The sequence below is a fragment of the Amblyomma americanum genome, chromosome 1, assembly GCF_052857255.1.
Source record: "Amblyomma americanum isolate KBUSLIRL-KWMA chromosome 1, ASM5285725v1, whole genome shotgun sequence".
Classification (NCBI taxonomy): Eukaryota; Metazoa; Arthropoda; class Arachnida; order Ixodida; family Ixodidae; genus Amblyomma; species Amblyomma americanum.
This window is the reverse complement of record NC_135497.1, coordinates 345,411,026-345,483,114: the sequence shown is the minus strand read 5'-3', so window position 1 is coordinate 345,483,114 and position 72,089 is coordinate 345,411,026. Positions and strand designations below refer to the sequence as shown.

The following is a 72,089-nucleotide window of genomic DNA, read 5'->3' as shown; positions in this document are numbered from 1 at the left end:
TTGACGTCTCTTCGTGAGGTATACATCTTCTAGAAGCTGCCATGTCTCTACGTTCTGCTGCTGACAGCGTCTCAAAGTGATTTTCTTCATAATAAGTAATTTCGCAGTCAACCTAGTTGTCGAAACGGGCTTCGCTTTAATCCGCACCAACCAGTGTTTTCTGGTCACTAGCTCAACGCTTCATCGGTACCTTATACAATGCATGCGCATAATTACGCTTACGGTCCCAAGTGCGCAGCCGTCACGGTCACTGGTCGGGCTCTGGTCCAAGAGAAAATAAGAAAGCAAGCTGTGTTTATAATTCTCTAATAATAACTTTAGCAGTACCCTTCCCACGTCTCCCGCGGTTTCAGTGTGCGATCGAAGTGAAACACGTAAAGTGAACCAGGCTGCGTCCTGTTGCCTTGAGCTAGGCGGTCCTGTGACTGGTGCTTGCCTGTTGATGAGGCGACACCAGCAGCCATGATTGTTCGCACCGCACGAGCTAAAGTCTCGGTCTTGCCGGGTTGTTTATCTAGAGGGAAGGGCTGCTCCCATTGGATGCTGCAGCATTTTCTGAAGTCCACGACGCAGTGTTGGGCCCTCGGAGGAGATCACGCTGAGCACACGAGTTAAGCGAGTGCCGAAATGCTCGGCACGCGCTTTTCTCCTGAACATCAGCGTAATGAACTGGCGAGTGGTCACTTTTGACCGCCGCGAATAAACTAAGAGGGCAAGAAAAAACACCCTCTACGTCAAGAAGTAAAAAGTTATCTACCAACAATTCCCGGCAACTTCCAGCGCGCACGCATCCTTAAGTTCAAAATAGCGGACTCACATTGGAAGGCCCATCTCTTGAGCTGACGTATGCCGAAGACCACTTTGAGCAGGGCGTCGCGGCAGTCCGGAGACACCTCCAGTTCGGAGCTGCGGCGGATGACTGTGGGCAGCACCTTTCTGATCACGCTATCCACCAGGTCCTGCAAGTTGAGCTCGAACTTGGACCACTGCTCCAGTATCCTCTCGTTCCTGGTCTTGTTGGGGGGCGCGGGCGCCACAATTTCCTCAGTCGCAACCGCTCTTTCCCTGATCTGACGGAAGACGTCTCCGATGGAAGGGTCCGCCGAAGCCGTGTCCCCCAGCAGCATCACGGTGGCCGCAAGGAGCAGCAGGAGCGGCAGCACCGAGGGCATCGGGACGAGGCGGAGCAGTACCCGGAGCGGAGGCGAGCAGCCGTGTCGGCGCTGAGCTGTGGCGTTGGTGCGCATCGTACGGTCCGTGTCCTTCTTCTGGCCTGGGCGCCGCGCCGTAGACCTGTTTTTAAGGAGTGCTGCCGGCGCCGCCACGCCGCTCGCAGAGGGAGAGCGCGCGCGGGCTTCATGCTCCGGATTGAGCGGTCGCAGCTGTTCCGTGGCCGCTCCGTGCTGTCGGCTCTGTCCGCGAGCAGCCGTGCTCTGCAAGAAAGCATACTGTCTGAAGCGAGCGTTCTCGACACGAACGACTCCTGCTGCTGCTGCTGACGAATGTTCAGTCTCACGCGATGCGAAGGGGGTCACTTTAGGCTTAGACTTCTTGGATCGAAGAACTCTAACGCACTTTTTATTTTTGCCGGTAAGCTTGACAAAATACATGAGCCCAACCAGCCGCTTGGTTTTTGTATCCTGCATCGTCCTTTTTTTTGGGAGTAAGGCAATCATTCCAGGTAAAGTCTATTGGTCCTATTCAATCGAACCAAAATTTGTCGACAACAGTCCACACTGCCATCAAGGCTTACAAGACGCTGTTTTTTTTTTTTCACGAGAGACTGCCTTGATTGACAGATTTTGACTGTGTTTTCCGTTCCTTCTCTCTTCCCTCTTAAATCCGCTCATTCCATTCCGCAGTACATTGTATCCAACCGGAAACATGTCTGGTTAACATCCTTGCGTTTCCCCCCTCTCTGTATCTCTCCCTCATAATATTCGAATCACGTCAGTCTGTTCGGTCGTTTGAGTTTGTCGGTCAGTGTGGTGTGCACATTGAAAGGAAAAACAGCAAATAACTTTTTTATATTCGAGAACGACGAGAGCAGTGTTTCGATTAGCCAGAAGGTTAGCTAGCGGTGAAAGGTGCAGTGACGCTCTGTGCGAATTTCTGTAACTGAGTACGACCACGTGCACACTTTGCTGGCCTAAGTTGGCTTCGCGCTTCTCAATCAAAACAAGTCCGGTGAGCGAATACCTATGAAATGAGATGAAACAAGCCCGGCGAATGATGCTGAAATACGAGAATGTCTTCTCGCTTCGCCATCGCACGCATGCAGTGCCTTCAGAAACGCAAGCACTCAGATGCATTCGCACCCTGTACGGCTCGTCTGCTGGGAGGGTCATACGGCCTTGTTTTCTGCCTACATGGCCATTCGGCCACTTTCACCAAGTGGCGTGCGATGTTGGAGTGGAAGACGTTCCATATCTTTCTTTTCTGCACACCACAAAGCCGTGGCGGTTGAAGGTTTCGCTAGTGAAGAGATGGACTCTATAGCATTGGCACCTCGTTAATTCGACCGCCTTGTTAATTTCGGGAATCCGGACTGCCAACGCTGTCCCGGAGAGTGCTCAATAAATCTATGGCGACAGGCGCTCGTTAATTCAGGTGCAGCTGGACTCACAGTGGTAAACTAAAATGGGCTCCCGAGGAGAGGCCGTGCCAAGGTATGAGAGGCACAGCAAACGATCGTGCAAATGTCGTGTGTCACGTCAAATATTAAGTCAAAGAGATGCCCGTGGACGTCTAAAGTACGTGCAGGGGGCGGAATTTGGATGACCGTACTCACTTCTCGCAACTTCCGCTGTTTCTCGTTTCTTCGCATGCGTCTTCTTTGCCCCAGCACGGCTGTGAGAGCTGACGAAAGTATCCAGCATCGACACCATACCCCAGCAAGTGTCTGTCTTTGGGAAGCCAAAGCACCGGGTAGAAGTGCTTATGCATGAAAAGAATCCATGAACAAGTTTTTTCGTCCTCTAACTTCAGACGCACCTTGATCTAAATTACCTGCACATTCTTGCTCCGAGTATCTTCCCAACGTTTCCCATAGTTTCGGTTTCCCTTTCCTTAGTTTTGTTCCACACTGTGGGGTGGCGATGAGGCGGCGCGTCGGCAAACCAGACGAATACACTTTTGCACAATTTCCAACGCTGAATGGCCCGTTACCAGCCTCTTCATTTTCTCGCCACACACGCGTCCACGCCGACGCCGGAGCGTTTTCCCTCCTTTCTGTCCCCGTACGTCTTCCGTTCTTCCTGTGCACCGTAATTGCGTGCTCGTCACGCGCTGTTCGTAATTTCTGCAGTGGAGCCTCTTCACGCACGACGACGCCGCTTGTGAGAATATCTCCACTGCCAGTGCGTCGCAACGTGAAGCGCGCTACAGAGGCCCCTACAATTTTTGAATCAGTTTTGCGTCAACATTCCCGACAGTGGGAGGTTTTCACCAAGTAATTTCACAGTGGCGCGAACCAGTTTTGCAGATATTGGAGGGTCATGCCTTAATTCGGATCTTCAGATAATTTGGGCATTTTTCTCAGTCCTTTGAACTTCGGTTTAACGTGATTTTACAGTCGCAGCTTTTCGAAATCAGGTAAGCATTCACACATCGTGATATTTGAACTTAAATGTTCCTGGCGGCTCGGTTGCAACAAATGCTATTGTTTTCTCAAACAGCTGGCTTCAAACCACGCTATTACATGATGCAGTCACACCTGCAGTAAAGCGGAATTCTGTATGCCACGGCTGTATATAATGGAATCTGCTTAATCCCTTGCATGCTGTAAATGTGTACTAGAACGCGCCAGAATTCAGAAAACTGAATAATTCTGATACATCGTGCGCTCCCGTCAAGAGAGAGAAAGACGGAAAGGCAGGGAGGTTAACTAGGCAGCGCCCGGTATGCTACCCTACACGTGGGAAGGGGAACGGAGGGAGAGATAGAAAAGGGAGAGAACAAAGGGATATGATCACTTTTCCACGTGCCCGTTGGCCGTTACTTGTAGGGTACACAGGGCGCACACTGATTGTTCACAATCTTGCACTCAGTCCCGAGTCTTTCAAGAACTTTAAAAGTGCCTTCAAAGCTGTCCTCTGCGATGAAGGCTTACTCCAAGGACCCAGAATCTTGGCTTCAGTAAGGGGCCGAGGATCTAAACGGCGGAGTGTTGCAGCCAGGAGTTCACGCTCACGCTGAACCCGAGGGCAGTTACAAAGAAGGTGTTCTATAGTTTCGGTGCACCCACGCATCTCACACGCAGGAGAGTCTGCCATTGCGATTAAGTGGAAGTAGGCATTTGTGAACGCCACTCCCAGCCACAGGCGACACAACAGCGTGGCATCGCAGCGGGAGAGGTCGGATGGAGGACTGAGTCAGAGTAAGGGGTCTAGGCGGTGCAGACGGCATGTGGAGTTGCTAGTAGAGGGCCATGACGCTAAAAGCTCTCTTCGGCCAAGCATTCGCAGATGTCTTGCTGCGTCGGCTCTTGTCAACGGTATGTGGACAATGTTGGCACTGCCGTGAGCCTCTCGAGCTGCAGCGTCAGCTGCGTCGTTTCCAACAATGCAAGAGTGTCCCGGTATCCACTGGAAGACGATGTCATGACCCTCTTCCTGCGCCTGCTGTTGGAGATGTCTTAATTCAGGTACGAGTTGATCGTGATCGCCATGGCGTAAAGCAGAGTTAAGACACTGTAATGCTGCTCTTGAGTCAAATAACCTTACCTACTACGGAGCGATCGTCAAACCACAGCCCTTCCGACCTCGTCGTATTTTTTGCTATCACTGCCACAAAAAAGGACATATGCAAAATACCTGCCCTAATCCAGCAGCTGTGGCCGACATGAATGAACCAACAGCTCATTGTGCCCTGTGCAAATCGCCGGACCATGACATTCGCTCCCCCGCTTGTCCAAAGAAGAAGCAAGCGAAGAATTTTCACAAGTCGCCTGCAAAAATGGATGTTCCTACAAGTAATCGCTTTGCAGCTCTCGCATGTGACGACAACGACTTCCCTGAACTTCCTTTATCTGAGCCTGCTGTTCACCATACGTCTCCTCGCCAGCGTACATATGCACCAGCGGCTCACCTTCCCGGATCAAATGGTACGCCAAAACGTGCAGTGCATCCATCACATGTGGATACCACAGATGAAGACACAGCTTTAGACAATGCAATCGCGGAGGCTCGCCGCCGACTAGACGAACTCACCCAGCGCCGGGAACAGCGTCGTTCTCAATCCTCTCGAAGAATTCTCATAACTCGGGAGCAGTCATCAGAGGAATCACCTAGGGTAAGCATTGGCCCACAATCAGGTGCCGACCACCTGTTAGCCGTGACTACCCCGACAGTGGATAAGATATTAGCGCTGATGAAGCAGGTGACATCCCTCATCGTGGAAGCTCTTCGGCCTCGTCATGGATAGCGCATCATCATCGGTGGTGGTGCAGTGGAACTGTCGAGGATTCGCTAATAAGGCCTCTGAAGTGAATATCCGCCTTCGCGACGGAAAGCTGAGGGCATGGGCGTTCCTACTGCAAGAGCATAATGCACTCCCACGCCTTTCAGGTTTCTGCGCATACCATTCACCATCTATCACTGATCGCCGTTGCACCGCCTCCTCCCTCAGCCCAGGTAAATCTGCAATTTATATTCACAGTTCAGTTCCGCACAAACCGCTAGACCTTTCACGGTGGTGCAACACACGTCAAGAGGTTGTCGCCCTTCTCGTAAAACCTGCACGCACACCCCTTATTCTATTTTCTTTTTATAGTCGTCCTTGCTCCGCATCTCCCAATCTGGGATGGGTTCGTTTTCTACGTTCTACCAACTCGGGTATCCCTAATATAGTTGGTGGTGACTTCAACGGCGCACACACTGCGTGGGGTTACCCATCGGATTCCTCAAGGGGTTCACACATCCAAGGGAGCTTTTCGGATCATTCCTTTCAACTGTTAAACCACCCGAATACTTCTACCCGCCCACGAGGTGGCCCGTATTCACCTGATTTGACTTGGTGGTTAAGCCCCGGTAACCCTCGTTGGGCTGTTGATTCTGATACTTGGGGTAGCGATCACAGCCCTATTTTTATCTCCCTCACGCCTACGCGTCTACGGAAAATACGCCGCACTGTACGAATAACATCATGGGACTCTGTACGCGCAGACAATCATTTATCTACATTCAACCCCTCTTCAGCATTGTCTACTCTATCTGCTGTTCTCGCTACTCACATTATTACCACTAATGTAAATGAAGACGACCCAAACCCGGATACATCTCTTGAATCTGTGGGCTCTTCGTCGCCAGGCGGATCTTTACGCTACTCGTCACCCCGATGACCCTTCGGCTCTTCCTACTCTTCACCGCGCTACCGCACGGGCGCGGCGCTATGCAAAGCGGCTAGGCAGGCAACGCTGGGCTGCATGGTGTGCCCGCCTGTCCTCTACGCAGGGCAATCGACATCTTTGGAGAGTGTTTCACGCCATGGAGCGCCCTTCTCAGGTTGCAGATTACACAGAGAGCATTCGCCTCGCGCTCAATGTGGATGAGGACACATTTGCACAACAAGCGGCCCGTCAATTTTTTCCAAACCATGACTGCACCGCTACGTCTCCACCTGACTTATCGGTAACAGAGCCCCCCGATGGGATTACTTCTGACCTCACCATGGCAGAGCTGCTGGCCTCCATTGACCGTTTAAAAACTACTACTACTCCCGGGCACGACGGCATACCTAACTCCTTATTCCGTAACTTGGAAGGGAGGGCTTTGGAAACCCTACTTGATACTTTTAACGAAGTGTGGCTTTCTGGCGTCATGCCGGGAGACTGGAAGCATTCTATTGTGGTTCCAATACCCAAGTCAGGTCAGCCTCCAGTATCTCTCTCGTCTCTTCGTCCAATTTCCCTTACCCCTACCATCTGCAAGCTTTATGAAAACATTCTAGCCGCACGCTTATCATGGTGGCTGGAATCCCATGATTGTTACCCAGATTCCCAAATTGGTTTCCGCCCCCAAATTGGAACGGAGGACGGCCTTTCTACTTTGGCTGCTGACGTGCTTGACCACTCTCCACAGAGTCACCTTGTACGAACCGTAATCGCTACAGACATAACAAAGGCATATGATAGCATCCTTCACTCTGCCATTCTTGCCTCCCTTCACTCTTGGTCTCCCTCACCGGTTCCTCCTCTCCATTCACGCCTTTTTAGCAAATCGAACCTTCAGCGTGCGTGTCCACGGAAAGCCCTTTGGTAATTTCACTTCCAATAGAGAAGTGCCGCAGGGCTCCGTTCTAGCCCCCACATTATTTAATGTGGCTTTAATTCCTCTTGTTCGAGCCCTAGAGACCATCCCTTCTATCCGCGTGCTTGCATATGCCGATGATATCACCTTGTGGTGCTGTCATCCAGATGCGTCTATTCATCAGTCGGTCCTTCAACACGCGCTGGATGTATTGACATCTCGCCTCCCACCTCTGGGTCTAACACTCTCTCCTACTAAATCATGTTTCATTCGAATTGGAAATAAAGCCGCCTTACGGAAAGCTGCCCCTTTAAATTTTACGGTACATAATTCTCTGATTCCTCAGGTAAAAACTGTTCGTATTCTTCGTCTTCTCCTCCATACATCTGGGACTGGCACCCCGTGGCTGACAGCCACCCGTAAATCGGCTCACGCTACTCTAGGTCTGATTCGTCGCCTAGCTATGCGCTCTGGTGGCGCACGTGCTCATACGGCCCGCCAGCTTGTGCGCTCTATCCTTCAGCCACGGATAGTGTATCAGGCTCAATTTCAACGTCTCACCCGCAGACAGTGGGACTCCCTTGAAGCTATCAATCGTGAGGCTATGCGCGTCATAACATATCTGCCTCGTTTAACACCCATACTTGTGCTACAGGAGTTCGCCCAACTTAATACACTCAGTGAAATCATCGACCAACGGGTGGCAAATAGAGCTCGAAAACAGTCTCTCAAACTTCATCGTTTAAAGACGCTTCCACCGTGGTCCTATTGCCAGCTCACTGACAATCGCCCCACTGTTTCCCCGTCGGTATCAGCAGCGTATCTGCCTGAAGGGTGCATATTATACACGGATGCATCTCATTCTGCAGAGAGGGGAGTTACTGCTGTGTACAGTCCATCTCATCCGCATCTCAACTCTCGCGCGACGTATACTGCGGATACGTGCACTCCCCTGGCATTGGAACTTCAAGACATTTACAATGCCATTGCTTCCCTTCCGCTCGTTCCAACATTGAATACAGTTCACATTTACACCGACTCCCGCGCCGCCCTTAAACAGCTTAAGGCTGTTCGACGAACGTTCCAGATTTCACAATCTATTCATGTGCTCTGCGCAAAGTATCCATGTCCTGTGCGCATACACTGGATTCGCGGCCATGCCCAGGATCCACATAACATTCAAGCGGATGATATGACTCATCTTCATACATTAGACGATCCGCCACCTTCCCCTCTTCCCCCAGATCCGTTCCTGTCCCACGTTTCCGATTCTGAAGTTCTGCGCCAGCGAACACGCGCTCTAATTCCTCCGTGTTCGCACCCTCTCCCCCGTAGTCTTACTCGGCAGGAGGAGGTATCCGTGCGCCGGATTCGGGCAGGGGCGGCTCTGACACCATCTGTCCGTCATCGGTGGCGTGCCAAAGATCTGCCACTACCTGACAGGTGCCCTCACTGTAGCGCTGCACCGGACATATGTGATGTGCGGCACTTGTTGTGGACGTGTCCAGCGACGGCTGCTATCAGAAAACGGCTCCTCAGGGAGGTGGGCCTGCGGTGGAACCGCGAAAGTGACTTCGGGAAGTGGACAATGGACAACCGTTTTATTAACAACCTCTGCGACTACCTCAGCGCAACGGTTCTTCACTCCTTCTTTTAACTTTCAATCCCGTGCATTCCTTCCCCCCCTTTCCTTTTTCAACTTATGCCTCATGGCACACTTCTCGAATAATAAAAAAATCACCACGGCGTAGGTTGAACTTGTACCTGAGACCGAACAATCTGTATGCACATGAGTGCGGTCACTATATGCGGAATGGAGTAGGCAGAGTGTCGATAAGTTCGATTTTTTTTGTTATGCCCGGAATTGTAAGGCACACGCATGGCTCCCGCAGACACCACAGCGCCGAGGAAGGCCGTGCTGCCAGGGTGAACTGCGATGGGATGGACGACTGGTGGGCTGCTATAACCTTTGAAAACGCTGCGTGTGGTCTTTGATTCACCACTGACACAAGGTGGTCTGTGGAATCCTTGTTAGATGCCGTATGTGGATCCGCAGGGTTTCAAGGGTTGTATACGTCGAGAGTGGGTAGTCCTAGGCGATTGCAATGGTAGTAACTGTTGATGCGCTGCGAGGGAGACCCAGGTATGTGCGAAGTGCCTGACCTTGTATAGCTTGCAGGGCACGCGAATTTGTCTTGCATGTGCTTGAAAGCACTGGTGCACTATACCGCAAAAATCCCAAACAGAGTGCTCTGTAGAGTTGCAGCATTGATAGAATCGGCAATCCCCATGATTTTCCGCCAAGAAATCTGAGCAGGTGTGTGATAGAGATTAGTTTTTTCTTTACAATGCTGCAATGCGGACTCCATGATAAATTCATATCTATAACAATTCATCAAAAACGATGAGATGCACGATAGGCAATGACATGGCCGTCAATAGTTAGCGGATAACGAGTCATGCTTTTGCGCGTGAATGCCACTATAGCGCACTTCTCGGCTGACACGCTCAGACGTTGCACTCGGAGATAGGAGGAAGTTATGGTTGCTGCCCTCTGAAGTCTTGCTGGCACCTGGAGACGCGTCACAGAGGAGGCCCAGATGCAGATGTCATCGGCATACATAGAGATATGGACGGTATTAGGTAGGTACTCCTGGAGTCATAAGTGTTAGATTAAACAAAGTAGGACTGAGCACTCCGCCCTGGGGCACGCCCCAATAGGTGTAATGCACAGGTGTGGAGCCATCTTCACACATAACAAAAAATGTCATTTTGGTCAGATAGCTTTGGATCCACCTATACATCCGTCCACCGATTCTAACAGCATCTAGGGCATCAAGGATGGCCTCATGTGTCACGTTATCGTATGCACCTTTGATGTCAAGAAAAATTGCCGCGCACATGCGCTTCTGGCGTTTCTGTTGCTGTACTGTGGACACGAGATGAATGACGTTGTCTATAGAGGAGCGACCCCGTCGGAAACCCGCCATGGCATTAGGATACACGTTATTGTGCTCAAGGTACCACTCAAGACACGCCAGAAGCATTCTTTCCATGACTTTTCCCACACAACTGGCCAAAGCTGTTGGCCTGTATGATGACAGGTCGAATGGGGATTTCCCTGGTTTTAGTAATGGTATCATGCGACTGGATTTCCACTGGGGAGGAACAACTCCGTCTTGCCACAAGTGGTTGTAAAGGCTGAGTAGCTCTCTACGCACGTCCTTGCCAAGGTAGCACAGCGCAGCATATGTAATGCCATCTGGACCTGGTGCAGACGAACGCTTACATTCTGCCAGGGCAGCATCAAGTTCCTCACGAGTAAAGACAACATCCATCGATGAATCCCGTGATGCAGGAGGAACACGCTGGGAACCCGAGGTAGTCACTGCACCCGCGATCGCCCTGCAGAAGTCAGTTGCAACTTCAATCTGATGACGGTCTTGATGTAGAGCCAACGCATCGAAAGGCTGTCTTTGCTGTGGAAGCGTTCGAAGCCCCGCACTGTCCGCCAAATGACGTACGTGGGCTTTCGAGGATCCAGAGATTGGCAGAAGGACTTCCAGCGCTGTTCCGCCAGCGTGTTCATTCGTCGCTTGATTTTCCTTTGCACACGACGCGCCTCTCTGAGGTCCCTTACGCAGTTGGTCCGTCTGTAACGTCTTTCTGCACGCCGACGAATAGCACGTAGGTGGTCTAATTCGACATCAAATTCGGTGCGCATTCTAGTTGACGTGAGGAAGCCTCTAGCAGCCTTCATTGCTGTTGCTATTATGTCCTCCAATCCGGAAGTGAGGGCGTCTTTACACGCCTCTTCCATTTGAGTTTTAAATGCCATCCAATCGATGTGCGCGTGTTTAGCTGGGCCGGACGCCTCAAGACCTGGAATCTTGAGGTAGGTGGCTATGCGGTCACTCCCGTGGGTCTTCACATTACAAAACCACTGGACACGCCGGCGCAGAGACCGCGAAACTAGCGTCAGGTCTACGCAACTGCTGTATGAACTGCCTCGCAGGTATGTCGGGCTGCCGTCATTCATTACCGAAAGTTCATTTTATGAAGCAAATAAGGCCAGATTCCGCCCTCTGGCGTTGACTATAGGACTTCCCCACAGTTGGTGGTGGGCGTTGAAATCTCCGCTAATAATCCAAGGAGCCCGGCTTGCCTCCATAATTGTCTTCAACCTCTCGCAGTCCAATTGAGAGGAGGGGGAGACATACGCCGCAATCAGTGTCAACTCTATGGATACTTTTTTGAATATGAAACACGTACTGATTGTCATTGTGGGATTGAACTGGGCAGCAAATGTACGTTATGTCGGTGCGGATGTAGACCAGAACTTTGTTCCGCTCCCCGCATGTTGGAGCAAAGAAGGGCTCGTACATGGAAAGCCTGATTGCTTGGGATAAGTTAGGTTCACATATGACTAATATTGGGAAGTGGTTGTTGAAAACATATTGCCGAAAACTTGCGATTCGTGACTTTAGGCCTCTTGCGTTCCACTGGAACACCACAGCGCCCCTGACTTCCTCACGAAACGTGGGAAGCTGGCCAGCCATTATGTTTTAAAGATCTTGTAGTGCTGGAACCAGAGTCCAGCACCAGTAAGACGCTTCAGTCGGTTGCCGATTGCAGGGCCTGTATCAGAGGGCGAATGGCGTTGACCACCGTCCTGAGGATCAAGAGGGCTTGGTGATCTTGCTCTGGGTGCTCTTCTCTAACGACAGGTGAGCTCGGCGATGGGAGCTTGCGCTGAGGAGGCTCAGTAGGACGTAACGGTGGAACGCTGGCCAAGCATCCGCACACGAAGAGGTCTAATTATCCTTGCCGATATTTCGCGGACTGGACACACTTGTACGTGGCGGCATGGGAGGAGGTTGAGAAGGAGGTGCCGTGGGCGCGTCGATGTGGTTGCTTTTTGCAATACACTTTCTTGAGTTCTTGAGGCGAGAACGTCTTTTACGAACTGTCGCGGCAGCTTCACGGTGCGTAGAATTGTCCCGAATCATTTGCTTTAGAACGGCACGCTCGGTTTTTTAAGCGCGGACAATTCTTAAATGAGGCATCATGAGGCCCGTTGCAGTTGGCACACTTAAGCACTTGTGCATAACATGACTCAGCGCTGTGAGCTCCGGCACAACGAGAGCACACTCTCGTGTAGTCGCAGACCCCGCTCACATGACCCAGTTTCAAACATTTGTGGCACGGCAGGGGTTTCAGAATGAATGGCCGCACTGCATGACGGAAATGGCCCACCTTCACGTGTGATGGAAGGCTGTCGCCTTGGAACAAAATCTTCACACAACGGTAATTGTCCAGACGTGATACCCGTAGAATTACGGTGCCATCATTTGCCGGCTTCACGAGTATGGGCAAATCATCTCGCTAGATAGCCTCGTCGACATCATAGCTTACGCCGGAAGAGGACTCGTTCCCGCCGAGGGGGATAACAGTACGTACTGATAATCCGCCGAGCTGGGTTATGGCCCGCAGTGGTTCCAACGCAGCCGCGTGGTGGACATCAACGGCTACAATGTTCTTCCGCGCATTCACTCGAACATCTTTGATTTCGTTGGGCACGAGGGCCTCGAGTTCTACAGAGACGACTTGCCTGTTAAGCCGCCTCATATTGTCGGTTGGCTGCACAGGAAGGATGAGGCTGTTGTGTGCCGGTGTGTTGCCACTTGTTTTTACAATGGACTCACTGGATGACGATCCGGCTCTGAGCAGTCTTCTCTTGGTCCTCCGGCTGAGGTAAGTCTCAAAGCCGTCCTCACTGCTGGCCTCGCTGAGGTACTCGATGGTGTCATCGCTGTCGGGGTCGCTCGGACGGCTGCACCGCTTCCTCGACGAGCTCGAGGAGGAGGCCGCTAGGCCATTCGGATGCCCCGGAGGGTTCAGATCCATCGCCGTATGATAGGGGCCAGTGTCCCCGCAGTATACACGCAGAAACATAAAAAAAAGCTGGAGACTAACTGAAAGCGTTCCACAAGAATGCATTTCGTTGTCTTCTTTGAAACTCCCCCGTCAAACGTATGCGCTATTTTATGGCCTAAAGCTTTCGTCAAGTCCGGAGGAATTTGGCTGCTCTTGGGTTAATTCGGATAAGTGGTGAAGCTCGCATGTACAAAGTGCGCCGTTGGAACGGGATGACGATGAATGAGAGAAACAGAAATGCAAAAATTCAGTGCTCATTATTGTGATTATCAAGCGAGAATGTACGACGCGATGCTTGTCCGCTTTTGCTGAGCTCTGCCTTCATCTTTGTTTTCGTTGCGTGTGGGCCACGGACCATGCTGTCAGCGTTTCTCGCGTTATCACTGAGCCTACAATTGTTTCACACTGTATGCAGGGTACCCCCTTTTTTTCGGGTTGTGTGTTGGGGTGGGCGGGCGACTGTTGATAATATTAATAACTAAAGTCTCTTGGTAGACTTCTTTTGTTCTGCTTCATCCAACAGCATGCGCGCACTGAACCACTTGACGGAACTACGAAAATGTTATTACCAGGCAAATAACTCGCAGGGTAGCATTCAACGGCTAAAGTTTTTTCTTTCAAGAAATGGATGTATGTAGATGCGGAACACTTTGTTAGGGTATTTTTCTCGGTCCCCCCGATAGTTCGACGTTTGGTTAATTCGGACCATTTCACCGGTCATGTGAAATCTGAATTAACGGGGTTCTACTGTAGAAGCCAATAGCAGCCTAAATCAGTAGAGATTTGGGTCAACCAGAGCCGCAGTGTACCCGATATTCGGTGATATAAGAGCTGATTAGGCGACATGGTGTTTTCCGAACTCGCCTGAGGGAGTTAATTGTTCACAAGCCAACGCACCATACAAACCGCAGCATCGCGGAAAAGACAGCCTCTTTGCTTTTAAAGCACGGCTTCAGCTCCAAGTCAATTTTTTCTTCCTATCCTGGCAACAGACTCACAGCTCCCATGTCTCAAACTGGACGCCTCGCTTGCTTCATATTGTGTAGCCTGTGGAGCGCTGTAGTACGCAGCAACACCAGCGGTACCAGCTTCCGTGCTAAATGCAGGACTGAAGTCGTTGAAGTGTATTCCAGCGCCTGTGCCTTGAGTTTCACCGTCAGAACCAACCACGGAACCAATTTCGGCGAGTACATCTTCGCGAAAACAGCGTCGCAGCCACTCATGCTGGATATCTCTTGTTAAGCTTTTTCATAGCAACGGCGACGTATCTGGTGGCCTTTCCGCCTCCAAAATGTGGCGCCTATGATTCGCCAAGATCATCACGGTTACATCGAGAGGTCGAACGATAGCATTGCGACGCAAACGTCACATTTCATCTTAACATACTTTGCTGGGTCCTGGCTCGCTCTCTATAGCGGGTTACAAATGAAGCAGAAGCGATGGGGACACGTCTTTATATGCATCCACTAATGTGCGTCATCAGTGAAGTCAAATGGTGGTCATAGCAACGATGTTTTAACTATAGTACAATCAGAGTCAAAAGTCAAAGTGATAGCGCCATGGTGGGTGAATCGTGGCGGTTATGGTATACCCCCTGTTATGTGTAGTTTTACGTAAAGTGATTCTGTTGCTACGCTTGCTCATCAGGGTCAGTCAAGGTCAAGGATCGCACCGACACGGAGATCTACTTTTGCGTCTAATAGAGCTACCGCTCTAAAATGCTCAGAATTTACAGCATTGCACTCGAAAATAAACATAGGAGGAAATCGAGGACTTCATTTACAATTTTTTCAGAGAAAATGGCGCAAAAAAATGTTGTTGTTCATAAAGTGCGATTTCTAAGTCTATCGTAAATTGTGCTCCTCATTGTTTCCTTTCTTCTCTCTTTGAACAACACGCCCATTTACTTGACTAAAAATTTTGTACGTCTCCAACATTATAAGCTGGTGCATTGCGGTGTGCCATAGCCAAGCAGTGTAATAGTTCGCCACTTTAAGTTTATTAAGATTTAAGTTGTTTTTCATCGTATTGAATAATAGGAACTTCTCTGGTTGCCCCGATTCCGTAAACTCGGGAAAACTTTGGTTTTATTTCCCCACCCTTTTTTTAGGAATCTCATGAACCGCTTCGTTTTTCGCATTCCTTTTACGGGAAATTTCTAATAGATAGAAAGGCGGCTGTTTAAACTTCCGGTCCTTTTAAAAGTGATCGTAAGAAATTAAAATGATTCGTAATCAATGATAAATAAATGACCGCTCCATAACACTAAATTATAAAAATCGCAGATAAATGTCAAAATTTTTCATTACTGGCAGCTGCCACCTCTGGCGTCACGGCTAGTAGCCTGCTAAGAAGCCCGGACCCAGAGCTCCAGCGCACCACCATCCATCTGGCGGAAAATGCCGCTATCAGTCAAGGACTGCCAGCCAGCCTCTAACCGCGGACGCGCAACTCCCCGTATCCCAGGCCTGCGCGCCGTGGGCGGGGAGAAACCTCTTTTCTGATGGAAATAAAAGTTGTTCAATCAATCAGCGAGGAATGTCATCAGTCGGCTATGGCATGAAAGCCGCGGCTGATTAATGCAAAATAGGTAACTTACAAGGGAAACAAACCGCACAGTATACTTATGGTCCCCCGTTTTCGGGTAAAACCCGGTTTTACGCGATTCTTACAGTCCCTAGAAACTTTTTTGAAAATCGAGTTAAATTTAATTTCTACCAAAAATATGTCTCCTAGAGAGCCTCGTTTTTCCGTGCGTAAACCCTAAGACACCGCATGAAAATTAGCCAACATTTTGTGCGTATTGCAGAAGAATGTTTTTATTGCGAAGCAATACTACTTTAGGTCGCACTTCAGCCCGTTCCGTGGCGAGGCGGTGGTAGGCACCATTGACCTTTAACGTGACCTCGCTGCGTGACGTCGCACCACGTGACCTAGAGTGACGTCACACCAGCTGTGTAAAAACGGGGCCCCATCTCACGCCGTCGCGAGGCGAGGCGGTAGCCACCAACGGCGGCCTAACTCCCGCTCCTCTCACCAGGGGCGCTACGGTCGGTGTGACGTCACACCAGCTGCGTAAAAACGGGGCCCCATCTCACGCTGTCGCGAGGCGAGGCAGTAGCCACCAACGGCGGCCTAACTCCCGCTCCTCTCAACAGGGGCGCTACGGTCAGAGTGACGTCACACCAGCTGTATAAAACAGCTCCGCTCCTCTCGCCAAGGCAGACATACAGCCAGATGTTACGATGGTGCCTACGAACAAGGCAGTTCGGCAGAATGCAAAGAGGAAGCATCAGCGAGCTACGGAGACGGAAGAAGAACGACCTTCTAAGCGGCGTGCCCAGTATGCAGCTCGGCGACAACGTGCAACCTCCTCTGTGGAAACAGCAGAAGCAAAGGAACAAATTATGAGTTTGCCCGACAGTGAGTCTCCTTCTACTAGTTCAGAACGCTGGAACGCGACTAAACGGCAGAGGCGTGTCCAAGAAACCCCGGAACAGCGGCTCGAGAAGGAACGTGCGTTTCGAGAGAAGGAAAACGAAAAGCGAAGAAAACAGCGTGCAGAAGAAACACCCCAGCAGAGACAAGAGCGTTCGAAGAAAAGACAGGAGAAATCTCTCACCAAGGCTGGCCCGACTCAACCCGAAGGACACATTGCAGTAGAACGACGTGAAGAACATGCGAGAAGAGTAAAGGAGTTTGAGACGGCAACGCGTGAATTCAACAGACGCTTCGCAATCACCAGGCTTAACCAAGCTAAGCCACGGCCGTTTTTAGTTAAACAATGATTTTAAAACACTTCTAACGTTTGGTATTCATAACGTAGTTTAATATCGAGATAAATTTGACAGGTTTTTTTTTAGAAGCGGAGGGCTGAAACAGGCCCTGACTAGACCTCTTGCTGACATCACTGTATCAAGAGCTACTACGCTACCGGTGTCCCGCTACAAGGCTCTTGTGCGTTTAAAATCCTCTCTGTGATACTGAATGAAAATTTTCGCATTATGTAAACAATGGCCGGCAGGCCCTGACTTTGACTCTTTTATAGGCTCTCAGTGAATTTTACATAGCACTATTTTGCCTATAGTACAGTGCACTCTCCCCAATCCTCTGCACCGCAGTGTCTACTACGAGCAAGGACAAGTTGCTGCACGGAGCTACAGTTTGATCAACTGAATGGACTTTCACAGACAATATTTTCGAGTGAGGGCTGGCTACAATTGCGAAAATGGCTTATTCTTTAGGTTATAGTTGCTGGGATGGCTCTCACAGGCTATTGCAGGGAACCCATCTTTACGGGCGATCGTTTTTGTAGGCGGAGCTGGCAGACCGCCAGTGGCGGTGACTTAGAAATGATCGCCGTTTGCTCATTACACATCAAATCCCCCAGACTTGGACTTGGAGGCTCGACCATTTCTGATTTTGCTTTTAAAAAGAGCATGGGCTACCGTTTCGCGGTAGTAAACGCTGTCCAAGCTTGCATTCGGCAAAAAAAAAAAGGTTTCGTGTCGTGGCCGCCATTTCAAGTTTGCTGTTAGTACCAAAACATAAGTTGTAAACCAAAGAATTTGTGAGAAAAATATTTTTTTTACATATCGCCGCGAACATTTTTCTAGATCCTTGAAAGGCAGGGCACCTGCAATCAGAAAAACCTTGCGCGAATTTCGTCTATTTTAGTTATTATAAAAAATGTACAAAAAGGGCAAATTCATAGTAATTTTTTTTTCAAAAATATTTGTTCTTAGAGTAGTGATTACAGTTATCTTCCCACGCTGTTCAGAAGGCAAATAATCCGATAAGAAGTTATGTGACAGCAAGGTATGCAATCCATGATGCAAATAAAGTTCTTTACTCGGAAAAATCGCAGTTTTCCGCTAATTTTTCTGAAAACTTCATAGTAAGGCGCTCCTAGTAAAAATGTGAAGGGCAAAAAGTTGCATAGCGTAATTCAATTGCATACTTTAAGAGATGTTTAATCTGAACAATCTTCATTCCAAAGAACAAAATAATTTTTTTTAAGTTCAGTATCTACCCCGGCGCTGCTCTGTGGATGGTCTTCACTACGGCCCTCGAATCGGAAAAGTAGGAAATTGAGAAAACTTCCGATCGATCGCTTTTCAGCTTCACTACTTCAATCTGAAATCACCACACAGAAACTGTGCCGTCTTTTAGGCACTCGGCGAAGAAAACAAATCACTTCACTGAAATGAGCGCGCTCTTGTCTCGTAAACGGAAGTATACGACCACTGGATGCAACGTGTCCTGCATACTGATCCAGTGGTATGATTGCGCTGCGGGGAGTCTTGAACAATAAAACTGCAATGCACTGAAAAGTTCATCAGCCATGATGTGAGGATGTTTGTTTATTTTGTTAGGATGTTTGTTCATATCTACGAATTCCTCAGAGAACTCGTCTCCACTTACTTTAAATCAGTTGCCTCGTTTCGACAGCATTCGCGGCTTACCCGCTGTAGTACTTGCTGACGCGTTTGGCTCGATGTGAATAGCCAGTGTTTTCCGGAACAGAGTTTTCACTTCTGTTAAACATTCAGTCTTACCCAGGTCTAATACCTTCATCGTCAGGAGTATTTTTATGATGCTTTAAACACACTGAAACAATGTGGATGCCAATTCATCCTACTTAAGGAAGCAGGACGGGGAGGAGGAGCAGGAGGAGGAAAATTAGGGAGGTTAACCGGAAGAATAACCAGTTTGCTACCCTGCACGGGCGGAAAGGGGTGAGGGATAAAAAGAAGGAGCAAACAGAGTAGGAAATTGAAGTCACGATGCGAAGTCACAGCTTTCGGTACACTCACAGCCTATCGTGTAGGCCAGAAGTCTTCAAGAAGCGGAGCACTGCCTTGGAGGCCTTCACCGTCGACGATCGCCACGGCCAGTGGCCGAGAATCTTCATTTCCGTCAGTGGGCAAAGATCTAGACGCTCCAGCGCACGGCAGATAGACTGACTTTGTTCACAGTATGCAGGACATTCACAAAGAATGTGGGCTTTAGCCTCGTAACACCAGCAGATGGCATATGCAGGGCTATAAAGCCATACTGATTACAAAGCAGTAATGGTTGGTGAAAGCTGCACCAAGCCACAGTCGACACAGCAAAGTTGCATCACTTCTTTTTAGGCCGTGTGGAAGCCGGAGGTTCACATCTGGGTCCAAGGTTTTCAAACGCCAATTCGAAAATTGGCCTGAATTCCACGCGGCAAACGTGATGTCCAGCGCCAGTGGTCGAAGCCTACCCGCTGCGTCGGCTCTCGAGATGGGGATGGACACACAATCGCCCTCATGGCGAGCAGTTCGCGCGGCATCGTCCGCGCGGTGGTTGGCTGCGATGCCACTGTGTCCTGGCAGCCATTGGTAAACAATATCGCACTCTTTATTGATGGCGGTGTGGTGGATCTTTCGGATTTCTGAAAACAGTTGTTCATGGAACCTATGACGAAGAGCAGATTGTAAGGCTTGGATGGGTGCCTTTGAATCCGTGAAAACAGACCATTGCTGGGGAGTTTCTTCACGTATAGTTTTAATGGCGACACGAACAGCAGTAAATTCTGCCCCAGTCGACGAAATCCGGTGTGATGTTTTCACTTTCTTAACTATGGTCCTTACGTGGATGACCACGGAGACCGAGGAACCTGAAAGGGTCACTGAGCCATCGGTGTATACGTCCAGTCGGTACCCGTGCTTCTTGTGCAAATATTCTAGAGTGGTCTGTTTTAATGCTGTCGACGATGCATCAGCCTTTTTCTTTAAAGCCAGGTATGGAAAGAAGCATACGAGGTTGGTTCAGACTCCATAACAGAGCAGACGGTCTAGAGGCTGGTGTAAATTGGGCTGGTAGAAAGTCGCGATGGGCTTCAATAATTTTCGCAAACGATGTACTCGGCCGGTTAGCAGGAAGGCTAGCAAGATGGTGTGTGGGAATTCGAGAGAGGTGACGAATATGCGCTCTCAAGGCTTCGATTATGACATTGGCAGTCACTGGATTCTCCTGAGCGATGAGTACTGTTGCGGCTGCAGACGCACATTTTGGCAGTCCTAGGCACGGCCGGAGAGCTTGAGCTTGAACGCTTTGCAGACATTCGTTTCCCTCAAGTTTCTAGCGCAGGGATACTGTACCGAAAGGATCCCATGATAAATGCGGCGTACAACTGCAGCGGCATGAATAATGCGGCGAAAGTAGGCCGTAAGAATGTTTGCTGCCTTTTGAAGCTTTGCTCGAACTTGTGGTCGCGTAAGTCCTGAATCTCAGATACAAATATCATCCGCATAGACTGAGACTCGTGCTGACTGTGGTAGTACATCGATAAGGCCGAGAAGCGCAAGATTTAAAAGCGTTGGACTAAGTGCTCCACCCTGTGGGTCCCCACGGGAAGTGAAATGTGAAGATGTTAGTCCGTCCTCAGTCTGCATAAATAGTGATTTATTGGATAGATAACTGCGTATCCAGCTGTAAATGCGACCACCAAGCTCTGCAGCTTCCAGAGTGTCCAGAATAGCTTCATGAGTGACGTTATCATACGCTCTTTGACATCTAGAAACAACGCCGCTGTCAAGTGCTTCAGATGCTTCTGATGTTGAACTGATGACGCCAGGTCAATCATGCTATCAGTAGACGAGCGTTCACACCGAAACCTGGACGTTGCATCTGGGAATATTTGGTAGCGCTCCAGATACCACTCAATTCGCGTAAGTACCATCCTTTCCATGAGTTTGCCCACGCAACTAGCCAATGTAATTGGACGGTACAATGCTATAGGTCAAGCAGCGATTTTCCGTGTTTAAGGACTGGAACCAGACGACTTGATTTCTACGCGTCCGGAACTGTTCCCGCACACCATGATGTGTTGAAGTGGTCTAAAAGAGCACGTCGAGCCTCCTGACCAAGGTTGAAAAGTGCATAGTATGTTACTCCATCGGGCCCCGGCGATGAAGACCATCTGCAACCGGCCATGGCGGTGTCTAGTTCTTCCATGGAGAAAAGAAGGTCCATTCGCGAATCCCTAGTCCTAGGCACTTCGCAGCAATTCGGAGTTGTGGATGGGTTCCTGGGATCTGCTATTCTTGCGCAAAAGTCTTCACCAATCTCCGCTTCGCTACATCCTTGGTGAAGTGCGAGAGACTTGAATGGTTGGAGCTGCTGAGGAGATGTTCGCAAACCACGCACCACACTCCAGATGCGTGAGAGAGGCTTTCGAGGATCCAGTGATTCACAGAATGCCTTCCAACGGTCAGCCTGCAAGATTTTTAATTCTGCGCTGGAGTGAAGAAGCATGTCGTGTTTTTCCTAGCCTCCTTGATGCGCTCTTCAATGCCTGTTGTAATGTATTCTCTGCAGGCATCTTCCATAAGGGTTTTAAACGTAGACCAGTCTGTGCGTTCCAAACGTTCGACAGACCGGCATGCAGCGAGACCAAGAACAATAATGTGGGGATGTGGGGATGTGGTCACTACATGAGTTTCTATATCGGCAAACTACCGGACGCGACTCGCATGGCACCGAGACACAAACGCCAAGTACAAACAGCTGCTGTATGACAGCCGCGAATGTACGTTGGAGAACCGTCGTTAAGGCATTGTAGGTGTGGCCAGAGGCGAAACAGACTTCTTCCCTTTGAATTCATACGGATGCATCCCCACATTGCGTGATGCGCATTAAAGTCGCCAGTGACGATCCAAGGCCCCCGTGTTACAGCCAGCACGTCCCTCAGTCTGTCGGCGTCAAAACGTGTTGTTGGAGATAAGTACGCGCCCACAAGCATAAACGTCAGCGTAACCTCGCCGTCGTCAAGCGTAAACGCCGCCGTTAGACAGACCCCTCCTGCTTAAACAGCGTGCGGTGGTCAAAGACCTGCAAGCGATTAAAAGCCACCAGTTAACGGTTCACTTTTTCTATCATCCAGAGGCAGCTGTCGTGACACGTACAGCGACCACTTCGTCCGCTTTGACAAGTTTCGTTCACAGCCGCTGCCGAGCTCACGCAAGAGCAGGTTCGCTTCGTGCGCAGGATATGGCTCATTTGCTTTGCGCGAACTTTCAACATTCATCATCAACTTTCATCATCTGCGATACATATCGAGAAGACAAAGCGCCGCGACGCCTCTGGCAGCTTATCGCACCCATCTTCCTGCGCTGGCACCATAAAACGGTAGGTCGTCGGTTATCTCAATCTCAGTGAATTTGAATAGTGTTGGCAAGCCAAAATTGAGACCTCGCTGGTGAAAAACAACCCCCAGAAACGTTTTCACTCTGCTTGTAGCCTTACCGCTAAGTAGGCTGCGCTTCCTGCCATATGGGAAGTTCGGAGGTTTGAGTACTGTATAAGTGGCGAAACATTGATCTGAGTTGTAGCATTCAGGTTTAAAGTGGCACCTGCATTTGGCAGCGATTCTCGGTGCGTATCTCGACATATTAAGTGGAGTGTGATGCTCCTGGCCACTACGTGCCTGCTTTATTTATTATTTATTCTCGCAACCGAATTTATTCTCGCAACGAATTAACTGATGGTGGAGATTAATGATGCAGAACTACAGCAGTGTGCTTGAATGACATAGGGAATTATCAGCAAGGGAGTAACGTTTTCAAAATGTCCGTGCAAATTTTCGTGAACAGTATATTCAGAGGAATAAATAAAGCCTTCCTCCTGTACCGAACGCTTGCGAGAGTATAGACTGAAAAATCTAGAAATATATCGGAAGAATAAAGAAATTCAAATGGGAGGCCCGATGTAATACAGCATATAGCAGCGGAAACAATTTTCCTGAACAGAACCACAGGCACTGTTTAAATCTATATTGAGCTCTTCAATCACAGTGTAGTTGAAGTAAAACGCAGAGAAAGCGTTACAGCAATTTCATCGTGGTGCAAGCTATAACAGTGATATCTTGCAAAAGAAAATTATATAATTTTCAGAAATACGTTTAAGAAAATTTATAAGCATCACATTTGTGATCTATTCGCTACAGAATAATTCATTCATGTTTTTTTTTTATTTGAAGAGACCCCTAAAGGCACTCAGTGAGGGTATTACATAGGGGGTAGTAATTTAGTTTACATTGCAATATAAGAAACAACAAAAACATGAAAAAGGTACAATTGATAGGATAGTGATAACATGGTAGTAAAACTTTAATACTCAAGAACAGGAATACAAATAAAACGATAGAAAAAAAAACATAAATGAACATTAAAATACGAATCCCAGGTAGGCGATACAATACTAAGGCACGACAACCAATGAGAAAAGTAACGCGGCACGTTTTTGGACACAAAAAGAGCAAGAAACAATCGGAACAGTATAAAGCTAGAAGAAAAACGAGAAAATTTTGTTTTTAAAAGCCAACGTCACTACGTATTGGAAAATAAAAAAAAATGTTTTGGGGGGAAAGGAAATGGCGCAGTATCTGTCTAACATATCGGCGGACACCTGAACAGCGCCGTAAGGAAAGGGATAAGGAGGGAGTGAAAGAAGAAAGGAAGAAAGAGGTGCCGTAGTGGAGGGCTCCGGAATAATTTCAACCACCTGGAGATCTTTAAAGTGCACTGACATCGCACAGCACACGGGCGCCTTGGCGTTTTGCCTCCATAAAAACGCAGCCGCCGCGGTCGGGTTCGAACCCGGGAACTCCGGATCAGTAGCCGAGCGCCCTACGTATTAGATAATGAAATTCAGGTGCGTAAGTTTCGGTGGCAATGTGTGCTGAGAGGTTATTCCCCTCGATTATAGCGCGTGGTATGAAATACTTTGAAAATGCATATGAAGGGCATGCGGAAAGAAGGCTGGAGATGAGTGTAAAAAATTGTGGCGAAGCGATAGATGATGATAAAGTTAATGAAATAGCGCTAGTCGTGAAAGTCTCCGGCGGTAAGATAAGGCTTCTAATTCAGCCTGTTTCTTTAAGCCAGTGACGCTGGAAGTATGCGACTAGTCTGAAAAAATAAAACGCGCAGAACGGTTTTGCAAAGACTCCATATTAGCTGTGTGATAGACTTGGTGATGGGCCCAAATGGCTGATGCATATTCTATTTTCTGGCGAATGAATGTGATGTAGGCAAGTTTCTTCAAGTGCGGTGGAGCATGTTCTAGGTTATGCTTTAGGAGGCCAAGAGAGCGGTTAGCGGATGCTAAAGTCAAATTAATGTGATGATGCCATGTTTAGTCTGATTGCAGGTGAAACCCGGGGTATTTATACGTAGAGATAAGTTCGACAGAATCATTAGTTAGGAATTAACTTGTAGGCATGCGAGAAGAACTGCGAGTTAAAGAAAGACTTAAGCTTTGTTTTGGAAATATGAAGTGGCATAAGCCAAGATGAGCACCATGCATTTACTGTATGCAGGTCGGATTGCAAACATTGCTGGTAAGTGAAAGAATTAACGTTGTGCTATACTACACAGTCATTGGCAAATAGCCTAAATCGAGACTATACAGAGTTGAGTAATTCATTAGTCTACATATAAAAAAGGAGGGGGTCAAGAGCGCTGCCTTGCGGCACCCCAGAGGTGACTTTAGAATAACAGGAGTTATAGTTGTTAACGGAGGTAAACTGGAGTCTAGCGGAGAGGCAGTCCTTAATCCAACTCAATAACTCGTCAGTAACCTCACTTATATTTCCCAGATCACTGGTTTACAGATATAAGAGACATTTTTTTTTTATTTTCAAGAAGCAGAGTTTGCACAGAGAAAAAGGGAAAATCGTCACACTTGACCTATGCTGCCGAAACACGCCATGCCAGCCAGGAATTGAAAATATGAAGGCCCGTATGTGTTCTGTCCTTAAACGATATTCGCAAGACCACCTGTTACGCCGTTCTAAATAAAGGCGAGTGTGGCACTTTTTTGAGAGACATGAATAACTGATTCGTGTCCTCAAACAATTCGTTGCACATACTGCCAGCGGGGACGTAGAGGATGTTAAAATGCAGTAGTTATCAGCCCCAGAACGATATATTTCTGCCATTTAGTCTACATGTGGCTTGTCGTAAAAAAAAGAAGAAGAAAAAAAACAAAGAAACAAATCCATCTCTTATTGCGGCCCCAGAACGCCAGTGCTTCCGAACCACACACAGAAAAACGAAAGTCAGTGCACAGCCGTGCACCTCTCGCGTGGTGCTACTCTAGCCAGCACAACTCGCACTATTCCGTCCGCCGGTACACCCCGCTTCTCAGGTTGCTCTGCGACCTGAGACGTTTCGCGTTATCACAATATTTGTTCGATTCTCAAAGACAAATGTCGCCAGCCTAAGTATGTATATACATCTGCTGAGATTGGTCGTTTTAGTGTTTGGGAACGCGATGGCAGTCTGAGCGCGACGGCCAAACAATGCACTTGGAAGCGGTGCGCTGCCTTCCTAGCGTTGATTCGCCGTGTGTCCAGCTAACACTCTTTAATTCGCGTCCAAGCACCGGCGTTGTTCTTTTCCATCACGCAGTAACTCGGTGACCTTGGAATCTCTTGAGCGAACCGCATTGGACTGAAGGACGCCGCATAGCCAGGCCTGGTTGGAGAGCGTCATTGGGGCTTACAACTTGCCGGATGGCCCATCGGCACGCGACTGCACGCCCGCGGCGGCAGTGGGAACAGCGTGCATGAGTGCAGTTTGTGCAGAGTCTCCCGCTCTGTATCCTGTGCACTGCCTTCCGCGTTCGGCGGCGCTGGAGCTGAATGCGCGGCGCCGACAAGAAACAACGACGCAGCGGCTTTTTTCGCGAAGAAAGCCTCCGCGCTTGCAGCACACCAGATCGCGTGCGCTTGCTCAATGAGCCGCAGTTCCAAGCGCGAAGCGTCGCGTACTTGAACGCATGCTAAAACTCTACTGTTGGCTGCTGTCGGGCATTTGCTTTGCGTTTTAAGCGTCCTGTGTGCGCGAATGCACGAGATGCTCCAGAAAAAAAGCGCGCTTTTAAAATGAAATAAAAAAAATTGGTACGCAGCCATAGTTTAGGAAACACAGTGACAATTTGAGTTATCTTACTGAAATATTGTACTAGCTGTAATTAACAAATGTCCTTTGAGGACAACCAAAAAACATTTACACCAGTAAATAGAAGATGATTACACTTTCAAAAAGGAAATTCTGTTTTTCCTGCTGTCATATTGAATGACAAAATTTTGGAGTGTTTTCAAAATATTTGAATTTTTTAGTAATTATTGAGCAGTGCCTGGTTTCTCATCTTTTCTATTTATTCAAACTGCCCTCACGTCACGAAAAAAGTTTTTTCGTCAAAAGTATTTCAGGGTTTGATTACGCGCATTAGGATAAGTTTCCGTGAATTTTTTTGAACAAATTGGAGATGGTCGAGCGCGACGTCTGGGACGTTTGGCCTGGAATGACCCAGAAGGGCTTCGAACCCGTTACAACAACTATACAGTGCAAAGTAAGCCTTGTAGTGCTCCCAAACCATAAATGCAGTCGTCACCCACGCATGCGTGGGAGCATCATTCGAATCAAATGCAACAGTTTTAAAACCTCAATCTGGAGAAGCTATAGCGCTGAACATCCGCATCACAACGGGTGTAATTGACGCTATTTTTTTTTCTGGGGAACGGCAAGGTGTCTAGCATGAAGCCATCCTGGAAATGCGACTTTTTGATTGTAGAATAGACCAACTCGCTTTGCTTTTAAAAAAAATGGTAGGGTTTTAACGTAGTTAAACCAAGCAGATATGCGAAAGCATGTGTTTAGTCTGACTGGCTCATGGTTATACTTTGCTGGGTCGACGGCACGTCTAGCGACCGTGTTAGACTCAGGTTCAGCTCCAGTCGAGGTTAAGCTGATCTGATTTGTTCGCGCAGCAGATGGAAGTTGATGGAGACGACGATGTGCGATGCACAGCGCGAGAGCGTGTAGCAGTGTAACACGAGGCGTGTTAGGCTGCGGCGATAACATAGCGCTCTCGTGTAGTGGCCAGCGAAGCTGTCCGTCGTGGATTCGAATCCCAGTCGCAGCAATATCTATTTATTTATTTATTCATTCATTCATTCACTGATGCAAGGTCAAGGTGAAGGCTTCAGCCATGACCATGCTTTTGCAGCTTCGGTCGTGAAGTAGTGCTTTTGCTGAGATATGGCCTCCCGCCATCACCGCTACTTCTCACCCACTACGAAGCTACACTTGCAGGTTAGCGGTCATTTCCGAAAGACGCTATATATAAGGACGGGAGTGCAGGTAGAGAGGTATCAAATGCGCTTTCTGTTAAGTGGTGATTTATTTCCAGAAGCACATGCATGGTTTGCACAACTTGCCATCATCACTAAACATGAAAGCAAGTTAAGATGTACAGCTAGGCATCACGGTCTAGATGACATGGACCTCACTTGAAGTAAAACGCGACTGGTAATATTAAAGTAATATTGAAAAAATAATAAACTCAGGGGGAGCGCCTATCAAGTACTATGAAAATTAACAAAACGCTAAAAAGAAACTGGTGCAAAGGCGCGACACAAAAAAATTATCAGTGGCTTAACTTGCCTAACCCTGGAATTCAGCGAAAAGCAAGGACGCTTGCGAAGCGTCTGAGGTTCATCCATGGCAGCGCCGCTATAGGCTCTCGACAGCCGTTCTACATACACCCACATGATCACTTGGTTATGAGGTGTTATCACATGGTCTTACGGCACCCCCATCGGATGTCATCACATCACCCCATCGTATGTTCCTATGGTCAAAGGTCAAGCCAAATGACACCCAATGTGAAAGGTCAGAAGTCAACTCGAGGTCAATGGTCAAAGGTCAACTAAAGGTCATGGGTCAAGGTCAGTGGTTAAGGGTTCGACACCATAACTGTGCCACATATGGTCATACACAGCTAACGTGGTTGGGCTGAAGATCGTTCAAGGTCATTCTCCGGCATTCGCGACGACTGCTTTACCTAGCGTAGTGAAGCTTTTAGCTTCAAAAACGCCAAAACATGAGTAGAAAACATGCGACTGTAGCGGCAAGTACGCCTATCAGGATATAGTTAGTGGCGAAGATATCTGATTTCCTTCTCATACAGGTTGACAGATGGTGAATTTATACATGATGTCCTTTCTGGTGGATGATGGAGGTGCTCACTGGCCATAATATTTTTTCCCAACTCGCATTTTATAAAACACGGGCTGCGAGTGGCAAGCGAAGGTGTCGAAGTAAATGGCCAAGTTATATGAGCTTGCTCTCTCTCAGCGCTGGCCAGTTCACTGGCGCGCTGACCGCTGGTGCCGTCTCTGACTTAGGGCGCATTCACACTTGCCCAAAAATCCGGCGAGCGAAGCGGATTCGCTCGCCGGGAAAACTAGGACCTGTTCCCATCTGTTGACGCCCGGACGAGGCGGAACTGCCGCGCCGCTGCTGTTTCTCGCTTTTCCACACACTTCCCGGCCACCAGGTCACCGCTCGCGGCGTACACAGATATGGTCAGAAAAGAGCATAAATCGATGCTGTCTGTATACCATAACCGTATGCACGCTTGCGTACGTAAACGCAAGCACATTCCCATGTATAGTTCAGCGTATTCAAACAGACTCGCAACGAAACGCCCAGCCTAGTGGCGCCATCTGCTTGTAAGGACGGGAACTAGTACTGTCAACAAAACCGGCGCTCCTCGTAGGCCTAGTAGCGGCAGAATCATCACTCAAAATAAAAAATAAAGCAAATTCATCACTTATACTTTTGCTTATAGGTGAGGTGAGACGAAGCGATGTACCGGTGTCCGATTTATGGCCAGTGAACGCGCTGAACAAGGCCGCAACAACGACGAATTCATTCCGAGGCGAGGGGCCCTGCGTCGAAGGGCGCCGCCATGTTTTTCGGCGCGGCGGCGAACGCGGAAAATTTGGGTCCGGCCCGATCGCCCTCGCCGCGCCGCTTTCCGCCTCGCTCGGCGTCAAAAGCGGCCGAATCCGCTTCGCTCGCCGGATTTTTGGACAAGTGTGAACGGGCCCTTAAGGACGTGCCAGAGCCATCGAATGCGCAGGAGCGGCAGCCCCAATTACATTGACAAGGGCAAAGTCGTTCCTCATTTGCGCTTACACTCTGATAGAGCGAAATTCTGTGCAGAAGCTGCGGCCGCTGCTCACACGTTTGTTTCGCGCAGCCTTGACGCTTGTCAAATTCCGAAGAAAGCGTCGCACTTCTCTGTAGCTGGAGTGGTTGTGGGGCCCTTGCTGGCTCAGAACTGCCTGATGCCCCAGCGTTTTGAGATTCCTGCAATTCCTGAGCCTAAACAAGCACGCATCACTGGTTGTTACTCAAACTTATGCCGACAGCTGAGCGCAGGGCGACACACAGCTTTCAATTTCTAAAACTCACTAAAACCTTAATTTCATTAACTGGGATCGTATCCTCCCCTACTCGTTCGTCCACCGCCGTTAATCCCAATTCCTTCCAGCTCTCTTTCGAAACAAGAGCATTTTTCTACCGCTGGTAAGGCTAAGTCCATGCTCGGGCTCCCTCACAATCAATCCTTTTTTTTTGTCTGTCTGGTTTGGTCCGTTTACACCGAAGGCGATCCAGCCCCTTTCAGAACGCAATTTCCCGCGACCCTCCGCGTGAGTCCATAATAAGGGCTGGGCTAGAGCGGGCACGAGAAACAAATGGCGCTTATGCGTGGGGCACACAGCATTCACCCTTCTCCGATGCTCCTCCTCTCCCGTACCCTACTGCCGCACTGGAAGAGATGCAAAGAGCACGCCCCACCTTTGCCTTTCTTTCCACGCTTGGAACCCTCCGAGGAAATTTCAATTTTCTCCGCGTCCAACCAAGGCCGAACCGAGCAACAATAACGGCGCGTCGACGCCGAAAGAAGAGTGGGTTTGGGAGGGCTTCCATGCAGGATGGGGACGTGGGAGGGGAGGGGGGAGGTGAGCACGGTAGGCAGAGGGAAGAATGGCGCAGCCAGGGAAAAGAGAACAACGTGGGTCGCCCTGATTGCCTAAGCAGGCCGCCAGGCACGGCCGCGATCTCATCCCGCGTATTTACAGATCCCGCGAGAATGCACCAAGACGGGACGGGAGGAGAGGCAGTTGGGATGCAAGGAAGCAGAAGACGAGAGCGCGAGACAAACGCACCCTCGCAGTCACGGAACCCGTCTGCCCTCCTGCTGCTGCGCGTGCATTTCAAGCGCAGCCCCGCTCTTCCGAAAGAGCTCGGCGCTGTTTCCTCGGCGAGAGAAATGCGTGTTCACATCTTTTGTTTAGCTCCTTCCCTCATTTTCTTCCCGTCTCTTGCATTCGCAACAGCGACCCATCTGTTTACCACGTCTTTTCGCGGTCGCTGTCTGCGGTCACGATACTGTTGTCTGTGTGGGTAGCTGGTTTTGCTTCGGCTCTTGCTGATGTTCCCGATGTCGCTGTCGCCGACGCCTTTCCGGTAATAGCGGTGGCGGTAGTGTTGTTTGTGCGTCCCTTCCTTTTGCTCTCTATCAAAAGGCCTCTAAGAGAGGAAGCGCTGGAATAATTTAATCGCGCTCCCGAACCGACGTCCGCGATTCATTTCGCTTTAAAAAAAAAAAAGACTAATCTGTTTACTCTCGCCGCAAACGAGCGGCTTAACAAATCATTTCCGAGGAGCGCCAGAATGCAAGCCACGTTCCCCTCCCCGCCCCTCTACCCACCCACGCTCCCATTATGATATATCCCATTAAAATTCCCGAAATAAAGTTCTTAAACGGTCTTGGAGGGGGGCGGTAAGAAATGCGCGGTACTTTCAAGCCTCCTTTTCCTGTCGTAGTAGGTATTACATGTTTTTCGTTTCGAGGCAACAAGTTGTTGCTTCGTCACTTAATTGCGATTGTTTTTCTGTTTTACCTCACTTTTATTTTCTTGGATCGTAATGTTTTTTTTTTTTGCTTGTTTTCATTCCCTGTCTGAGCCGAGGCAAACGCGAAAGAAGCGCTTTTACTCTAGTTGCGCGTTGCCACCAGTGTTGTGTACCGTAAAAAAAAAAAAAACCGAACAGAAACCTGCTGGCGTGATGAAAACTGTTTTCGTCGTTCCACGATTACACCAGCATTCTTGCTGAGCAAGCTGGCTGAGACAAAAAGAGTAAATTTATTTAAAATGTAAGCATGCCGAACGGAGCGAAACGGGCTGCTTCTATATCAAAACTGCATGTTCTGCTCTAGAAGCAACATGCGAAGCGCCCGAGAACCAAATTTATTTTACTCCTGGATCTAAGCTGAAGAGGTATTAAAGGGATCATGCTTCTAAACAGAGCGTAGTAGAAAAAGAAACCATGCTTCTTACTCATACCAAAGGAAAAACTGGCGAATGTAGATGCCTTTATTACCATAATAGAGTATTTCCTTTCATATTGATACAACTTGTACACATGCAGTTTCGTTCGTGTCTTTTTAACAGCCTTCTTTATGAAGGTGCAGTTTCAGGCGCGTCCTTGTTTGTTTATAAGATCATGATTGTTATTATCCTTTTATGACGCAGAAGCATCTTTCGGGTTTAAAAGAGTTTCAACTTGGTTTCTCTCATACGTAATTAACAATGGGCTTATTATAGCGCTAGTTGATTGACTGAAACAAGAACTTTGTTTAACGCCTGCATATTACGTGGCTGATATGCTGTCGAGTCAAGGAGAGAATGTAGCCCCAGAAAATTTGCCGACTATAGATGACACCACTGACTCGACAGCGTAATTTCATAAGGGAATGCTGACTATTTGTCTAGCCCATATCATTCGGGGACTTTCAACACGAGCTTTAGCACAGCGATATAGGACACCAAGTTTTGAGGCATATCGTGTAAGGGATTACGTCTTGAGAAATGGCGTAATTTTAGCGAAAATTATTTTGTGGATCTTGTGCTTCCTCCCTCTGCTTCAGTGGAATCGCCTGGATTCCGTTCATGCAGCCCTTCATTTACAATTAAAGGGGTCGATAAATGTCTGATAAGGACGCCTAGTTACATAAACCGTCTCGAAGACTCCGCTTAATCCAAACTATTCCACGGAAATCATCTAAACAACTTCCAGCGGCGCATTTCAAGGGGCTTCGATGGTGATGGCGCCGCCGCCACGCGAGGTCGGAGCACCCTAAATTTTTTCGCGGCGAATCCAGCATTGCGCACATTTCTGCGCATTGCTAGCCGTTTACCGTCCTTTCGCGTGTTCCCTTTAAAAATGCGCGGCCATGTATACGCGAAACCTCGCTAGCGTTGCTCATTCATTTTACTCAGCGCGAAGGTTCTCGTAATTCGGCTTATGTCAAGATCATCATTTGCTTCCCTGTTTGGCGCACTGGTCGCCTATGTGGTCGTTAGCTCACGTTTTCCAGTGTCGCTGGACCTATTCGGGATTGTGGCTGTTTAGAAGCTGTGAACTAGAAGGGTGAATAAAATATTTAGTAGCAGAAGAAATCGTTTGGAGTACACAACAAAAGACACGCGAAACTCATGAAGCAAAGTGACCTTCGGTTTGCATAACGTTGCTTCATGCTGGCCTTCCTATTTTCTTAATATCGTTACTCAGTAAAATATCTTACGCGTAATGTGTGTCAGGGATAGAGTACTCGGCTGGCAAGCTTATCCTTCTTTTACATTCAGCAGCTAAGATAACAGAAGGTGGCACCAAAAGCGCCAAGGTGGTGGCTCCCAGTCACACCGTCCATGTCCATGAGGTGGGGCTCGGAACACCGATGGAGACGATACGCACGGTCGCGTGAGGCCGGACTCGTCACGCCTGTTGGCGATTTCAAGCATTTGGTGTGTTTTATGTGGCCACCGCATTGTCTTCAAGCCAGAGCATTGTTTCGTCGATGCAGACCTCGTAACACTTCACACCCTTCGGACAACATTCCCTTTATTTGTTATCGTTAAATGCACAACAACAACGACAAAAACAACAGTTTATTGTCTTCTGCCGTGTTCGTAAACGACCGACGCGTAATGAATCGACAAATAGCACAGCTTCCTTCCTAACTTCTTACGCACGCTGACAAGCACTCGCTGCTTCGGCATGATTCTTTAGGAGCGTGACCCTGGTTGATCATTTAATGCGACAGGCAGAGACTTACAGGCATTGCGCAGGTGTCCACCTATGCACGTATTCGTCCGCGGTCTAAGGCACGGAACTACATTGATTTAGGTTTCGTTCTTCTTAAGGGTAGCAAACATTCCAAGCGGTTTCTCGAAATATTCTGTCAGAAAAAAAAGAAATTGACTCCGTTAGCTTTGTTCGGTCCTTGCGCTGGACGATAAAGCCAAGCGTGGTATGCACATATAGCGACTGCGTTTTTTTTTTTGTTTAATCTGTCCAGATTTTTTCTTTTAAAAGACGTGAAAAATACGAAAATGCGCTCTGTGCGGGTGGTTTGTACGGCACTGCGGACATTATGCTCGTGGTACTGAGTAGTCAACAGACGATTAGTCAGCTGTTGTAGCTAATTAACTTTCTAATTTTTTGTTTTAGGGCACAATATTATAAGACAGAAATGGAGCCCTTCAACATCGTAGGCGGACCAAGTTTTTAAGACTTCTAAATCGCCATTTTGGTTCGGGACATCGAACGTCAAAATTCTGGGCGCAGAACGGCCCGACACCAGAACAGACACGCGACGTGCACCGGAGGTGGTAAGCTCGCGACCTTGCTCAGCCCAGGTCCTCACTCGATCCACTGCTCTCGGCTTCACGTAGGTGAGCGTACATAAAAAGCGGCTGCCAGCACCATCAACACCTTTCAGGGCCTAACCACGATGAAGCGCTACCATCTGCATGCCGTCTATAGCGACGTCGTATAGGGAGGCTTGACACTTCGACGCGCTTTGGCCCGATGCTGAGGCTTCGACTTTCTGGTCTGCATCTCGAGCTATGAGCTTGACCAACTCAGTCTACCCTTTTTAATACGTTGGCTGCGTTGACATCGCGAGCTTGAAGCTCCCCTTATGGCTCACTTCAAGATAGCAATGCCAGCATAGACCTATACCGTGTAATGCAAACGGCTCCTAATGGAAAGAAGTGCAAAAATCGAGTAAAAATAGCATTTACCTCGCAATGATTGAATGCATGGTTCTTAAAAGCCGTTTATGTATATGTGTGAGTGCTTTCTTGAAATAAATCTGTTAAATGACCAAATCGTGCGCACATTCCCTAATGAGACGGAGAAAGCGGCCGAGTATTGTTTTTTAATATAAAAGAAATTGCAACAAAAAATGTCAGGTCAGGGTGACATTATGGTAAAACTAGCGCGGAAGGAGTTCACCTAAAACCCTCTAGAAAAAGTGGATTTCATATAGAACAAGTAAAAAATACTGCTATTAACAGAGCACTTTGTTTATTCATGACCCACAGCATTTTGTACCAATTCCTTAATCCTTACTGAAATGACAATTTTCAATATAGCATGAATATCCTTGAAAGGCAACTTTCCATTAGACACATGCGATCAAAACTACATTCGCCGAGACACCATTTCAGAAACATCACTTGCGAGGATTAAGTTGTCGTGACTGTCTAAATCTGGGATGGCGTACGTAACGCCTGCAACATTTAAACTGAATGTTTGCGCAAACACTAAGTGAGCTAAACTGAGGGATTAGTGCTGTCAGATAACATGCATTATATATGCCACTTTACCGCGAACAGACGATCCATAAGTCAGGAAAACACGTATACATGAAAGGCAGTTAGCGACATCGAGGCCGAAATCAGGAGTGAGTTCTGCCGTACATACGCTGCCGACCGAATTGGGACAAAATTATGCCATGTAGTTTGCATTAACAAGAACGAAAGAAATCGCTTTTAGTTCAAGAATTTTTCACGTCGGTCGCGCTCTAGCACGGGCTCGGACTAAGTACTTCCTTGGTGGAAGGGGGGGGGGGGGGGGGTGAAAATTTCGACTTTATGCCTAGCTGCGTGGTCTAACGAAGTTCGCCATGACTGCACACTACATCAACATGATGTCGTTGGCCGTCCTAATGGTCCATGGCAGTCTACGAAGGCATACGCAGAGATTCTGGACAGTCACATTTTTTTTTAAAGCGAAGTGCCAATGAACGCAGTTGTTTCGCATATCTTAAGAGTGCACTGTTGCACTGAATCTACCCGCAGATACCTCCCTCCGCGGGATGCTTGTATAGTTTTCTGCTATTTATTGTCAAAAAACCCACCCCTTTGGTTTTCTACGGCAGTCTGAACCACTTGGTTCGTGCACAGGACAAACTTTTAAAGCAAAATTTTGCTTCTCATCACAAAGTTGGACCATTCCCATCAATGTGTTCATAATAGTATCTCCCAGTATTACACATCTGCACCACAATTAAAAAGGATGGCCAAGAAAGCTGGGCTTGGCAGTGACAGGGGCAAGTTATTCTACAATACGGGGCCGTGGTATACGAACGCCGTAGTTTCAACAAAACAAGTACCATGCACGAGACAAGCGAGACGCCAGTGAACCAGCTTAGTTGATACTCGGTTCACTAAAGTTCTGCCTAGATGGCTATCCGTTATTGAAACTACCGCTGTAGTCGCCAAGGCTTCTTCGGGCACCAACTGCTGGACATACTTTGCAGTAAAACGCAACGAAGACCACGCATACAGAAAGAACAAACGCAGCACAGGTGGTAAAGTATGCCCTGCAGTAGGTTCTCTGGAAAACGAGCGCTTTCTCGTATCGTTGTTGTGATAGTCAGCTTGCATTTTAGTGTATGGGGCGCGCGTGTTCCCAGCACCATGAGAGCGGCGATCCCATTTTCAAAGAAATCAGATTAAATTGCCGCAAACCTACACTGCTGAGCTCAGTTTTGTCAGGTTCGTGCGCATGTAATTATTTCAGTGACCCACAATTCCAAAGTGCACGCTGCTCTTTTCAGTTTCAAAGACTCTTCTCATTTTGAGAGCAACGCTGCCCGGAAGCCGGCTCGTCCTATATACATGAACGGCATGGCACGAAACACCCGCTCCGGCACAAGCTATTAGGAGCATCTAGCGTTCTGATGGGCTCGAATAGATGGCGAGAGCATGAAGCGTCCCAATCGTCGGCAGCAGTAACGGGGCCCACCATGAGGAGACGGTTTTGGAGAAAAGCGTATAGCGCACTCGGGAGCTCTCTTGTCCCTGTTCTTAGTTGCTGGGTCAGCTCTTTTTCCGGCCATCCCGCGTCCATCCAGTTTGCGACGCCCTCCAATTGGCCGAGAGCAGCATATGCTAGTACGTCACGAAACTGAGGCAATTGCGACTGCGCCGCACGGGTAGAGATCAAATTGAGAGCCTTCATTTGCGATTCTGGCCGCTACAATGCCATCTGTGAGCCCGCCAAAAAAAAAAAAAAAGCGCACAGGTAGTTTCGAAGGGCAATCATCCAGTGTGTCCTGACTTAATGCTTGCCTTTAAGGTTTGTTGAAGAAGCAGTGACCTTTTACCATTGTAGAAGAGCCAGTTTTCGATTCGAAATTGATCATGAGTGTATTTGGCGAGCGGCTTTAGTTTTTCGAATGCTCGTGCAGTGCATGAGAAAACGATGCGGTGATAGGCAAGAAATGACAGTTCACTAAAAAGTGAATAACTATAATATAAACTAGTGTCGAAGCTAGGGCTTGACGAATATTTTTTTTTTACGACTGGTGAGTAGCGCACGAAAGTTGTTTTATAACTAGGTTATGAGACCAGGCGGGTAAAAAGTCAGAAAACACTCGCCGTAAATTTCCTAATCACCAAAAATGAATTGCCAAAATGTTTGGCTGCATAAATTGGCCTTCAAGGTTTGTGTGTTCACATATGTCGTGTTCGTAGACTTCCCCATTTGGTAGAGTTCCTGCAGCACGCCTGGGCTCCACGATACGGGCACTTCCGAATTTTCAACTCGCCTAGTGTAATTACGTGTGCACAGCTGCGAGGATCAGCATGAAGCTGCTCCCTGGTGTAAATCAGTTGTCATTCAAAGCGTCTCGTCTACCAACCGTCTTTAAAAATAGGTGAAGCGGACATTTATTCTCTTTTCATCTTTGCGCAGATATAGTCAAGCAACGCTATACGAAACAGCTCCGTGACACCAAGGACGAGCTTTGCCCTGATCCTCTAAGCCCTGTTTGCGTAACTGCACGGGCAGATTTGAACATTTTCACGCGGATTTCACAAAACATTGGGTGTTCTTCGAAGAGCCTCTGTCAAAGTAAATAATTTAGGTATGAAACAGTACTTAACGTGCTTCTTTTTAACACAAACATGCACGTTACCTGGAATGAACAAACATTTCATTAATTTTTTGGCGGCCATAACGGTCCTCTCACTTTGTGTCCGCCTAGCCGTATGATCTACGCCAACGAGTGTACTATCCATCACTCGCTTTTGAAAGAAAGTGTCCAAGTCCTAATTAAAAGAAGCAAGCATCAGGAGTATCGCCACGAAGCGCACAGTGAACGTGTCAGGGGTGCACTATTATCTCTCTTGTGTACCGCGGTCTTGTGTACGGTGAAATCGGAGCCTTCTGCATTCTTTATATGTTCCACTGAAGAAGCGATGTAGATCTCAGTAGGACTAGGTGAGGTCTTGAAACTTCTTGGCCAAATAGCGCCGGAGCAGATGCGAATTCGTGGCGCCTAATATCATATCGATTAAATAATAATAAATGAAACATACTGGCCGAGTTGTTCATATCTGGTTTTCGATGACGCTTTGATAAACGGGAGCGACCCCCAAGCTGGCGAAAACAGTAAAAGAAGAAAGTTCCGTCGTTACCATACCGGGATGTTCCAGCCTCTGTAAAAGCTTAGCAGGCTACCTTCAGAATCGCAACGCGAAAAAGAGCTTGCTCTTTTTCATCGGCGCCGTCCGGTGTCGAGGCCAAACGCACACAGAATGGGGACGTCGTGCCACGTGATGCGCCTTCCGCTGCCGGAATCCGCGATTTTGACCGTCGCATGCGTCGGCCTTTAATAACATTTTTAATCGATCTATGATGCAATCACAAGTTCACGGCACATTAGACAGTGTATGCCGGCACTTCAGTATTGCTCTTAATCAGATCTAACCTAAGCGTTTTTTCCTCTTTGCTTCCCTTCCACAATTGATTGCTTTGGCGCAGAACTGGTCAGGACACAATGGATGACAGCGACCTTTGCGTTGAAATCTGGGGACCGCTGGCGACTGCATTTTAGCGCATTGATGCTGACCAGTGAAAACAAAATGTGCACACCTATAGCGCATACATTTCACACCGTAGTGGAGGGCTACGGTTAAAATTAAACTGTAATTAAGACCAACGTTTGGGCGAGCCGGTATTTTCCTCTTCGCCAACATAATTTTCACCACCTGGGCCCTTTTGACGTGCACCGACACCTCAGTACACCGGCTGTTAACATTTCGCCCCAACCGAATTGCGGCCGTGCTAGCAAGGGATCGAACCCGCGACCTCATTTCGCCTAAGGAGCATAAATAAAGACGGACGAAATTGAAACCAAAGAATGAACTACAAGTCATCGCTTTATTTCAGAAAAAAAACACTTTTGGGAAACAATAGCAAGAGACTAAAAATTCCCAAGCTGGGGCACCATTTCTTTTTTTTTATTAACTCATACTGCTCCATCTTCTGCGATGCTGTAGCACGGGTTGGTATTCATGCGACATCAAGACTGACCGGACACAACGTGCAGAATATTAAATCATAGGCTAACAAAAAATAAGCGCTAAACATGACGCACACGTAAAACCAGCCACACAAACTAAATCAGAAAAAAAGCATAACAAGCTGTTTCATCCTGAGTTCCTCACCAATAATGAAAACTTATGAAAGCATAACGAGCAAGGTTTATCATTCAGTGCATCTCCTGTCAACCCGTCAAAGCGCATACTATGCTTAAGCAACAGAAGTACTACATCAAGTGCAGCAAACGCAACACCTGAGCAGGCTTCTTAGGCTGCTATCGCTTCAAACAGCCTAAAAAATGTATCCTGAAATGTAGCCTAAAAATGTAAAAATGTAAAAGATGCAGATTGACATTTGCTGTCGTTGCGGAGCACAACAGCCGCAAAAATGAAGTGCTAATGCTTTGAAACTCTTCTGTAACCCTCAATTCTCTAAAAAGCCTAGTGACTAAACAACAGTTTTTAAAAACCCGCTGAAATATTTTATTTAAAGGCAAAAAAATATTTAAAAACATTGGTCGAAACTTATGCAGTGGCTGCGGATTGAGAACATTTCTGCTCTGCTTATGTATTTAGTTAAACCACTATCTGGCAATCTAGCACTGCACGTGTTGGTGTGCACACTGCTTGAATAAAGTGCTCGAGTGCCAATTTTTAAAATAATCACTAGTCTTCGGACTTCGTTTCATAACTACCACTTCAATCTTTTACCACATTGAGTCACCAGACAGCTGTAATAAATTGCGAGACGAACTGATTGATTGATTGATTGATTAATTAATTAATTAATTGATTGATTAATTGATTGATTGTAAGGCTGACTGACCGACTGACTGACATATACGTAGATAGACAGAATTGTTATGTACTAAGAGAGAACATCACTTGAAGTGCGAAGTTCACTTGCGTCGGAGCGCTGATTATTCTGGGTAGAATTCTGCGCGTCAGGGGAGCAAATGAAAGGTTCAAGTCGTGCAAGAGCTATGGCTGCTTGTCCACAGGCAGCGGCGGCAACAGGTCACCCAACGGCCTGCTGAAGCGCGACACCCAGTTGCTCGACGAGAGCCCGGATCGGGGCGTTGAGCGGGAACAGGAGGCCGGCCAACAGGCCCCCCACGTCGCCAAGCTGATCCCCCAGGAACCGCTCCCACAGGTACAGCACGTACGTCAGCAAGCACTGCGAGGGTGGCATGCGGCTGTCCTCAGACCAAACTGTGATGACCCCATCGAGAACTGATGTCAGAGCAGCGGAGGGGGCTTCAAAAGCGGTAATGTGGCGTACCGAAGCTAAAACCGCTCAAAGCTTCAGCTTTACCGATGTAGGTGGGTTGCTCTACAAGCAAGCGAACGCATTGGTAATGAATAATCTTTGACGAATGCTTTGGGTTGCTACGAAACATTGTTTTCATATTTAATTCACGTGCTCAAGTAGCCTACGTGCGTTTGACGAGCCAAAAAGGCAGTGAATTGACTTACTCCAAGGAGTTGCAGAACGGCTCTCAAGACGTCACCGAGCTGAAAGTAAAAGAGAAGAAAAATTGCTGATACATATCTGGACACTTCTTGGAAAGATTAATCAGAGAATAGTTCTTGATCCTACCAGCATTTATGGATGCATTATGAGTGTTCCATACCAAAATTATCTTTCAATTTCTCCCGTTAACCGTTTTGATTTCATATACATTTTTCATCTTCGTAGCAACCGTATTGACCCATGTCTTCAAAATTGCAGGCATCTTTGTTAACATTGTGCATTTCAAGGCACCTCCTTGAGAGAAGCCAGTGGCACCTACGGCTGTGCAGGAGTCATCGTTAAGATTGTGAGAGGGTGACTCTACTGACTACAAAAAAAAAAATTACTGCATGCGCACGTTGATCCTTTGTTTAACGGCGACAGCTGTATCAGGCATCTTCGTAAAAATCACGTCGTCGTCGTTGCCCTCCGTACACCCCTGCAAACCTGCCTTATCTAACAAAATGCCGTCCACTATTAACATTAACATTAACGGGAAAACTGGTGAGGCGGAGAGGCAGCATCGTGCGCGGGACGCTCCAGGTAAGCGGGAGGCCAGAACTCGCCGACGTGCGGCGGGTGAAATAGACGAACGTTCTCGGAACGCTGGCCGCGAAAGCGTTGCGCGGCGAGATGCAAATGCACAGTATGTGTTATACTTAGAGTAACACGAGATATGATCAAACTGGCTCTTAACGCTGAGAAAACTAGGTTTCACCGCGAAGAGCAGGGCCGCGGCTGCAGGCCCCTCCGCTGGAGCACCTGCGCCAGCTTGCGCAGTCGCAGGACGCTGGCGCTCTCCCGTGCGCGGGGCCACGCGTTGCAGTGTTCCCACTAAGTATGACACAGACTGTACGTGCCACCGACGTCAAGGGAAAACAATCTTAGCGCGAGCATGCGGCACTGCGCATCACCGAAGATTTCGCAGAAATTCACGGTACAGGTGGGGATCTTAATACAAGTCTTTTTTTTAATACATGTATATTCACTGTCTCAGTATGCATGAAATCACTACGAACGTTGTTACTAACACTTAAGAGACGAGCTAGAGTAAACTCAAGGGGTAGCCACACGCAAGGCCACAATCGTGCGTAAGGACATTGAAGGACATTTAAGAGTGCTGAGCAAAAAAGCACAACTCAGATCAAATGCACTTTTTACATGTATGGTGGGCCTTTTGTTTACGTACCGTCACTGTCATTCCAGGTTGCACGCAAATTTGTCGCAAGTTTTGCAGGCACTGCGAAAGCAAACATGCAAGCACGCAAATACACTAGCTGCATAGAAGCATTCAATTATCACTTATTAATATGGCGCCAAATTTTAAATGCTTTTTAGCAAGCACAGTTTGAAATGAACAGAGCGATGCAAATGAGACGAAGTGCGAGAGAAGGAAAATCACGGCCACTTTATCTTTTATAGCAAATCTAACGTAGGTGCTTGGAAAAAGAATGCGAAATAGGAGTTGAATACACTTCACCGTATGCCACTTACCTTCACTCTGTTTCAAGGAAGTACTCCAGCATTTTGGTTTATCAGCAGAAGATTTTAAACTTCCGCGATACGACCGCTTGAAGAGCGCCACATTTTAGTAACATATCTGGTGATATCTTGCATTAACCTTATTTTACAGCTCAGGGGTTATACGCAACAACAATTCTAGTGCCTCTCACAGCCAAGATAACGCGGCTTCATAGAATACGACACTGCCTCTTACAACCGCCACAAAAAAGAAAGAACCAGGCTACCTACATGGTCTTCTCTTATGAAATTTACCAGCAACAGGTGCAGCCATATTTGATATTACTCGCCAATGTTCGCACCGTGACGATGCTACTGCGAGGAGGGGCCTGTGTAGAAGTAGCGCTACGCGGGCAGTCCGAAGTAGCAGGTTCGCTCAATCACATAGTTCTTTCACGCTGCTAACCAGGGGCTCACGAGTCTGATTCCTATAGCCGCGGCGAGCACACTTCGGCACGAAAAAGATAAAAGCACGCTCCGCATATGTTTTGTGGCTTAGGTCCGCGCTAGGGGCGCCAGGTGTTAGAAGTAGTGCGGAATCTTTTGTACGGCGTGCCTCATAACCCAGTCGTAGTCCTGAAACGTTTAATACGCTTTTCTTTCCCTGATTCATAGCAACCTTTGGTGTGGTACGTGTAGACTATTCGCGAGGAGTTTCCCTAGTGACTCATGTGTGACCCGCAAAGTTCACGCTTGCGCGTTTAAATGAATGGTTGCCAAGTGAGGAATGTGAAGTGTTCCGATTCGCCGTTTTCATTTCCGTGGGCTTTCGCCTGCCATGCAAAGCGATAAATTGGAGATTGAAATAATTAGCGATCTGTTTCAGGATGCAATGCGGGCACTCGCAACCGCAGCTCTGTGACACAAAACGAGCAGCTTGCTCATGATGCCGAGTCTATTCGCCAACTGTGCGCTCTTCAACCTCCCCTCCCCCTCCCCCTCCTAGAAAAAAAAAATTTGCAGTGGCTTAACTTGGCTAACCCAGGAAGTCAGCGAAAAGCAAGAACGCTTGCGAAGCGTCTGAGGTTCGTCCATGGCAGCTCCGCTACACGCTCGCGACAGCCGTTCTACATACACCCATATGATCACTTGGCTATGACGTGGTATCACATGGTCTTACGACCCCCCATCGGATGGCATCACGTGGCTTCACATCACCCCATCGGATGCTCTGAAGGTCAAAGGTCAACCCAAAGGTCACTCAATTGCAAAGGTCAAGGGCCAGAGGTAAATAAAGGTCATGGGTCAAGGTCAGGGGTCAAGGGTTTGACACCATAAATACCCCATATGGTCATACACGGCGGACGTGGTTGGGCTGAAGGTCGTTTAAAGTCATTCTCCGGCCTACGCGACCACTGGTTTGCCTAGCGTAATGAAGCTTTGCGCTTCAAAAAGGCAGCGTATTGTGCTACAGTACTCTCCCTGCTAACAGGCAGTATCTTCATCTTGCCAATTTCCAGCGAAGTATTGTGTGTCCGAGCTGTGGTGACCAAGATGTAACCTCCATTTTCACAGGCAACATTTCGTTCTTGATGTCCCAATGTACCAAAATTAGTTTTCGTAGCTCCTCCTGACACGCTATGAACAGCAAAATTTCCTATGCGCCGTCAGTGATACAAAAAAAGGCCGCCACCGTCTGGAAGACGTTGAAGTAACACCGGTTAGCTTTATTGGCTGTGCGTAAAACGAGTCTTTCCGCGTCCAGCGGGGCCAGTGACGAAAACCCTGAGCGGTTCGGAAAAGTAAACCAACCTTCGCACCTAGCGGAGCGATTGACGCCTAGCGTCATCTATCAGAGTAATTACGATGCACGTCTACCCGTTGTTGGGTTGCGCCGCGGTGCAATATGGTAACGCTTCAATAGACCCTTTAGAAAATTTAGCGCCATCTGGTATGTGGCGCGCGAACTGCGATGCTTCCGCCATTACTTGGGCATTCGCCTGCTGGACTGCGCTCGGGCCGCATTGAAAGGTACGGCGCCCAGCGCAGCCACAAGAAGCGCAATTTTCTTGTTTCTGTGTCCTAGACATCTTCCTTGACATTGGCTCTCTGCTCCAAGCTACAGTCGCGATGCCGGCGTGCTGCTGTGTGCCCTTCTGCAGCCAGCGCAGCGTAAGAGACGCGCACGGAAACAAGGTGTGTATCCAGAGCACGGAGCGCATGAAACAGCTGCATGCTTGCTCCTTCTCGTCCGTGACCTGTTCGTTTTCACGTTAAAATAAATGGTGTAAGTATTGCAAGAGCAGCGAAAAGTTCCTTCGACCGTGTAGCCTTTCCGCTGTATAGTGAGCACAAATATAAAGGCGCTGCCTTCGGTGCACTCGAGCAGATGCAGCGTTTCCGATGCTGGCGACTGTTTCGGCCCCTCAGAAAATCAAAACGTTGCTCATGCGCACTTCTTTTGCATTTGCTAGCATCCGCGTCTCAACCATTCATAGCGAGTGCTGTGATATTCTGTGTGCGCCAAAAAAAGAACGACGATGCGGCGCGGCGAGGAGCGCCGTCGTTTTCTCCGTTGCGAACCTGCAGCAAACGACGACGACATAAGCGGAGTGCAGCAGCAGCAGCGGTGTTTTCGTTGGGTCAGTGCTTGCGCACTCCGGCTTAGCAAACACCCCCGTAATCTGTCGTCTTGATCTGAAGTGAGCAAACCGCGAGTGATTTTGCACCGACGGCTAGGCGCACCGCCTCTGCTGATCGAACGCCCGTACCCGGATCGACGCGCATTTCGCCCTGCAGTGCGCCGGCTCGTAGTCGAGTCCGCCCCAAGAGTTGTTAGCCCTGCTTTAACGACAGTACATTGATTTACTAAGTTAAGATAAGGTTTGCAGCTCTGCCTCACAGTCACGGCAAGAGGAATATTTTCCCTACGGCAACGGCGCTGACCCAAGCCGGTCCGCTTGCTGAGGCGACGACAGATCATGGGGAGGAGCGCACAAATTGGAAGCCTAAAACAAAGCATAAGCGGCATGCATTTCTGGGCTACGGGCAACATTTTTTGTGAATGCAGAACCTAGCGCGACACGGGCGAAATAGCGCGACAGCGCCGTTCATCGCTAGGGCCTTCGCTCGAAATTTCGTGTGCATAGAGCTCAGCCTTTAGCAGCCTTTTGTGTTCAAAGTCGTCCCACTAGCTTAGTAGTAACTAACGGTACGTGGGTGCGCTTAGACACTTAACTCTGCTACCGCGCGACGGATGAACTTTTCCTGTGCATACGCATCCCCGGAGCTCTCTGCCAGACTGAAGCACATTCGCAGACAAAATATTATGGGCCACACTCTGTGGCTTCAAATCCTGCCTCGCATTTATTAATTAACATACGAAGGTTTTCTTCCTCTATGTGCAAGTGCACGTGACACTTGCAGAAGTATGAGACACTACATTAGTATTGCTAGATGGTGCTCAGACGAGCTTGATTGCACAAGCATGGTCCACATTATTCTGTCTTCAAATGTATGTACTGAAGAGGTGAAGAAAATGTACATTTTTCATTTCTTCACCTTGATGAATACACAAGAAGACATCTGATACCATTTTTCAAAGTGCATGTTTATTGATGCTTTTACACCTGCACCTTGACCAATTACTAAGTGGGCTGTACTTTTGCAGGTCTCTTTTCTAGGGTTCCCCACAAATCCTGGTTTGAAAAAAAAATGGATTGCCGCAATAAGGAGAGGTGAGGGCAAGGAGTTCCGTATAAGCAAGCACACAAAGGTGTGCTCAAAGCACTTCGCCGATGGTGACTTTTATGCAAATTATGCTACCGGCACAAGCGCCTCAAAAATGATGCAGTGCCAAGCATGTTTAGTTTCGCACACAAGCAAAGTAAAGTGCAAAGGAAGCCACCGAAAGAGCGTTGCGTGCAGAATGTTGCTGTGAATGGAGAAGTGACAACAGCCAGTGGAATGCAAGCCGACGACATTTGTGATGAACTTTCTGGAACGCCTCATGTACCAGCAGCATGTCTGGATGCTGAAATGGACTTCAGCTCCTTGAAATCACAGCCGCCTCAATGTACACGGGATTGCACGGGACAAAAAGAAGCACAAGATCTGAGGCAATCACTCACAACAGTGAAGAATGAGCTGAAAGTTACCCAAAAACAACTCCGACAGGCTCATGTCGAACTTCAAAGAGCTAAACAAGAAGCAAAAGAAAAGGAAGAAGAAATAAAATCAGTAAAAGAAGTGCTGTTTCGTACCAGCAGAGAACTGGAACTCACCAAAGCAACAACAGAGAAGCTTGAAAAGAAAGTTGGAAGAGAGTTTTCTATTGACCGATTCAAGCACAGTGATGATAACATGAGATTTTATACCGGTCTGCCATCATATGGAATATTTAAAACAATTTTAGTTTTCTGTAATCCAGGGGAACAGGGAGAAAACATCAGACTCAAATCTTCATCACAAGCACACCCATCGCAGACAGGTAGGCCAAGAAGCCTGACAGTGGAAAACGAGTTTTTCCTTTTTCTTGTAAGAATGCGCCTTGGACTTTTTGAAAAGGACCTTGCTGACAGGTTCTGTGTGTCAACTGCCACAGTATCAAGAATCTGTATTACCTGGGCCAGTCTTGCTTTCACTAAACTAACACAGATACCTCTGTGGATGTCAAAGGAACATGTTCAAAAAGGAAATGCCACTTTCCTTCCAAGGAAAGTATTCTGCAACTCGAGCCGTACTGGATGCAACAGAAATTAAATGTCAGGCAGCCAGCTCATTTGCACTGCAGTCAGCAACATTCTCATCGTGCAAATCAGCGAACACCTTCCAAGGAGTGATTGGCATCTCGCCCGATGGTACAGTGACCTTTGTCTCCAATTTGTTTCCAGGATCTATTTCTGACAAAGAATGTGTGAGCAAGAGTGGTTTCTTGGCCCTTCCTTTCGATGATGGTGATGTTGTCATGGCAGACAAAGGTTTCAAGATTAAAGAAATGCTCGAGACAATCAACGTGGCTTTGAACAACCCGCCTTTCTTCAGAAGAGGTCAGTTCAGTGAAGAGGAGATAAAAGAAACGGAAGAAATAGCATTCCTGCGGATACATGTTGAGCGACGATACAACGCATAAAAAGTTTTCATATCTCCGATAGGCTGGTACCGCTTTCTCTGGGCCCCATCATAAATGAAATGTGGATACTAACTAACTTCCAGTCTCTGCTGGTGCAACTATCTGATGAGTGAATGTTTGACAAATTTGCTCCTGTGATAATAAAAGGCAAGCTTAGCTCTCCCTTATCTGAGCCTTGATGTTATGTAGTATGTGACAGCAACTAAGTGATGCTAGAAAACTGAAAATTGACTTTGTGAATAGGGTAGCTGTACAGCCCATTACCCGTTTCCACACAACCATGACATTCCTTATTTATACAGACATGAAAGAGGAAGACAAAGGCTACAGGATGCAACATACAGAATACAATGTGCATGCCAGAAAATCTGAGTTATCAGTAAATGCACCATGCACCCAATACACATTACGACTTGACGCAAGAACTGAGCAATATAAATGTCAGTGCTCGACATCGTTATTCTCTCAGGTAAAGCAGCAAGGTCTGAGTGGTCTCCTTCATCCCTTGTTGCTTGGTTACCAGAGAAGCACATTAAAAAGTCTGGTATGAAAAACCCAATTTGGCACACTAGCAGCTTTACGACATAACAGCACAACAATAAGCAAGAACAAATGGAAGGATACGGTTGTATAGACAGGTATATGAAGGTGGAAGTCGCAACTGCCATAAAGAGAGGCATGAATGTCAGCAGACTTGGACACTCCAAACTGGTTGCTGGATATCCATCGAACCGACAGAACAAGTATTTGTGCACGCACGGGGCACCATTTAATATTTGTAATGATTCCCGTGTATTTTCAGCGTTTATTAAATATTTGCATGTATTTTCCAGTGTTCATTAAATATTGTGACATGCTTGTCATCTCCTTTACATAACAAAAACGATTTTATTCCCTGTCACATAAGACATGCCCCAAAAGAGTACAGACACCAAACTTTAGTTGCTAGGTTTTCTTTATGGTTCGTACCACTCTAGTAAATACAGACCATGCGGTACTCGCCAACTATTTCTGGCTGTTCAGGCAGGCTGCCTTTAGTGCTGCAGTGAATGAAGATGACAAAGAAATTATGCTGAAGTTTTCATGTCTCACAAGAGCTATACTTAACTCACACATGACAGAGGGGTAAACATACAAAAATTTGGAGTCTACATTCCTTTAATGATATTGATACGGGGTGGCAAGCCAAATAACAGTACGACATGATGGCAGGCGAAATACAATTTTAATGGCTGTGGGCCTAGTGCCATCTGCTCAGTCCCGTGCCACTGCCCGCGTTTTCGTTGTCGTTTTTTTAACAATATTGAGAGCAGAATCGGTTTACAGGCACTATGCATTCTTAAAGGTGTACTAAAGAGGAATCTGAACTTGTCTTTTTACCGCGGGAACTCTACACGTTCCGGGCACTCTTCGAAACTTCGAATTATTGTCCTGGGCGGCCGATTGCCCTGATTAAATCGGAATAAGCGAAGAAGGAATAAACGTCCCAGCTCCCGCCTTTTCTTTTTTTTTAACTCAACGCGGTGGGTAGGAGGAGTCAACCAACGCGTCAGCCAGTCCCGTGGCGGCTTTCCGCTCTGCCATTGGTGGAGTGATACGTAATTCAAAGAGCCCACGTGTATTTTTATTTCCGTGGGCCTAATTTGTGGTTATATTGCCTGTGACTGAAACTGTTTCTTCACAGAAACCTAAAAAACTAAATGAAAGCGAAGCCACCACTGCACTGGCTTAAAGGCACTCCACGAAATGGTTGACTCCGCCTACCTACCGCGTTCAGTTCAAAAAAGGCGGGAGCCGGGATGTTTCATCCGATTTAATTAGGGTAATCGGCCGCACAAGATAATGCTTTGAATTTTCTAAGAATGCCCGGGACGTGTAGATAGAGTTCCTGCGGTTAAAATACGAGTTCAGATTTCTCTTTAGTGCATCTTTAAGGGCGCTTCGAGGCCATATATGGCAACAGCACAGAAAAAAAGAAATTGTAGAGTTTCTGTCTTGCAACAGCCCAATCTTCAGCAGAAAACTTGACGCGGTCAATGATCAGGAACTGATCAGAAAAAACAACAAAATCGGTCCAGGATAAACCAGATAAAGCCATCTGGCCAAGGACCTGATAGTAATACTCATGGCCATGGTCCAGCCTAAACACACCCATTCTGTCCTTCTTGAGGCAGTGCCCATCCCCCATATCGTCGGGAGTTTTTCCCTTCAAACTGTATGGGCACTTCACCTCAAGAAGGCCCTGTCCGTTGAAGCTTCCAGCCATGGACATGAAGGGTCCACGACCAATCCGCTCCGAAAGGCCTCGACATCATGGCCCCTGGCTTTCATCCCAGCCACGTACCGCTACACAGCCGGCCGCTCATTCGTAATGCGATAGCTGCAATAACAGCATAAAAAAGGCAGGCACTTTCATCTCAAGAGGAACTTTCACCTAGAGCAGAGTTGGGTGTGCTTGCCTGGTCTACAGCAAATAAATAACCATTCGTATTGTATTGTAGGGCAGTCGGCTAATCAAAAAATGAAGATAAAGGAAAGAACACATGCTGTTCTGAACCTGCAGGCCTTTCACTGTGCACGTAGGGCGCTTGACCACAAACCCAAATGATGAAGCAGTCAATCGATGGACGCGGGCTCTCTTCCACATCTCACTGCCAGACTGCTGCCTCGTGTTCTTTTCGAGATCGATGGCCTCCTGGCTGGATACTTGCAAACCTTGGAAAGAAAACATATTTTAGGTAGTTACTGATATGACCGTTGCTCACCTGTGTAACCTCTCACCTCAGACTTACTTATATTGCCAAATTATGCATATTTTTAGCGCAACCAGGACAGGGACGCAAAGAACAGAGACAAACACGACCGCTCGTGTTTGTCTCTTTTCTTTGTGTCCCTGTCCTGGTTGCGCTAAAAATATGTATAATTAGTCACAAATCCAACTAGCCCAACATCTAACTCTTTTAAAGTATATTATATTGGCAGTGCTGTTTGCTATGGCTCTACCACTTTGTGTAGATAGCTTAAAAATTTCTCTCAAAAAAAAGGACAACTTTTTCAGGCCAATATTGTGCAAAGTGGTCTAGCAATCACACACCAAACTTTTTCTCACCACCGAGGCAGTAGCCTGTATAAACAATTCGTTCAATATCTGAGTGACTATAATGATGTTTGAAGTCAAGGTTACTGCTCTGCAACTGAAATAATGAAATCGTTATAATGGACACCTGCTACTTAAACTACCAGCTGCTAGTTGTTGCTTTTTGTGTGTTTTTTTGTCATTCATGGGTGACCATCTATTTTTAATAGCAGTTACGAAACATACTTCTGTGCTGTTTGGGGCAGCTAGGTTTTCAACATGGAAGGTATGAAAGAAACAGCATGACACGGAAGCCACACTATAGTCGGATACAACTCAAGAAAAAAAGCTGCACTTCTCCTCAAATGAGCGCCCCCCCCCCCCCCACAAGCCAATGGTGTCGACCAATTTTCATTGCGCCGCGGCCAATCCGATTAAGTCATTGTTAACTGCCTTCCATCTGCCACTTCTTGCGATGACATTGAGGGAATGCCACCTGGAGCGTCTTTGGCCTCATTGAGTCATGCACGAGGTGGATCAGCAGGCCATTTACTCGGTTACCTCCAGCCTCCAGGTAAAACGTGCACATACCTTAAGGATGGCTGCTTCAGCGGCAGAGAAATCCCTATCTTGTAGATGCCACTTGCGACATGACTCAAACAATCGTGGTGGAGTCGGCATTTCTGCAGTTCCAGCATTTGTGCACACTATTTCTGGTGCCACATGAACTTGAAATCCATGTGGCACGAGAGGCATCAAATACTGCAAAGGACTGCCAACTGGTGTCGGCCCAATTTTTGAAGTCGTTTCAACAAGTTCGGTGCTTTCAAGGTGTCTTGAAAATGGCGAAGGACACAGTTCACCAATGCGTGCCACAAGTGTCCTTATTCTTGAAGAAAGGTCCTCAAATGGCTGGGCGTGCTGTCTTGCATCATAAAACCTGGTGCTGATCGGCTTTGAGAGGCCACCTTGTCGCACACTCCTCCAGTCCACAAACTGTAAAGGTAGCGGTGCAAGTGGGCTGCTACGAGGGCGCCTCCACTGCTGTGGCAGCTCGGTGCACGCTACCTCTGGTGGAGGTTCCTTATAGCCATTGCTCTTAAGTAGCAACACTACCTTTAATGCGGCTACACTGTGGCTACACACTCCACAAGCACCAGCTGGGCAACTGCATTTTGCAGACACCACTGATCCACAGCTTTTCAAAGTAAAGCACACCTCATAGGGCTTTGATGCCTTCTTCTGGCTCCGAAAACAAGTGCACTTGACATACACCTCATCAGGCCTGCAAAAAAATGAAAAAATTTCATGTAAACCATTTAGAGGAATCTTTGACCACTGCATACTTATATCAGTTTTTTGTATTTGGTGAACTATGGACATGCCAAACAATTACATTCGCTTGAAACTGCATTACGATGACATGTGGAGCTCACAATATATTGTGTTTTTTTTATTTTTTCAGGTACTAGTATCCTATGGTGCTCCTCCTACTCTTGTATGGCAGCAACATGAATATACGTTTGTAGCGAGAGCCTCGTTCGCCAGACAGCATGAAACATGCTCTGAGCGTGCAGGTTCACCACAGACTTGATTCTCGTCAAAGGAAAACTAATTATAAAGGATGTGCAGAGTCAAAGATATATATATATATATATATATATATATATATATATATATATATATATATATATATATATATATATATATATATATATCTCAAAGGGCAAAGCGGCTAGAGGTTTATGCTGCAGCGCGCCTCCCGTGACCGACTATCGGCGCAGATAGGCGAGGCGTCTCGAGTTACCGAACACACGGCACCGGCATGTCACGTCGCTTCCCCCTTGCTTCCTCTACACGCTTGTTCCAAGAGATTAGAGAGCAGCCCACGCAGCACGCTTCAGTCATTGGCGCAGAACACTGTACAGACGCAGGCTTGTCTAGAGCGCCCGAACTGAGGCCCGTGAAGCAAGAGATGAGAAATTTAAAAACAGGCGTTTTCACGGGTAATCCCAGCAAGGCAATCGCTGCAGCATAGCGAAACAAAGCATTTAAAAAAGTGAAGTTCTCACATAAAGCAGCTGCGTTAAGATTTCTGGTTACTTGTGTAGCACACCGATCCTGAGCTCTCTAGACCAGCGTGCACACATCAACACGGCTTCAGACAACATTAAGTACGAGGTCGCGTTCGTATCGCATTTTCGCCCAACATGACGCCCGAGTTCAAGTCTGTGCATTAAAAGTTGTTAAACACGCTACGCTTATATTGTTCCTAGTGAGGAGACATATATGCTGCGGTTAGCAACTAAATTTAAACGCGTTCTCTGCCACTGACGTGCAGCGCGGACGCACTTCAGTAGTATGCACGGACGCAGCAGAAGCACCGAGAACGCGAATCTTTGCAAGTCCGCAAGAGAGGCACTAATACTGTACCTGCAGGATGACACGGCAACGCGCACTGTCGACGGATCGCAGTCCATACCAGCTTGTAGCTTCGCTGAGAGGTGCGGCCGGACGGACCACGCACACCGTGGGCATCACGATAGGAGTCCAAAAGCCTTTCCGAAAATCCGCCCGGGATGATGGTCAGGTCCTTCGACCACTGCAAATTTTCCGCCATCTCTTTCACAAATGGAACCAAAGTATTGTGGACGAAACAAGGTGGAAACTGGTGCAAAGGCTGAGCAGAGCACCTGTGCGTCTTCTAGGTGCCCAAAATATGGCGACGACGCCGACGGAAGCTGCTGATGATGATGCCTGCCAAGTTGCCAGACTGAATTTTCTAAAGGGTCTATTAGTAATAACATGTTGACAATGTTTACCTATTATTTAATTGTGGTTGTATTTCTATACCACAACCAGTAGGGCTTCATTTGCCTACCAAATTCAGTACACAGCTGTCCCCCGATGGGTGCCCCTTGTTGTCGGAGTATGTATGTATGTATGTATGTATGTATGTATGTATGTATGTATGTATGTATGTATGTATGTATGTATGTATGTATATATATATATATATATATATATATATATATATATATATATATATATATATATATATATATATATATATATATATATATATATATATATATATATATATATATATATATATATATCGGAACGAATGTATGCATTGTGGACGGAGCTACAAGTCTCAATGCGAGTTGTGCTGTTTTCTAGTTGCTGCCATAGATGGCGCTGTGATCTCACGGTGGTAGTGAAACCCCACGAAATCTCGAAACGTGATGAGCAGTTGCTGCCACAGATGGCGCTGTGATCTAAGGGTGGTAGCAAACCCCACGAAATCTCGAAACGTGCTGAGTAAGAGCTAACGCTCTTAAAAACAGCAACGATGGCGAGCGTCAGGCGTAAATGCACGTAATAGTGGTCTCTTTAGGGGCGGTAAAAACTGGCCATCATTAGCGAGGAAACGGCGACGATGCCGCCACCAGGAAACTTTTTCAGAGAGCAGAAAAGTTCGGAGGTTAAAAGAGTAAACAATTTAGCGCGTATTTTGGACCGTTCTCTCCAAATATATTACTCTCCGACGGAACGCAACTGGAGACGAAATCCGTTACCGCCCTGCTATCGCCGTTGCCATCCTGAGCTCGTCTTCCTTGCCCATTCGCTCCTACCGCAAGCATTCATTGCCGAACGCTCCTTTCACCGAGCGTTTGTTTTGAAAATCAAATACGGTTTTAAAGAAAACGAAAATACTCGCAAAACAGACATTGATATTTCTGGCAGACGAAAACAGAGAGCGAGTAAACACTATCGAAGAACCTACGTATAGTTTCGGATTACGTAAAAACCTCGAGGACAAAAAGGACAAAGACGAAGCTTTGCCTGTGCTAGCAGAAGGCTATGTCATGAAATATTTTCTTCAAAGTACTTCCGTTTCTCACAAGCTTGCTCGGAAGGAAATTCAGAAACTTACGGTAAAATAAAAGTGCCATGAGTGGCAGTGAAGTTTTATTTTTCTTTCAGCAAAGTTCCTCGTGCAGTAGCTAGTAATGTTATACCAGCCATCGGGAGTACCTATCTAAGCGTTCAAGCTTTCGTGGTCAGTCAATTTTCCGGCTTGGTATATTAGAATGAATTCCGCATCGTGGACGCCTGTTTCGCATCAAAAACAAACCAGTCATGACTTCATGCTGCTCCAGCCTTTACATAATTGCTTAGTGGAGTGCTTAATCATCTCAGTCAATCAGCTTTTTGATCACTGTTTAGCAAATTTTAACACAAATTCTATGTAACGTCTCATCAGGTGCAATGATCACTCCGTAGGAAGAGTGGCTGCCTGCGACACGTTCTTAACGATCAGCAAGTTTAGCTCTCTTCAAATGATTCCTATTTAACTGAGAACGCTCATTCCAACGACGGCAAAAGCCCAACAAATTCATTTCTCTTAGACCAATCTTTGGAGAGAGAGAAAATAAGAAATAATCCATCGGGATACCATCAAAGATGGTGCAATATGAAGCTCTAGCGGGCCTATTAACCCGGCCTCCTAAATGAAGTCCCTGATGAATGGGGCGGTGAAACATGAAGCTATCGTTGAAATTGAGAGCAACATTGAGAGCCATTCGCTGACCGAATGCGCACAGCCGAACGGGTTGGTGCTGAACTGGCGTTCAAACGCCCCAGTGGCATCATCGTGGTTCGCCTGTCTCTCGAGTCATGTGGGTTCGGCTGCGCCTTCTACTCCGATTATTCACGAACACAATGCTGTGCCCGGCAGTACTAAAACACTTCGATCCCGCGTTCACTGGCAGGTGCAAACACTGTGGGGAGGTGGCTGACACCTACCACTTGGTTTGGGCTTGCCAGCGCAACTCAGCTCTCTCCCCCTACCCCAACCCTACCAGAGAGGAATGGGAGGCGGCCTTGCTTGGCTGTTCGGACCTTCAGTCCCAAGAGGCTTTTGTCAAGAAGGCTAAGCTGGCGGCTTCGACCAATGGGGTCCCGGAATAAGGACTCCACCCATTGCGGGGCTCTTTAAAGAGCCTCACCTCTTTCATTAATTTTCACCACCACCACCGCCATTGTGCACTTACTGTTCCTAGCGCCGTAGACCCATCTTGTCGGCAGCTCTAGCTCGCACTTTGACGCTTTTTCCCCACATCACAGGGCGGACAATTCCGAATTTTCATGTACTCGTCACTCGCGTTCGCGGCGACGTTCGCGAAGTGCTTCTTCCGAGTACTGCTTGAGGCAACCATTCTCTGCCATCGTAGCGGACGAGCGTGTTTCAATGGGCTATTTGGATTCAGATCCTGAGCTGTGGTTAGATCGCGACAGATATCGTTCTCCTTTTGTGGATTCGGAGAGCTGCTCTGGATCGCCGATTGCTATGCGCCATAAGAGTAAGCGCGCTTACGAGCCACGCACCACTCGAAATGAGCCCCATGCCACGTGATGCGGCGGTAATAAAAAGTCTACAGCCACGTTTTCAACCGCCACTTAGCTTTTCAGTTTCATGGCTTCGGTGACAGCTTTTCTGCGCGAGTTCGTTATCCGTAGCTAGCAGCCCAGCGGACAACTAACTAAAGTAATGCTCAGAAGGGGGCTAGTTGGTTTTGCGTGTTGAATTTACAGGAGTGCGCTAACTTCGACTAGGCATTGGACCCGGTGAAAAAACCACACGGAACAACTGACCGCTGCACTCAGTTGCTCCTGCGTTGATTTTGGGGCGGTAGCACTACTAGGCGCATTTTCCGATTTGGAGCATACATATGTATAGTATGTCCCCGAAGCCTGCTTTGTAGCAGGCAGCCCACCTTTCCACCGCATTGTGCGCAATCTGCCAGGTGTGCACACCTGGCAGGGCTTCATCTGGGTAAATGCCTTCAAGGTAAATGCCTTCATGTAAAGGCCTTCATGTCAAAGCACTTTGTGTTAAAGGCCTCATGATAAAGGTCTTTACGATGAAAGCCTTCATGGTAAGTGCCTCCCGGGTAAAGGTCTCTAGATGAGATGCCTTTATCTTTAAGGCGTTTAGTGTAAATACCTTTAGGTCAAAGAATGCTTTCGCATTCACAGCACGTGGGATAACTTCCCAGCGTGCTCCTGCACGATATCCTCCACTTAGCTATGCTAAGCCGTCTGTCAGTTTTTTAATGCAGAGATGCGTTCTCAGCCTCCACCTCGCTTTTTTTGCGTTCGTGTTCGAATCCTGAGTGCCGCCGCAAGTTCTTTGCTTCTCGGATGCTGCGATTCCGGAGTGCATTTTAGATTTTGATCTCAATTAAGAATTCGAAGCCTGCCAGCAGTATTGGACGATTGTGAGCCTCAAGGAAGAAAAAAGGCTGCTTTCCGCAAATATATTTTGTCGTTGCTAAATTGAACCCATGCCCAAGAATAGTGCGGATCGAAGACCGCCCATATTTTTGCTGGTTTTCACTGGCTCTGGTTGGTATACCACAGTCTAATCAGTCGACAGTTCTTAGAGGGGCTCAATATGTTTTAAACGAGGAAATTGTGTCAGTACTCTTATTCTGAGAAGTGCTTTGTTATTAATGCCGAAATGTATTTTTGGCTTCCGTCTTGCGTCTTCTGATCTTGGAAAAAGCGGTCATGTTTCGGGTTCTTCGCCACAATCGTTGTTATCGTCAGACGATGCCAAGGGCTTCGAAACGGCTGTTGGAGGCTTTGCGAGCGTCTCTGCAAGGTTATAAGTAGTTATCAGTGCGTCTTATAGTGGCTGGCCGCCTGTACTATGCATGTTAACGAAGAGATTGAGGGAGGGATGAAAGGGGCAGAAATACTTTTTTAAAAACGCAACGTTTACTCTTGGCCTGGCGGAGTTCCGTGACTTAAGCGTAATAGCGAGAGCGTTATCAGTTAATAGGTTTGTGTGTTTTCCGACAATTCTTCGCAAGGTGCCTCCACACTGCATTTATGCAGCAGTAGGCGTCACTCGAGCTATAGGACCTTCTGAACTTTTTTCACCGTGTCTAGTCCCTTCACACAAATTTGTGCACTGTCGCAAATTCATTGGGCAAGTGCAGCCCGCCGAACTATTTCGTCTCCATGCATGTACTAGGTACGATGAAGTTCTGTGGCATTTTGACAGCGAAAGACTGTGCTCTTATGCGCAACTGCTTAAGGTTATCATCGCCACCGTGAACCCTGCACCGACCCCGCCCAGAGCCAGTCAGCACCTCTGCGCCCAGCATTAGGTAAAAAATACTCAATGAAATAAAAAATCCGGCTTTCATGTGCGCCACATGGCAAATCAATTATCGGATTTCTTGGGCGGCGTCATCCATTTCGAAGCTTCTCAGCGTCTTGTATCTCTTGAGAAATAACTCTGGGAGGGCTACCAAGCTACAAGCCAAATACTTCGTTGGATTTTAAGAGAACTTCTTGTTGGGCAGGTTGGTAATTAAATTGATCATTCTCCTTGTAAGGCGCCAAAACCACACACACACGCTCACGCACACACACAAGAGAAGAGAACGGGATAGAGCGCCACCCACAACTGGTTCAATTTGCAGAAGCCACATACATGCATATATATATACAAAGAAGTCGTGCGCGACTGGATGTGTGAATATGCTCCTTGTGCCGGCGCTGGCTATCTGTATATATATATATATATATATATATATATATATATATATATATATATATATATATATATATATATATATATATATATATATATATATATATATATATATATATATATATATATATATATATATATATATATATATATATATATGCAGTATGTGGTTTCTGCAAATTGAACCAGTTGTGAGTGGCGCTCTATCCCGTTCTCTTCTCGTGTGTGTGTGTGTGTGTGTGTGTGTGTGTGTGTGTGTGTGTGTGTGTGTGTGTGTGTGTGTGTGTGTGTGTGTGTGTGTGTGTGTGTGTGTGTGTGTGTGTGTGTGTGTGTGTGTGTGTGTGTGTGTGTGTGTGTGTGTGTGTGTGTGTGTGTGTGTGTGTGTGTGTGTGTGTGTGTGTGTGTGTGTGTGTGTGTGTGTGTGTGTGTGTGTGTGTGTGTGTGTGTGTGTGTGTGTGTGTGTGTGTGTGTGTGTGTGTGTGTGTGTGTGTGTGTGTGTGTGTGTGTGTGTGTGTGTGTGTGTGTGTGTGTGTGTGTGTGTGTGTGTGTGTGTGTGTGTGTGTGTGTGTGTGTGTGTGTGTGCGCGCGCGCGCGCGCGCGCGTGCGTGTGTGCGCGCGTGTGTGCGCGTGCGTGTGTGTGCGCGTGTGTGCGTGTGTGTGTGTGTGTGTGTGTGTGTGTGTGTGTGTGTGTGTGTGTGTGTGTGTGTGTGTGTGTGTGTGTGTGTGTGTGTGTGTGTGTGTGTGTGTGTGTGTGTGTGTGCGCGCGCGCGCGCGCGACAGCGCAAGTTAGGCCACGCCCAACCTGGCGAAGACCTCTTCGAACCTGGGGCATCCTAGGGACCGGACCCTTTTAAAACCGGACGACGAGTGCCATGGGAAGGAATCCTCGATCATCCTCAGATCTTCTCAGATCCTCCGACCTTCCCCCATCACCCTCCAATGGGTTCCTAAATCTTGTAAATAATATAAAATAAACCCCCTGTACAGTTTCCTTCATAACCAAGTTCGACGTCATTCGTAGAAGGGACCTGCGGCGCTGAAAGAGCCAGCTCACTCAAGGACCCCTCATCTCTAACAGCGCCTTACGAGTACAAAAATTAATTGGTCTTTTACATGAAGTTATATTGTTTCCCATTGCAGTGTCCCCGCTATATTAAATGTTGGCACGTGTGTTCACCGTCGAGCTTAAGACCAGAACGCAGTTGTATTTTTTTATCTTTCTTCCTGTATTTTGTTTTTTTTTGTTCATTTCTGCGCGGTCCTTGGGATCCCGTTCCATGACTGTCAGTCTCGAAATACAACGTCCAGGGCTGCAAAAGTAATATGGAAGTCAGAAGAGCTTCTCAGCGCGTCCATGCCTTTCCGTCGTCATGGAAAGTGAGGAATATACCGTCATTCTTAGAACTTAATCATATAGTGCGCATATTCCGCACCTTAAATAAGGCAGCCAGGTGTATTTAACTGCCGGGCCCGTTGTTTGTCGTAATAATCATTTCCTGTTTCTGAGAAAGATTAATTCGCTAATTTAGATGTTTTTTATTCCGTAGTGGAATAGCATTTCAAAATACTGTGGCTGAGCCGAGTGGGGTAAAATAAATCTAGCACGCAAATTAAATTCTAGTAATGCGTTTTAAATGCAATAGCTAATTTGCGGTGCGAAGTTGGAGCTTGAATATCAGCAATGGACGCTAAACAGGTATACGTCACGTTGATCGATGCTTGTCGGATGGACGCTCACAGAACTAATTTAAAGGGAACACCGCAAACGGTCAATGATATAAGTGTTTCAGGTTAGCATTTGCGCTCTAGCTTCCGTCAAACTATAGAATTAGTTCGAGCAGTTTCACTGTTTGATCATGAGAACGGCGAAAATAGCTACAGTAGATTGACTTCAGACCGAAAAGGGAATAAAAGTAATATGGGGAGGCTCATTACCTGGAATTTGGCGGCCTATTGCTAAACTATGAAAATTAGAGGGGACTGATCATTTTTGTCTCATATTTGGCTTGTTCCTGCCTATATGAATTGTCAGGAGAGCTAAGAACAGGGGCGAGATCCGAAGAATTTTGCAATACGTGAGGGGGTTCGCTGTTAATTGGCTCGTTATTGTGACTCGTATATCTCTTCGGTAGTCGTCACCATCGACGAGCGACCAGGCGTGAGCCTGCGACGCAGCACAGTTATGAAAGAAAAGCGTCGTGAACATGTAAGCCTCCTTTCACCAATGGTCGCTGTGTTGCTATAGGCGCGTTTCTCACCTGCTATCATGACAAGTGTTATTTAAAAGCGCTTTTTGTGTCAGTGCCCATGTTCACGAAATTTATTTCGCCCAAAAGTGCTTCATGAATGCCCGACCCGCGAGCGCCAGCCGAACACGGTATACGATAAGGAAAAGTGCTAGACAATCGAGTGTAGTTTTTACTTCATAAGGCTTCACGAGTGTCGCCCCTGTTTATACTAAAAAAAAACGAATTCTATGACCGTCAAGGTGTACTTAAGGTGTTGTTCTGTAACGAAAGCACATGCCTGAGAAAGACAGAGGGCAACATTGGTCTCTTGCCTTTCATTGTTTATTTTATTTTAAGGGGAGGAGGTGAAGATAAGCGCCAGTAAGAATACAACAAGGCTTGCTGTGACACAGCAGCTTGGCAGCAAAGAGAGTCTCACGGGTGGCCGTGGTTGGCCACCTGTGGAATAAACGCCTCACAAATGCTGCCGATATCAAAGCGTTATCCAACCTGCAACGAGGGCCCGCGGGCATAAGGCGCTAGGTTTGCTTTCTGAATGTTGAAGTTGATTTTCTGTCGGGAAAAACAGGTTTTATGGAAAGTTCGGGGATGGTAAACGAACCACCTGGTTCGCTAAAGGAGTCAGGAGGTACAGACATTGTGAATTTTTGCGCCATCACCCTCTGAACACTTTCTGCTGGATGCTTTTGCTTTCCTCTTGCTACGGGGGCGTCCAAAAAATTTGTGACTGCTCAGTTTCAGCATATTTAATAATTGTAAAAATTGAAAAATGTTTTCTTCAAATCACAGTTTCGCACTCCTTACTTCAAGCGGCATTTTGTATTACAGGTGGGGCCACTGGCGTCGTAGGATTTGTGTCTAAGGGCAGTACTTCAACAGGGGTTTGAAAAAAAAATCAGAGAACTGTTAGGGGATTAGCCTTAGGTGCTCGCGGTAAAACCACAAATGAGGCCGTACAAGGGGCCATGGGTTCGACATCATTTGAAGCGCGGGAAGCAAGAGTAAATTATTGTATGAAAAAAAAGGTTGAAGAAATTGAAAGAAAACAGATGGGCAGCTAAGGTATTTAGTACTTGTACAGAATGACCGTTTACTCACTGTGAAGGAAATGATTAGAAAACTAACCATTTAGAGTAGAGAAACTAGAACGGGGAAGTACAGAACTTTAAATGCAGGGCCAGAGAAGCAGAGGGTGTGAACTGAAGTAACTTAATAGTAAAAGGCCAGACGCTAGAAATACAGAGAAAATGGAAAAAGGAAATCAGGACGGAGTCGTTCTATGCTAACTGATGAGAGCCACTATTTGAAGCAGATCAAGGTGCATTCGAACGTGCAGCTACAAAAGAAATTCGACTAAGATGAGGACACACGTGCAGTGCGCGGTGAATTTGAGGAAACAATGGAGAATATTTTGCCATAATGTGGCGCTATGCATCCAGGTGTCGACGCAGGCACAATTAGTAACCCCGAGGCCTCAGATTTCTGAGATAGTGAAGGTACATGAATACATACGCGGTGAAAATTAGCAAGAAATGGTTGGAAGGATGGTCACTTAAAAGCCAGGCAATTACCGAAAGATATAAACCCAAGACTCAAAATTGTGGTAGCGTAAAAATTAACACGATTTGTAGCTTAAACGAAAAAAAAAGCTTCACATTTTGGTTTAGGGGAATAATAGAAAAAATACCGATCATGACGGCACCCATCAGCACCCCGTTTTAGCGCTCCGTCCGTCCGAAGCACAAGGCTAAATCAGAGTGCTGTCATCGAACATGCGCGTGAATTATGGACCTTAAATCCTGGGTGGACCACATGTCACCGTACTTCTCGCCCTTTTCCAACACAAAAAGACACGGGAATGGTATATGCTTTTCGTCCAAAGAAGCCGTCATCAGTACAGCGCGCCGTTAGTGCCGTCATCAACCACTCTCATACTTCTAACTACGTCTTCCTTTATACGTATTTCTTTACGACTTACTGGAAACCTCTCATGTATCGAAAGCCCGCACGCTTTTTTGAACACGATGACTGCACCGTCAGCAGTGTTTGGACCGTTGATATTAACTTTTTAAAAATATTTTAAACCTATAGCCGAATATTTTGGCGGCGTTGGGAGCTAGATTTGTTGGGTTTCCTGTTAATACACCGTGCGGTTCTTTACCGCAGCCAGCACACATCCTTATAGTTCTTCTCTCCGCCTCGCCGGTTAAGTGATCTGGTGCATGACCAATACTGCATAGACAGTTCTGCATTAGTCGCGTATATTCGCGATCATGTGTGGGTGATTCTGTGCTGTTCAGAACATTTTACTTCGATGTACATCCATTATTCAGTATGCTCGGAGTCGTGCTTGAATCGAGCGAGGTCGACTAACTCCGTTATTCTGATCCCGGCGACGGCCAAGTGTGCGTGCATATGTTGTCGTAGCTTTCGTTTCACTGTGGGCACAAGTTCACCCAATGAACAGTTTGCTGCTGCAAGTCGTTGTACGTCTTGCGCCCAGCATGTCACCTCCACATCGTCGCATCATACAACCTCCCGCGGCATATGCATCTCATATATCACATACCATGCTAGATATCATTTCGTGTATCATATATACCTCAAAAGTCATGTCTATCTGCTGAAGGGAAGAATAATTGATTTTCAAAAATGCGAACATCTATCCGCTTTCAACCATATAAAGGTAAGGTGGTTTCCATATCATGTGCTTTTATTTTTCAGATTATTCAAACGATTTCATTTGCTTTGAGAGCGCAAAAATAGGCGTTAGAAGAAACACCGACGCCGACCAGCTGAACCAAAAAGGTGGCGTTGCGACTTTTAGTGCACGGCTTTCGTTTACAGCAAGGTCCCCGTGCTTGGGGGCGAAATTCTCTCCCTTTAATTCAAGTGGTCGCAATGAGGCCCACGTGCTGGGAGCAGAAGTGTCGTCTTTTTAATTCACTTTTGGTTTTCCAATGTATCGCTCCGGCCAGACGGGATTCCGTCGTACCCTGGATTCAAAAGCAACCTTCATTGACTCGTTAGTTCTTTCAAAACATTCGCATTCGCAGGCACCTTTAGCTAGCTTCAGAAAGCAGGACACTGCTGCGGTATATCGGTCTTCATTTCGGCTTTGTCAAAGTAATACTTGCAGCGCCATCTATAGAGCAGTCACCCAGTAACTCCGCAGATCACCGTTGAGCGCGGTAAGTTCGGACGGTCCTTATGAAAAAAAAAAAACATTTACTTTTAGCGGTCACTCGCTATATTACACGAATCTCAAGCAGCAGCGCTAGGCAAAGTTGGTGGGAAATGGGGTTTCCGCCTATTTCATGTGTGTGTTCGTTAACGTCGTGAAAAGCAATCGTTTACAGCGAAAGCTGGGATAGCATTGCAAATGCCATTTAGTAGAAGCAATTTAGGGGGAACAAAGGCAGCCGTGTAACACGGTATGCATAACGCATTCGGCCACGTACCTCAAAGCGCGACTGAGCTGTCCACTGACAAGGGGGAAAGTTATGCGCCTTTCATTTCCTCAAAACCAGCGGTATCTGAACCCTCCGTTGGTTATGAGAAAAGGAAAGCCACATAACTGCCTCAGTTCGTAGGTAGACACCATCGCCACCTCGCATAATCAATTAAGCTTTGATCTAATAATTTTAAGGTACTTTTTTTCTCAACTCTTCATTAAATCATGTGGGAAATGCAGTTCTTTGCGGATCACTGACAGCCATTTGGGTTTAGCGCCCAAAGCAGATTTTTGCATTAATACTGCACTTTCTGAGACTAAATTTTGGTGCCTCTCAGGTTTCTCTTCGTTTGTTTGGCTGCTAGACAGCTTTCCTCAGGGATGACCGCGGAAACCAGTAGTCCAGGGGTACAGTCAACATTAATGTAGCAATCGTTAGGTTCAATAAGTGAACCTAGTCGTCGATTGCTGCCTGTGCTACCACTCCCAAACTTAATACAAATGTTCGAGCATGTGGCTTGGGCTGATATTAGCACCGCGGCGCATTGTCCGCTGAGTCCGAGGCCATGCTACACGGTGTGTTTGCGGCGACTGCTGATAGCGGATGCCTTGCAGCCACTCTAGCATAACCCAGTGGCCAAAGGAACGCGACGCTAATATCAGTCCAAGCCACGCGCTGGAGCATTGGTATTAGGTTTTGCAGGTGGCGGTACACGCGAATAAACTGAATGAACGTCTTACCGTCACCAAGTCATTGATTTGGGGCACCCGAAACTGTCGGAGGACACAAATGAATGTGTCGCCGCTTCCTCCAGAGCCGCCACCGGTTCCTACACCGCCAGCAGAAGACGTTCCACTGCCTATTCCACCGGTTCCTCCGGCACCTGATCCACCCGTACCAGTTCCATTTGTACCAGTCCCGCCAGTTCCACCTGTGCCAGCTGCACCATTACCAGTTCCGCCAGTGGCAGTTCCGCCAGTTGCCGTTCCGCAAGAGCCAGTCCCACCAGGGCCAGTTCCACTAGTGCCAGTTCCACCAGTGCCAGAACAACCAGTGCCAGATCCACCAGTGCCAGATCCACCAGTGCCAGATCCACCAGTGCCAGATCCGCCAGTGCCAGATCCACCAGCGCCAGATCCACCAGCGCCAGATCCACCTGCTCCAGGCGCACTTCCATCGCCTCCGGTGCCTCCGCCGGTGCCTACGCCAGTGCTTCCGCAGACCTGTGCATCACCGCCACAAGGCGTACCCACCCCACCGCCAGTGGTTCCACCCCCGGTTCCGCTGGTGCCGCCTTGATTTTGGGTGCCTGCCGCGCAGGTGGAGCACGCTACCAGGAAAGAGTGTGGAATGATAATGAGAACATCAGGAGAAGGCAGTTTGTCGAACAAACCGATCCGAATGGTATCAAAGGTTGTTCATCCCAACACTCTGCTTTAATTTTCGAATGCACACCTAAACGGAAATACGATTTTGCGAGGGAAAACACGAGCAAACAGTTGCATGGGATTTCAAGGGAAAGTTAAACCAAGCGCATGTCGATTATTCTCGACCTACGTCCGGTAGAACATGGCCCAAAATCGGGTGTACTTTTTGAGGTGAGGCCGTTTTTGTTGCGCACGAATATAATATTGAAAAATTCTGCGCTCGCTCGAAGCTTTTGTGAGAACTGCTATTTCTTTCTTAGAGACCGATGAGAAAAATCTGGTGAGCAGGTACCGCCGTACCAGCACTTTAATAAAACAACTAATTAATGAACCTTTGTTATGAAATTTATTAACTAGATTCACACACGCTACCGTTCATCAGAGAAATTACTGTAGCTCCAAAGAAGCAGTCGGAGCTTTCATGATACGCTTGGGAGATTTTGAACTGAATTGTTGGCATAAAAAAGACCTTGGGCCGTATTCCTAGTTTCGTCGTTTCCGAAACGGTCGTTTTCTGCCCCATCCGACTGGTCGAAACGCCAGAAGAGGATGTGACGGCTTGTATGCACCGAAAACTGGCGAAGAAACCGGACGGTGACGTCACGCACTTAGCGGACGCTCCCATAGCAAATGCTCAAGGACCCCAATGAGATAAGTAGCCAACATGGCGGCGGGCTCTGAAACGGAGCCTCCCACTTCGTAGTAAACTCGTCGGCGTTACTGCTTTTTTCGGCACGTCAGCTGACTATAAATTTGATGTCGGGGCTTTCGCTTCGTCTTATCTTGCCTATATTAAATTGTATGGACATTAACTTTTACCTACTTTTTTTATTACGTTGGATTATTCGGTAGCTGCTACGCCTAACAAGCACCGGTTTATTACAGAAACGGTTCACTTTATGAAAACCCGATGGCGTCACTGTCACCGAAGTTCTCTGCGTATGCGTTTGCGTACGTTGATCGATCTGACATAAAACGCAGTTTCCAACAACATTCTTGCGTTCACTACATGCAAACGTGCATTCACTACTCTAGAACTCTCGATTAGCTGTCGGAGCCCCTCGCATCATGACCGTGCGGAGAGTCTGGCAGCATGCATCCGCTTATCATGTGGATGGCTAAGTAAATCGAGAAAGGTCACTACACCAACGCGCTTGACATGACAGGGGTGGGTTTTTTGGTGTCCCTTACGGTTCTAGATAGCCGCGGTGCTGTGGTTCTGCGTTCAGCTCGCGAGTCAGCTTGCAAGGTAAGTTTTCAGGCGTCAGTAGCCATGTGTTCGTTTCGTGCCATGGCAAACCTTTTCAAACTTTGTCTGTGATGTCTCCCAACGTATACACGAAAGGAAACGCAGAAAAAAGTTTTTTCAGCTGATACCTTTTATTTATTTACTGCAAAAATGAAAGACCTAACAGCGGTACCTCACGGTGCTTGCAGTGCCTTCATTAAAGTAATGAAGAGCGTAAATTACACACTGCACAAAGGTCCGAGAACAGCAGCAACTGACGTTTAGCGACTTTTCAGACGTAAAGTGGTCACGGTAGCTTGCTGGGACAGCACGGCAGCGAGCACGCATATTGTGTAGCGAGTGAGTGCACGCCACAAATTTTCCCCGTCTCTTTTCCCCCTCGTGATAAATGGGAAACGCCGTGTTGTGCGAACAAACTAGTTGTCTTTTATTTGCCATCTGCAATCGGTGGCTGCAGCGGCCGCGACCAGTCACTGTAATACCATGCGTTGTTGGCGTACATAAATATTCCTTTTTAAGCAGGCCTCGGGCCCTTACGGTCAGAAAAATAGTATCTGAAGTATTGTTTGTATTTATTGAAGTCCACTGGGTGAATGAAGCAACTTTGATTACCTCTTAACTGTGGCACCTGATGTACAACTATAGATATAACTGAATTTTTTTTAGACGCGTTACGTTTATCGGCTAAGAGCGATAGTGCTGCTGGGCGTTTCACTGCGACAACTGGAACGCAGTGACATCCTGGCGCCGCTCACAGTTGCCGCTGAACTAACATCCGCTTCCGGCGTTTCGAGCAGTCGGGGGGACTTAACGGCGACCTAGTTCGTATATCGTGCGGGGTTTTGAACTCTTACGCCACTGATTAGCGCTGCGGATTGGGCCAGTCTGTCAGTTGTTTTACTTATGAGGAATAGCGTGCAAAAATACGCGTAGAGACATGAAAGTTAAAGACAACGCTGTTTCAGAAATAATTGTTTTCTGGAGAGGGGTCGGGTAAAATTAAGTTTAGTTGTTAGTCGGCACCTGTATTCGTGTGCCTTTAAAAATAAAGATGTATTATTAATCAACGCTTGCATATGGCTTTTCAGGCCTGACCAGCCAGTTCAAACGGACTCTTAAATATCAATTTAAAACTGTCCATAACACCCTTTGTATAAGTGCTTGAGGGTGTGTTAAAGACGTCGCGAAATAATCTTGACAGTAGTTTGGTTTTCAATGGCTCCTACGTTGGAGTGTCGTCTTATACTTGGTGGTTAAAACTTATCAGGGAAGCATCGGTGTGTGCAAGAAGAAAAAAAAATTAGGGACCAATGAAGGAGGGAACCGGAATGTAACCTGCCCTCTGCAGTCGGCGCACCTCTTTAGAATGAGGACTTCTGAATTAAATTTATTTTCAAAACAAAGCAGTGAGAAAAACTCTATGAGAATGCTTGAAAATTCCAGATGTTCAATGAGCTTTAGAACCCATTGGAAACTCGAGGCCTAATAAATTTTATAATAGCAAGACATAGGCGAAAAAACTGCCCCGCTGTGAGTTCTCACGAACAGTCAAAATGAATGCTGTGGTTCGTAGAAGATAATAGCTGCGTCGCCATCTTTTTTTCTGAAAAGACGCCTTTCACGACTATCTAACCGTAAAATCTTCATGACTGAAATATAATTTTCAAATAAAGTTGTTTTGCAGTTCCTGGACAAATGACACACTTATTGAAATAAAAAAAATGAGAGTGCGAATCGCACTTCCTGTTATGTTCATGCCTGCGGTTTCTTTTGTTCATTTTTATTATTTTTTACCCTGCCAGAAAGGACAGTGAGTTAGCTCTTCTGCGAATGCCTCTTCTTCAGCTTTCGCGGCTTTCCTTTTTAATGCTGATTAATTTTTTTCGCTTCAGTGAGTTCATACACTGCAAAAAGTAAAGCAGTTCCAGATATTCCGCTTAAAATTTCTCGTCGCATATTTTCTTCACCTTCATGAATTTCCACACTCCTACTGAGCCAGACTTTGAGTATCTTACCATGTACATGAGTGGAAGTATTCACCGAATACGAAAATTAGAAAAAAAAACTGCGGAATTCTCTGTCGCGAGCCGGACGCCTTATCTCCGGCCCAGCGGTAGTCAAGTTTTCTGCCTGACTACCGCTGATCCGGTTGCTTTTACTTAAAAACAGCTGTTATTGCTGCATTTTCAATAAAGCGGCATGATCGTGCGTGCATTTCGAGAAGACCAGCGATCCAAACGGCCAGCACTGCACAGATCGCGTTGCTACGCATTGAGCTAGCTTGCGTAGCTTGATGAATGAAGCAACAATACAGAAAACAGCTGTGCGTCCAGGAAAATCTCTGTTCTAAACCAAATATAATGCATATGCTGATAGTTTGTCTGTCGTGAACAGAAAAGCACGTGCTGGCGTTCTGTTACATGATTCGTGGCAAAAGAGACACAATGCAGTTATAAACTTGCGGCCACGTCACGCATTCACCGCGCATTGGCGCTGCAATTTGAGGCGTATATGATTACATTTCGCGACGAATCATCAATTTTTGTTTGTATGCATCGGCAAACAATGTACGGTAACAACATACCCTCTCAATAAGCTCTGCTGTTTGGTTTCGGGGGCTGTTATCCTCCGTCATGTCTCTCACGAAGCGCGTTCTGCTTTCTCGTGTCGCATTAACATTCCCATTAAAACATTAGCATTAACATTAAAACAATTTTCTGGGCAGGTACCTGCGCATTCGTAAGACTAGAGCAACACTTCCTTGAGGATGTAGTCTTAAAAAATAGGTTTCCACTAGTCACGACACCTTTCTACAGACAAAGCACCGTTGCATCTGCAAAAAGCAAAAAATACAAAAAGAGGAAGATAGTTGCTGTGTAGTATGGCAGATAGAGGCTTACAACCAGAAGCCAGCAGTCATGAACAACTCTTGACATCTTTTGTTCGCCTTTACAGTGCAACCACCTAACGGCTATGTTCCCATCAAACGCCTGCTAGCCTGTTCGCAGTGACTTACCCCGTCCATAAGGGAAAAGTAGAAAGGCGATAAGGGCAGGCAACAGCCAGTTCGAAGAGGCAGCACAGTTGCAGAAGAGCATTCTTTCCGTAATGCGACGGTCAGATCCCGGCGGACAGCAAACCTCGCCGACCGAACCGACGTCTGCCAGAGTTGTCGCCCCACCCGAGCGACAGTGCGCGTCGGTGAGCTTCCCAGATTGGGTGACGTCACAGGGGAAAAAAAAGAATGTCGCGATCTATCGCGAGACAAAGCCTGTCACAGGTACAGCGCCTGATGTCAAAAGCGAGAAAAGGACATTGCATGTGTCAGCGGCATCTGGGTCGGGTTTGCGCCTACGATCGACGCTGATCTTATCTACGACTTGATCGACGGCACCTGATTTTTTTCTTTGGCTAGGGCGCAACAAGGCTTGTAGGACGGATGGAGATATTTGGGTCTTTCGAAAGCGGCTTCCACGTGTGCGCGGTCATGTCTGGCTGGGGATGCTTCCCTGGAAGGTCGATGCGGCGGCGGCTCCTGCCGTGGGGTGTCGTATTTTACTTCCTTGTGGGACATCCGAACGGTGTAAATGCCAAGGAAGTTGCCCTGAGCCCTAGTTTCTAGGGCTTGACAAGAAAGGGTATTTTCGAGCTCGGAGTTTCAGTCGCAATCACGCACGAAATTGTTCTGTTTCAATCTGCACTTCTATATGCCGAATTTGCCGGACACTGATTTCCTGACAGGTGGATAGTCAACGGTTACGGTAACAAGTAACGGATGCGGTATTCTACGACGCCGTTCACCCAAGACCAGGCCCCTCGTTCTCTAAAAAGGAAGCTAAGGGCAGAAAATTATTTGAATCTATAGTCTGAATCCCAATTTCTGCTCGGTAAAAATTCCTGCGCTTACCCCATCTGTGAGAAAAGAGATTTTAACTAAAATGCATTCCTGTCTAAAATCAAAAGTCGTAAAGTTGAAAGAACAAATTGCGCGCGTTTCTTTAATATGCCGCCCAAATTATATGCGGTATATAAGTTAGACCACATGCAGTAACTTTGCTTTTTATTGCCTATGCGTTTTCAGTTGCTCTGCAATTTCAGGATCTGTTCCTGTTATTCGGAGTCAGTCAGAGACCTGGGAAAGTCGGTGGTAGTCTCTTGTCTAGCGCCAAGAAGTTCGTGCCGGATCGACGTTATCGTTGGCATGCGAAACATTCGTTAGCATCCCTCATAGCCTCCAGCGGATAAGCAGTGCGTGTTTCAATATGCCGTTTTATACGCAAGACGCCCCTACAACCCTTGTTCTTATACGTTGTGATGCACGGTCCCTTCCTGAAAATCAGCTCCTCACATCAAATCCCCGTCTCGCACTAATAAGCGACCACGATATTGTTCTCGTTCTTTTTTGTTTCGTCATGTTAGCTTGAATTTACTAGCGAAGGTGAACTTAAATGTCCTATTTGCCATAAACAACATTAGAACAGTAACTATTCTTCCGAAGATAATGGGCACTGCTGCGGTATCTCGCAGGGTTGCCAAACACCCCGGCTCATTTCCTGAGCCCGCAGTCACGGCATCAGTGCGCCGTACTTAACAGCTGGGAGTAGGCAAGAAAAGATAAAGCGACATAATCCTCTATTAACCGCGCCTCCTAATAACAAGGTTGCGGTCTGGATACACTGTCTACATACAGAACCCGTAAATACTGTCGATTGTAAAAACAAGCCCGACTTTGTTTAACAAGAATTTTGTTTTAATGAAATGTGTTTACATCAGGTACCTCGGCGGCGCCATATACCCTACTGCAGCCGTTACATGCCTTTAGCTACGCTATGGTAATGATGAGGAGGAAAATATGTTTACAACAAAATAGGCGCCATAAAGCGATGTCGATGGGCATTCAGGGCCTCTTTTTATTGGCTGATAGATGTAAAATAACACTGCTTTAAGGAATCATGTTTCTCGGGAGACGTCGTTTCTATCAAACCTGCCTTCATACCTCTTATTTTTACTACGATAATTTGCTCGTAATTTTTACGAAATAAGGTTGCAAGGAAGATGGACATGTTGCAAAATTCGGCGAATAAAATACTCGTTAGTGTGCTGTGCTTAGTCTTAGAGTGACCAATTAAGTCGGCCACGTTTCCTAGATGAGCCTAGTTCCTAGTTTGGAAGAAGTGTCACGAAGTGTTCGGAAGAAGGGCGCGAGCAACGCGAACTTGCCGAGACAGTAGCAGCCACATGTTCGCTTCGGCAATGCCCCGAGTACCGAAGCTGGTATCACACTTGACTGTGACAAACTTGCTTGCTCTCGGCGGTATCGTTGTGCGGTCGTCAGAGATGCGTAGTGTTGCTCTGTGTGGCTCGGGGTCTCTAGTAACGGCTCGCTGTGTCGAAAACGATACCAACTGCTCATGAAGGTTGACGACCGCGCCATGCTCTTTAAGGAAGTCCATGCCGAGAATCAGTTCTTTGGAACACTCTCGTAGCACGGTAAAGGAGCCAATGAAAGCTGCACCTGGGATCTTTATACGGCAGGTGCAGACGCCAACCGGCGTCACCACATGGCAACCAGATGTGCGTATCTGCGGCCCATGCCAAGGTGTTAGAACTTTTCTGAGGGTCGTGGCTAGGTGGCTGCTCATGACCGAAAAGTCGGCTCCGGTATCCACGAGTGCTGACACGTCATAGCCATCGGCGGCAACATGAATATCAGCGACGGAAACAATGCTTTGACAACTCGTCGGTGAGGTGTTTGGTGCCGTCGTCGATGGGGTCGTCGGTGAGGTCATCGGTGTGGTCGTCGACGCGGTCGTCGGTGGGGTCGGCGGTGGCATTGTCGTTGCGGTCGGCGGTGAGATCGTCTTTGAGGTCGGCGGCTGAGGTCGTCGGCGTTCGGGTCGTCACATACAACTGTCGGATGGAGGCTGTTCACTCTCTGCGGCAGCGGCGGTCCTACCCCCGGAGGCCGCCGTCTTCAGTTTTCCTGGCGGGGGGACGTGCGTCTGAATTGGCCAGCGGATGATGCGTGACTGGGAACCCGTCTTGGAGACGGTGACCTAGACTGACGTCGTGGAGGCGGAGAGGGCAGCACATGATCGGCCAGGTACTGCTCAATGTCTCGCGGTCTCTCACAATAGCGTGGTCGAGGTGCGCTCGCTGGAAATCCTCTTAATCCCATCCGCCGGTATGGTC

General features: G+C 47.4%; 2 protein-coding genes across 2 annotated transcripts in view; both read right to left on the bottom strand.

The window, feature by feature from the left end:
* Positions 1-1,277, bottom strand: part of LOC144115548 (nose resistant to fluoxetine protein 6-like) — a 247,788-nt gene extending 246,511 nt beyond the window's left edge. Inside the window, exon 1 of the mRNA XM_077649975.1 lies at positions 818-1,277. Coding sequence (XP_077506101.1) covers positions 818-1,247 — 430 coding nt within the window. The 5' untranslated portion in view covers positions 1,248-1,277. The remainder of the gene's footprint in view (positions 1-817) is intronic.
* Positions 1,278-39,638: 38,361 nt separating this feature from the next.
* Positions 39,639-69,049, bottom strand: LOC144100053 (uncharacterized). The gene is made up of 5 exons (XM_077633104.1): positions 68,914-69,049; positions 63,962-64,551; positions 41,466-41,516; positions 40,240-40,278; positions 39,639-39,940 (listed from the first exon to the last, which is right to left on the bottom strand). The coding sequence occupies exons 1-5, from the start codon at positions 68,993-68,995 to the stop codon at positions 39,782-39,784; spliced, it is 921 nt and encodes a 306-aa protein (XP_077489230.1). The 5' UTR covers positions 68,996-69,049; the 3' UTR covers positions 39,639-39,781.
* Between the last annotated feature and the right edge of the window lie 3,040 nt (positions 69,050-72,089).

Coding starts and splice junctions, on each gene's coding strand:
- LOC144100053 (XM_077633104.1), bottom strand. CDS start 68,995: ATGCTCTTCTGCAACTGTGCTGCCTCTTCGAACTGGCTGTTGCCTGCC. Junction 64,552..68,913: donor ACTTTTCCCTTATGGACGGG/GTAAGTCACTGC, acceptor CTTTCCTGGTAG/CGTGCTCCACCTGCGCGGCA. Junction 41,517..63,961: donor AAATCAATGACTTGGTGACG/GTAAGACGTTCA, acceptor TTGCTTTCGCAG/TGCCTGCAAAACTTGCGACA.